This window comes from Petromyzon marinus (genome assembly GCF_048934315.1).
Source record: "Petromyzon marinus isolate PM22_M1 ecotype Great Lakes invasive population chromosome 67 unlocalized genomic scaffold, UKy_Petmar_22M1.pri1.0 chr67_unloc.5, whole genome shotgun sequence".
Taxonomy (NCBI): Eukaryota; Metazoa; Chordata; class Hyperoartia; order Petromyzontiformes; family Petromyzontidae; genus Petromyzon; species Petromyzon marinus.
In genome coordinates, this window is record NW_027422595.1 from 33,235 (window position 1) to 88,707 (window position 55,473).

At 50.9% G+C, this 55,473-nt stretch overlaps 1 protein-coding gene across 1 annotated transcript; it reads right to left on the reverse strand.

Annotated features, from left to right (window-relative positions):
• Positions 1 to 1,462: 1,462 nt before the first annotated feature.
• LOC142907973 (putative defense protein 3) lies at positions 1,463 to 40,417 on the reverse strand. Its single transcript, XM_076058034.1, has 7 exons — positions 40,314 to 40,417; positions 18,710 to 18,730; positions 16,631 to 16,891; positions 9,550 to 9,665; positions 8,044 to 8,156; positions 2,566 to 2,630; positions 1,463 to 1,606 (listed from the first exon to the last, which is right to left on the reverse strand). Exons 3-7 carry the CDS (start codon positions 16,830 to 16,832, stop codon positions 1,524 to 1,526), a joined length of 579 nt encoding a protein of 192 aa, XP_075914149.1. The 5' UTR covers positions 16,833 to 16,891; positions 18,710 to 18,730; positions 40,314 to 40,417; the 3' UTR covers positions 1,463 to 1,523.
• Between the last annotated feature and the right edge of the window lie 15,056 nt (positions 40,418 to 55,473).

Genomic DNA, 55,473 nt, shown 5'->3' on the forward strand with positions numbered 1-55,473 from the left:
CCGGTTTTACCCCGAATTCTCGCCCGGAGGAAATCAAGCTGTTGTCGATTTGTGTTTCTCTCACTTGCGATGGGGACTTTGTGGGATGAACAAGGGACACCACGGGGTTGACCAATGTGGTGTCTGGATCGGTCTGTTACAAAGCGGGGGCACTGGACCGGTTCAGATAATCGTCACCGGTTGTTGTTGCTGTTGTTGTTGCTGTTGTTGTTGCTGTTGTTGTTGGTGGTGGTGACGGTGGTGGCGGTGGTGGCCGCGGTGGTGGCCGCGTTGCGCAGCAGGGCGCTCACCCCTGAAGCACACAGCAAGCACACGTGGTGGTGGTGGTGCTGCTGTTGTTGACAAGGGAGAGTTGTTGTTGTTGTTGACAAGGGAGAGTTGTTGTACACCCCTGAAGCACACAGCATACACACGTGGTGGTGGTGGTGTTGTTGTTGTTGACAAGGGAGAGTTGTTGTTGTTGTTGTAGTAAAGTGTTGACTAAGAAGAGCAGGCAGGGCGCTCCGGTCGCTGTGAATCTACGTGCACGTCTCTGTCTCCACGTGTCCCCGTGTCCCCGTGTCTCTGTCTCCTCATGTCACCGTGTCTCTGTCTCCCCGTATCCCTGTCTCGCCGTGTGTCTCAGTGTCTCTGTCTCCCCGCATCTCGCAGTGTCTCTGTCTCCCCGTGTCCCCGTGTCTCTGTCTCCCCGTGTCTCTGTCTCCCCGTGTCCACAAGTCCCCGTGTCCACAAGTCCCCATGTCTCTGTCTCCCAGTGTGTCTCTGTCTCCCCGTGTCCCCGTGTCTCTGTCTCCCCGTGTCCACAAGTCCCCGTGTCTCTGTCTCCCCGCATCTCGCAGTGTCCCTGTCTCCACGTGTCTCCCTGTGTCTCTGTCTCCACGTGTCTCCCCGTGTCTCCCCGTGTCTTCCTCTGTCTCTGTCTGCCCGTGTCCTCTCGTACATCCCCGTGTCTCCGCGTGTGTCTCAGTATCTCTGTCTCCCCGTGTCTCCCTGTGTCTCCCTGTGTCTCTGTCTCCTCGTGACTCCCCGTGTCTCCCCGTGTTCATATCTCCCCCGTGTCTCTGTCTCCCCGCATCTTGCAGTGTCCCTGTCTCCACGTGTGTCTCAGTATCTCTGTCTCCCCGCATCTCGCAGTGGCCCTGTCTCCACGTGTCTCCCTGTGTCTCTGTCTCCCCGTGTCTCCCCGTGTCTCCAAAGTGTCTCCCTGCGTACGCCGGTATATCTCCGTGTCTCCCGGTGCGGGCTACGTGTTACCCTGCGTCTCCCCGTGTCTCTCCCTCTCCCCCTGTGTCCCCGTGTGTCTCCCGCTTGTCTCCCGTGTGTCTCCCGTGTGTCCCCCCCGTGTGTCTCCCCCCGTGTGTCTCCCCCCGTGTCTTCCCCGTGTCTCCCCCATGTCTCCTTCCGTGTGTCTCCCCCCGTGTGTCTCCCCCGTGTCTCCCCCACGTGTCTCCCGTGTGTCTCCCCCCCCGTGTGTCTCCCCCCGTGTCTCCCCCGTGTGTCTCCCCCCGTGTCTCCCCGCCGCTTCAGAGGCGGAGAGCGCTCGCACAGAGCAGCGACCCCGAGGCTGTCAGCCAGGTCAGGGAGGCGCCGCTCTGGATGGAGAGTCCTGGGTCATGGGGCACACACAGACACACACGCATACATACACACATAGACACACACAGATAGACATACATTCACATAGACACACACACAGACTCACACACACAGACACACACACAGACAGACACAGGCACACACACATACAGACACAGGCACACACACTCACACACACACATACACACACAGAGACACACATTCACAGACACACACAGTCACACAGACACTCACACACACACAGACACACACACAGACATACATACAGACACACACACAGACACACAGACACACACACACAGACACACACACAGACACACACACAGACACACACACAGACATACACACAGACACAGACACACACACAGACACACACACAGACACACACACACAGACACATACACACAGACACACACACACAGACACACACAGACACAGACACACACACAGACACAAAGACACACACAGACACACACAGACACACACACAGACACACACACAGACAAAGCTCCCCCGTGTAGCCTCAACAATCGAACTCGGGCTGCCAGGTCCATGGCCAAATGTGCTACCGTCAATCGCGGCTCCGGTGAACAAACGTAGAGGGGTCGGTGTCAGGGTCACGGTCAGGGTCAGGGCACAGAGGTCGGTGTCAGGGTCACGGTCAGGGTCAGGGCGCAGGGGTCGGTGTCAGGGTCACGGTCAGGGTCAGGGCACAGGGGTCGGTGTCAGGGTCAGGGTCCGGGCGCAGGGGTCAGTGTCAGGGTCACGGTCAGGGCACATGGGTTAGGATCAGGGTCAAGGTCAGGCGAGAGTCAGGCGAGGGTCAGGCGAGGGTGAGTGTCCGTGTCGCGGGGTCAGGGTCAGGCTCAAGGTCAGGCGAGGGTCAGGCGAGGGTGAGTGTCCGTGTCACGGGGTCAGGGTCAAGGTCAGGCGAGGGTGAGTGTCCGTGTCACGGGGTGTGACCGTCACCTCCATTGAGAACCGAGGAGCGAATGTCCATCCAGTAGACTTCACGTGACTCAGCGACAGCAGCACTGAGACAGAAACCATCGTCATCATTGTCCCCATCATCGTCATCTCCATCATCATCATCGTCATCTCCATCATCATCAACGTCATCTCCATCATCTCCATCATCATCATTGTCCCCATCATCATCATCATCTCCATCATCATCATCATTATCTCAATCGTCATCTCCATCATCTCCATCATCATCATTATCATCATCTCCATCATCATCATCATCTCCATCATCATCTCCACCATCATCATCTCCATCATCTCCATCATCATCATCTCCATCATCATCATTGTCCCCATCATCATCATCATCATCTCCATCATCATCATTGTCCCCATCATCGTCATCATCGTCATCTCCATCATCATTATCGTCATCTCCATCATCTCCATCATCATCATCATCATCTCCATCATCATCATCATCTCCATCATCATCTCCATCATCATCTCCATCTCCATCATCTCCATCATCATCATCATCATTGTCCCCATCATCATCTCCATCATCATCATCATTATCATCTCCATCATCATTGTCCCCATCATCATCTCCATCTCTATCATCATCATCATTGTCCCCATCATCATCATCTTCATCTCCATCATCATCATCATCATCTCCATCATCATCTCCATCTCTATCATCATTATCTCCATCTCTATCATCATCATCATTGTCCCCATCATGATCATCTCCATCATCATCATCATCATCTCCATTATCATCATCATTGTCCCCATCATCATCATTGTCACCATCTCCATCATCATCATCTCCATCATCATCATCTCCATCATCATCATCATCTCCATCATCATCCTCATTATCCCCATCATCATCTCCACCATCATCATCATCATCATCTCCATCTCCATCATCATCTCCATCATCATCATCATCATCTCCATCATCATCATCATCATCATCTCCATCATCATCCTCATTGTCCCCATCATCATCTCCATCATCATCATCATCATCATCTCCATCATCATCTCCATCATCATCCTCATTATCTCCATCATCATCTCCATCATCATCATCATCATCTCCATCATCATCTCCATCACCATCATCATCATCTCCATCATCATCATTACCATCGTCATTATCATCATCACATCACCATCATTATCATCATCACATCGTCATTATCATCATCACATCATCATCATCATTGTCCCCATCATCATCATCATCATTGTCCCCATCATCATCTCCATCATCATCTCCATCATCATCATTGTCCCCATCATCATCATCGTCATCATCATCGTTCCCATCATCATCGTCATCATCATCATTACCATTGTCATTATCATCATCACATCGTCATTATCATCATCACCACATCATCATTATCCTCATCATTATCATCATCATCGTTATCATCATCATCATCATTACCATCGTCATTATCATCATCACATCGTCATTATCATCATCACCACATCATCATTATCATCATCATCATTATCACCATCACATCATCTAAAATAAATGTTTTTTTTGGGATAGATCACGTAAGTATAAATGTTGTGTCGTAAACCCAACCACCCAACACAGCCGCTAAGGGTTGTCACATAAACAATCCGCCAATTAGTTACAGCTTCAGCTCGCCGCTGGTGTGTCGGAGAATGTAAATCCACAACATTTACAATTCCAGTAGTCCGGCTTTTCTGCTGGTAACTCGCATCAAGCATCATCGGGCGATTTGCCAGCATCGGCGAAACGTCGTACAGTAAAACCTTGGATTTGCGAGCATGATTCGTGTTTGTAACATCCAAAGCACTCGTATATCAAAGCACTCGTATATCAAAGCAGTTGTGATCACGTGACGCTCGGCAGTACAAAGCGTGTACACGTACTACTACTCGTATTGCTAAGACCCTCGCTCGTATATCAGTTGTGTGATCACGTGACGCTCGGCAGTACAAAGCGTGTACACGTTACACTACTAGTATTGCTAAGACCCTCACTCGTATATCAGTTGTGTGATCACGTGACGCTCGGCAGTACAAAGCGTGTACACGTACTACTGCTCGTATTGCTAAGACCCTCGCTCGTATATCAGTTGTCATCACGTGACGCTCGGCAGTACAAAGCGTGTACACGTACTACTACTACTCGTATTGCTAAGACCCTCGCTAGTTTATCAAATTTATATTTATTTACAATGTTCGCTCGCCTTGCAAAGCACTCGCAGGCCAAGTCACTCCCAATCCACAAGGTTTTTACTTTATTCAGATTCAGATTGTAAATGTTGTGGATTTACTCTGCCACTCACCAGCGGTGCTCTGAAGCGGTCCCTTAGGGGCCGTCCGGGAATGACGTCACGCGATTTTGGACGAATTTTTGACCCCCTCCCCCCTCTTCGTCACACTGCGTCACAAAAAGTCAGACCCCCCCCTCAAACATGACGTCACAAAGCTCTGCCCCCCCCCAAAAAAAATAAAAATAAAACATGCTTCAAATCGCTTTAAACTTATTGTCACATTGTTGATGCGTATTTAATGTGGCGCTGCTGCACTCTGATGTTGTAGGAGAAAACGTTTATTTTAAAAAGTCTATTTAATTAAGTAGAACGTGTTGCGTCTATATTTATTTATTTATAAAGTTGCGCGCTTTGATGTGACGTCACATCTCTCAAACCCCGCCCCCCTCACCCCTTGTCACAAATGTCTCACCACCCCCCACCCCAGGTGCGTGACGTCATTAATGAACGGACCCCTTACTGGGCTGTGCCGGGTGGTGGAGGGTTACGACACAACATTCATACTTACGCGAACTTTACCCAAAAAAACTTCCGCATGGTAAACTGATCACCGTCTCCCCGTGTGGCACTTCACCACCGAGAGAACCAACACAGACACAATTTCAACCGAGAAGATGGTTTCAAATTAAGCAACCATTGTAAAGATACTCTTTGGTTCTATTGGGTAAAGTCACGTAGGTAAAAAATAAAATAACAAAAAATCACGACGTTTCGGCCACAACACAAGCGGCCTTCATCAGGTGAAGGGACGAGACTGTCTGGAGGACAGCGCTGGAGTCGTCTCGTCCCTTCACCTGATGAAGGCCGCTTGTGTTGTGGCCGAAACGTCGTGATTTTTTGTTATTTTATTTTCACCTACGTGACTTTACCCAATAGAACCAAAGAGTATGGATTCTAGCAGTCACGAAAGCTTTAAATCTAACATTGGAAAGATGTTCTAAATCGAACCAAACATTAAACTAATTTTCAATGCTACAGTATATTTTTTCAAGTAGTGGTACCCCAAACTTTCGCAGCTCTTATAAATTCCCTTTTCACACCATCACTAGGTAAACTCCCCCTCCCCCCCCCCCCCCCCGGGCCAACCGGCATGTGCACCCGCACGTACACCACTTCTATGCTAAGTCGGCCAATCAAATGCTATTTTTTCCTTTGTCAAGGCACCTTGTTTCCTCGCACACAGCTTAAAGGTCCGCGGTCCAAGCGTGGCTCTGTTTCACTCCAGCGCTGTCCTCGAGACAGCCTGGTCCCTTCACCTGACGAAGGCCGCTTGTGTTGTGGCCGAAACGTCGTGTGATTTTTGTTGTTTTATTTTTTACCTACGTGGTGACTTTACCGAATAGAACCAAAGAGAATAGAACCAACGAGAATGGATTCCTGCGGCCGCGAAAGCTTCAAATCGAGATTGACCATCGCCATCGTCGTAGACGTCGTCCATTATCCCTCACGAGCGATGACGAGTGAACACCCCCCCCTCCCCTACCCCCCCCCCCCTGCTACAAGCCACGTGTGTCTCGGACACTTCCTACCCACGCCCCCCACCCTCAGACCTCCACTTGTTCACACAGAGTTCACTCAATAACACCGCCCCCCCCCCCCACCCCCACTCCATGTTTGCTGGCATGACGGTCCCCCCCCCCCCCCCCCCACCAAAGACAAAGATCCCCCGTATAGCCCGAACAGACTGTTGGGGCAAGTGCTGCTAGTAGCGAGCAGCACCTACGGAGGCCGGCACTGTGACGTCAGGTGCTCGTTTGAGGCTGAGTCGACCTAGTGGAGGCCACACGACCGGTTCGGGTAATCGTCACCGGCGTTGGCCGTGAGCGAGAATTGAACCCGGGTCGCCGAGTTCGTAGCGCAGCACAGCGCTAACCGCTACACCCACCGCTCCCCCATAACGGGCCCCACAAACATTGCTATCTGCTTGCCCCCCTCTGACGATGACTGTTAACCCCACCAGGCCCCACCAGGCCCCCCACTCTCCCCCCCTTGCATCGAGTTGAGCGGCAGTCACCTCTGAGGTGTCGACAAAGGGGATTGGTGGCTGGGATGATTGGGGTGGCGGGGATGGGGGGCCGTGGGTGGGGGATAAGAGAGGAATGTTGGCAGGACTGACGAGGGAGAGAGCTGTGGATGAAGGAGGGAGCTGTGGATGAAGGAGATGTGGGTGAATGAGAGAGCTGTGGATGAATGAGAGAGCTGTGAATGAAGGAGAGAGCTGTGGATGAAGGAGAGAGCTGTGGATGAAGGAGGGAGCTGTGGATGAATGAGAGAGATGTGAATGAAGGAGAGAGCTGTGAATGAAGGAGAGAGCTGTGGATGAAGGAGATGTGGGTGAATGAGAGAGCTGTGGATGAAGGAGGGAGCTGTGAATGAAGGAGAGAGCTGTGGATGAAGGAGATGTGGGTGAATGAGAGAGCTGTGGATGAAGGAGGGAGCTGTGGATGAAGGAGAGAGCTGTGGATGAAGGAGGGAGCTGTGGATGAAGGAGAGAGCTGTGAATGAATGAGAGAGCTGTGGATCGAGGGAACTATGAATGAAGGTGGGAGCTGTGGATGAAGGAGGGAGAGCTGTGGATGAATGAGAGAGCTGTGGATGAAGGAGGGAGCTGTGGATGAATGAGAGATATGTGGATGAAGGAGAGAGCTGTGAATGAAGGAGAGAGCTGTGGATGAAGGAGGGAGCTGTGAATGAAGGAGATGTGGGTGAATGAGAGAGCTGTGGATGAAAGAGAGAGCTGTGGATGAAGGAAGGAGAGGTGGGTGAATGAAAGACCTGTGGATGAAGGAGGGAGCTGTGGATGAAGGAGAGAGATGTGGATGAAGGAGAGAGATGTGGATGAAGGAGAGAGCTGTGGATGGAGGGATCTGTGGGTGAAGGGGGGAGCTATAGATGAATGAGAGAGCTGTGGATGGAGGGAACTATGAATGAAGGTGGGAGCTGTGGATGAAGGAGAGAGCTGTGTATGAATGAGAGAGCTGTGTATGAATGAGAGATCTGTACATGGAGGGAACTACGAATGAAGGTGGGAGCTGTGTATGAAGGAGGAGAGAGCTGTGGATGAATGAGAGGGCTGTGGATGAAGGAGGGAGAGAGCCGTGCATGAAGGAGGGAGAGCTGTGGATTGTTGCACGACAGGCCTTACATGAACATGATGGGCCCGGTGAGGCCTCCTGCCGGTGGCATCCAGGTGAAGGTCTGGTTAATCTTCTCGTTGATGTTCGAGTGAGTCACCGCACTTGCATCTCTGCCGTCGCACTGCGAAGACAAAGGTCCCCCGTGTAGCCTCAACAGACTGCTGGGGCAAGTGCTGCTAGCGAGTAGTACCCGTGAAGGCCAGCACAAGACAAAGGTCACCCGTGTAGCCTCAACAGACTGCTGGGGCAAGTGCTGCTCGCGAGTAGTACCCGTGAAGTCCGGCACAAGACAAAGGTCCCCCGTGTAGCCTCAATAGACTGCTGGGGCAAGTGCTGCTAGCTAGTAGTACCCGTGAAGGCCAGCACAAGACAAAGGTCCCCCGTGCAGCCTCAACAGACTGCTGGGGCAAGTGCTGCTCGCGAGTAGTACCCGTGAAGTCCGGCACAAGACAAAGGTCCCCCGTGTAGCCTCAATAGACTGCTGGGGCAAGTGCTGCTAGCTAGTAGTACCCGTGAAGGCCAGCACAAGACAAAGGTTCCCCGTGTGGCCTCAACAGACTGCTGAGGCAAGTGCTGCCCTATGTAACTCCTACCCTGGCCTCATGCGTTCTCAACATGATCAGCAGCTGGGACGTGCTATCAGAAACTCGTTTCTTTTGTAACTGCTTGTTGTGTTTCGTTTGTTTTGTCCTTCCCGCGCACCTCCGATTAGCTAGGGGTGGCTACGTACGGTTGCGAAGGAATTTCAACATTCATACGTGGACTCATTTTACCAGGTGGCACCACTAAGATATAGAGCTCTTTTTTTGCTAAGCGACCTGGCCACAAATGATAGCGCAAGGAAGTGGCTTGTCGCAGTGGAAATTTCTAGCGGTAGCCCAATACTCTCAACGCATGATTCTAGATTGTCGAGGGGGACACCGGAGGACCCGGGGAAAAATTGACGTGACCACGGCAAGAGAGAGAGAGAGACGCAAACTCCAACGACCTCCTGTATACCAGGCGAGGTAGTTAACATCTCCTAGCCACCGTGATGATGATGAGAGAGATGCAGACTACACAAATACAGCAGCAGCAGGCATCGCCAGGGTCGGGATCAAACCCACGACCTCCTGCACACCGGGCGAGGTAGTCAACATCTCCTAAACCACAGCGTGTCAGGGGTCGGGATTGGACCCACGACCTCCTGCACACCGGGCGAGGTAGTCAACATCTCCGAAACCACAGCGTGGCAGGGGTCAAGATCGAACCCACGGCCTCCTGCACACCGGGCGAGGTAGTCAACATCTCCTAAACCACAGCGTGTCAGGGGTCGGGATCGAACCCACGACCTCCTGCACACCGGGCGAGGTAGTCAACATCTCCTAAACCACAGCGTGTCAGGGGTCAAGATCGAACCCACGGCCTCCTGCACACCGGGCGAGGTAGTCAACATCTCCTAAACCACAGCGTGTCAGGGGTCGGGATCGAACCCACGACCTCCTGCACACCGGGCGAGGTAGTCAACATCCCACCTGCAGTAGACGCGTGTCCCTGGGTAGGCCCTGCCAGGTGCCCATGGGCCGCGTGGCTCCCCCCGGCGTGCGGGCCTGCAGCAGGAGGCCACGGTACACCGGGCCCATCACCCGCACTGGAGCAACACGGGCAGCAGTTGCAGTTACAGCAGGGGCAGCGCAGCAGCAGGTGCAGCAGCAGGTATAGCAGGTGCAGCAGCAGGTACAGCAGCAGCAGTTGCAGTTACAGCAGGGGCAGCAGCAGCAGGTACAGCAGCAGGTACAGCAGGTACAGCAGCAGCAGGTACAGCAGGGGCAGCAGGTACAGCAGGGGCAGCAGCAGCAGGTACAGCAGGTACAGCAGGTGCAGCAGGGGCAGCAGCAGCAGGGGCAGCAGCAGCAGGTACAGCAGCAGGTACAGCAGCAGCAGCAGCAGGTACAGCAGCAGCAGCAGCAGGTACAGCAGCAGCAGCAGGTACAGCAGCAGCAGCAGGTACAGCAGCAGCAGCAGGTACAGCAGCAGCAGCAGCAGGTGCAGCAGCAGCAGCAGGGGCAGCAGCAGCAGGGGCAGCAGCAGCAGCAGGGGCAGCAGCAGGTACAACAGGGGCAGCAGGTACAGCAGCAGCAGGTACAGCAGCAGCAGGTAGAGCAGCAGCAGGTAGAGCAGCAGCAGCAGGTACAGCAGCAGCAGGTAGAGCAGCAGCAGGTACAGCAGCAGCAGGTACAGCAGCAGCAGGTACAGCAGCAGCAGGTACAGCAGCAGCAGCAGGTACAACAGCAGGGACAACAGCAGGGACACACAAAGACAAAGATCCCCCGTATAGCCAGACTGTAGGTGCAAAGTGCTGCTAGCGAGCACCTATGAAGGCCGGCACGGCACACGAGGGGGTGGGTGGCCAGCACCACGCCCGACCGCCTTTGTCTCCCTAGTGGCAATGTTTACACACCGCACGAGGTACTCATTTGAGGCTGAGTCGACCTAGGGGAGGCCCGGGACCGGTTCAGATAATCGTCACTGGTGTTGGCCGTGAGCGGGAATCGAACCCGGGTCGCCAGGTTCATAGCGCAGCGCGCTAACCGCTACACTATCGCTCCCCACAACACGTGTACACACACCACATCACACACACACACACCACATCACACACACACGTGTACACACACCACATCACACACACGTGTACACACCACACACACACGTGTACACACCTCACACACATGTGTACACACCACACACGTGTGCACACACACACGTGTACACACCACACCACACACAAGTGTACACACCACACACACACAGTGTACACACACCACACACACGTGCACACACCACACACACGTGTACACACACCACACACACACACGTGTACACACCACACACGCACGTGTACACACACCACACACACGTGTACACACACCACACACACACGTGTACACACACCACACCACACACACACGTGTACACACACCACACCACACACACACGTGTACACACACCACACCACACACACACGTGTACACACCACACACACACGAGTGTACACACCACACACACAGTGTACACACCACACTACACCACACACGTGTACACACCACACACACACAAGTGTACACACCACACCACACACGTGTACACACACCACACCACACACACGTGTACACACACACACGTGTACACACACCACCACCACAAACGTGTACACACCACACACCACACCACACACACACGTGTACACACCACCACCACACACACACGTGTACACACCACACACACACGTGTACACACCACACACACACACGTGTACACACACCACACATACACGTGTACACACACCACACACACACACGTTTACACACACCACACACACACACGTGTACACACACCACCACACAGTGTACACACCACACACACACACGTGTACACACACCACACACACGTGTACACACCACACACACACGTGTACACACCACACACACACACGTGTACACACACCACACCACACACACGTGTACACACCACACTACACCACACACACACACGTGTACACACACCACACACACCACACACACACGTGTACCCACCACACACACACACGTGTACACACACTACACCACACACACACACGTGTACACACCGCACTACACCACACACCCACACGTGTACACACACCACACCACACACACACACGTGTACCCACCACACACACACACGTGTACACACACTACACCACACACACACACGTGTACACACACCACACCACACACACACACACGTGTACACACCGCACTACACCACACACACACACGTGTACACACACCACACCACACACACACACACACGTGTACCCACCACACACACACGTGTACACACACTACACCACACACACACACGTGTACACACCACACTACATCACACACACACGTGTACACACACCACACCACACACACACACGTGTACACACCACACACACACGTGTACACACACCACCACCACACACACACGTGTACACACACCACACCACACACACACGTGTACACACCACACACACCATACACACAGTGTACACACCACACACACGTGTACACACACCACACCACACACACACACGTGTACACACACCACACCACACACACACATGTGTACACACACCACACACGTGTACACACCACACACACACGTGTACACACTACACACACGTGTACACACACCACACCACACACACACACGTGTACACACACCACACCACACACACACACGTGTACACACACCACACCACACACACACACGTGTACACACACCACACCACACACACACGTGTACACACACCACACCACACACACATGTGTACACACACCACACACGTGTACACACCACACCAAACACACACGTGTACACACTACACACACGTGTACACACACCACACCACACACACACACGTGTACACACACCACACCACACACACACACGTGTACACACACAACACCACACACACGTGTACACACCACACTACACCACACACACACGTGTACACACCACACACACAGTGTAAACACCACACACACGTGTACACACACCACACACACACACGTGTACACACACCACACACACACACGTGTACACACCACCACCACACACACACATGTACACACACCACACACACATACGTGTACACACACCACACACACCACACACACACACGTGTACACATCACACACACACAGTGTACACACACCACACACACACGTGTACACACACCACACCACACACACGTGTCCACACCACACTACACCACACACACGTGTACACACACACACACACCACACACACGTGTACACACACCACACACACACGTGTACACACCACACACACATGTGTACACACACCACACAACAACAACAACAACCGCCATTCGCCACTAAGTGGCGGTGACGTCACCACGACGCTTGTGCCAGGCTATGTGCACCCTGAGGCCACGTGAAGTGTCGAACGCCCGCTGGCAGGAGGTCACGGGGCAGACCCAGGTGCCACGGGTCGACTGACTGAGATGACTGGCTGATGCACCACCTGTGCCCCCTACTGTGCCAACCTGCTGTGCTTTAGCCACCCGGCGCTCCGCTCGCTGTTGTGAGCGTCGCTCCTCCGCCCTCCGTTGTTGTTGGAGGGCGACTGCCTCCAACTGCCCAGTAGCATCCTTCACGAGCCTCCTCCACAGAGGCCGATCTTGACACCGCTGGTACCAGTCATGGGCAAGTCCACTCAGCTCCACGTCCTCCTGTACAACATCACTCCATCTCTTCTCTAGCCCGTGCCGCGCCCGCTTAGCCCCCTCAATCCGGCCAAACAAAAGCTGTTTCGGCATGCGGTGGCTGGGCATGTGGGCTACATGACCCAGCCATCGCAGCCTTGCCTGCCGGAGGAGCTCACCGATGGGACCCTGCCCAGATCTTTCAAGGATTTGTGAGCTCCTCACACAATCCAGTCTGGTTAAACCCAGGATGGATCGTAGGCAGGCCAGCCTAAATGTTTCTAACCGGCGAAGATGTTCCATTAGGGGGGTCCACGTTTCGCAAGCGTAGAGAAGGGAGGGAATGACCGTGGCCGAGAAGACCTGAAGCTTAGTGCGGAGCGACAGACCAGGTAGCTTCCACACAGCGTTACGCAACCGATGAAAAGATATTGCCGCTCGACTGATTCGGAGTGAGACCTCTGCTGTTAAACTGGAGCCAGTCATAAGCACACTGCCCAGGTATGGGAAACTCTCCACTCTCTCCACAACTGCCCCATCACCGATTGGGAGTTGTGGGGGTGGAGTGTCCGATGGTACAAAATACCCAGGCAGGTGTTTAGTTTTGGTGGGGCTGATGGTAAGGCCCCACCTCTTAGTGGCACGCTCCAGTCTCAGCAGCAGCGTCTCCAGCTCCTCCTCTGACTGAGCAGCTATTACCAAGTCATCAGCATACATAACGTGGTTGAGCAATAGGGAGCCATCCCTTGACCGCACCCGGGCATCGATTAGACTCCCATTATATCTGTACCATATGGAGATTCCCCCGGTACAGCTATTGAAGGCTTCACGAACTACGTGGTCAAAATAGATGTTAAATAATGTGGGAGCCAGAGGACATCCCTGTCGCACCCCAAGGTGTACAGGGAATGGCTCTGACTCCCGGCCACGTAGTTTTACCCGGGCCCGCTCACCATCATGAAGGTCCTTAATGATCGTGAGCAGAGGGTCAGGTACTCCAAAAGCACGAAGAACGACCCAGAGCCCAGGCCTACTGATGGTATCATAGGCCTTGACCAGGTCAATAAAGCAGAGATGTAGGTCTTGTTGGAATTCCCTACACCTCTGCTGTAGCAGACGGACAGAAAATATGGCATCTGTGCAGGACCGCCCTTTCCTGAAACCGCATTGGGGCTCCGCAAGCCTCTCCTCAGCGTGCCTGGCAAGGCGATACTGAATAATCCTTTCCAGGACCTTTCCCGGCACACTGAGGAGTGAGATGCCCCTGTAGTTGTTACAGTCTGTGCGGTCCCCCTTCTTAAAAAGGGGGACCACCAGGGCATCCTTCCAATCCTGCGGAACCCGTCCAGTGGTCCAGACTGTTGTTATGATGTCATATAGGGCAGTCTGTGCACAAACGCCACCCTCCCTCAGCATTTCGCTTGGGAGATCATCTCTGCCCGCTGCCTTTCCTGGTCTCAGACTCCGGATCGCCTTCAATACTTCCTCAGCAGATGGCACCTCAGCCAGCCACTCACAGGGGGTGACTTCATCCAATATTTGAGGCACCGCAGCCTCAGCAGGGTCATCCTCACTTTGTGCCACGATGTTTTCCTGGCTGAGGGATTTTCCCTCCCCCAGGACCTCACAGAAATGCTCAGCAAATCTGCGAACCTGTTCCTGGGGGTCGGAAATCGGATCACCGTTTTTCCCCTAATGATGGTAATAGGTGTGGCGCTGCAGGTTACTTTTTTGATGGAGTTAAATAGAGATTTGTGATCACGGGCCACTGAGGCAGACTCCATCTCCTCAGCAACCCGCGACCACCACCCATCCTTGCAGCGCCTCACGGCTCTCCGAACCTCCGAGCGAAGGCTGCGGTAAGCCTCCTCATTCTCTGACGTGGGATTCTGTAGCCGATGACAGTGGGCCTGTCACTTTTTCTCAACCATCGTGAACAACTCCTCTGTCATCCAGGGTGTCTGGGGAGGTCTGGACCGCGTACCCAAAGCAGCCATTGCAGCTGCATGAGTCACAGTCCTAAACCTCGCCCATTTACCCTCGACATCAGGAGGAGTCGGGGACGATGCCAATCCCAGCCGCAAGCGATGATGAAATTCTCGCTTGCAACTTTCATCAGATAACTGAGACCAGGCCACTTTAGGTTGGAATGGGGTCCTGGGTGTACACCCACCACCGGAGTGGAAGAATGGCAGGCGCATCTTACAGATGACTAGTCGATGGTCAGAGGGCAGATCAGCTCCACGGTAGGTCCTGGTGTCAAGGACATGGGCTCGCATTCGCTGGTCCGTCACTATGTAGTCCAGCATATGTTCTTGCTTGGACCCGGCATGCATCCATGATGTTGTGTGGATGCGCCGATGCCGGAACAGCGTGTTGGTAATTACAAGCCCATGGGCTGCACAAAAATCTAGCAGCCTCCTACCGTTGTTATTGAGCTGATCTGGCCCATGCCCTCCAATCACTCCAGACCAGGTGCCAGTATCATGACCAACTCGGGCATTGAAGTCACCCAACATGATGACTCTATCCCGAGGGGCCACTTTAGCCAGCACCTGTGACAGGAGGTCATAGAAGGCATCTGACTCATCGGCTTTGCCTGCATCCCTCCACGGATGTTCATCTTCGGTGGGGGCATAAGTAACCACGACCACCATTCCTCGCCTCCGGTTGATGGGAAGGCGAGCCCAAAGTAGCCTGGGGCTTACAGCTTCCCACACCTCACTGCCACGCTCCCACGCCCCCTTCATTCTTTTGTTCAAAAGAAGACCCACACCCTGTTGTTTGGCAGTCTGCTGCCACCCCACACTACACCACACACACACACGTGTACACACACCACACCACACACACACACGTGTACACACACCACACCACACACACACACACGTGTACACACACCACACCACACACACGTGTACACACACCACACCACACACACATGTGTACACACACCACACACGTGTACACACCACACCACACACACACGTGTACACACTACACACACGTGTACACACACCACACCACACACACACACGTGTACACACACCACACCACACACACACACGTGTACACACACCACACCACACACACACACGTGTACACATCACACGACACCACACACACACGTGTACACACCACACACAGTGTACACACCACACACACGTGTACACACACCACACACACACACGTGTACACACACCACACACACACGTGTACACACACCACCACACACACACACATGTACACACACCACACACACACACGTGTACATACACCACACACACCACACACACACACGTGTACACACACCACACACACACCACACACACCCCCCCCCCCACACCCCAACTCGCCCGTGAAGGGCACTCCGATGCTGCCGTTCGTGGCCACTGCAGTGATGACGTAGGGGGCCTGTGACGTCTGGCTCCGAACCCCGTCATGCATGGGTCTCATGGCCACGCACGAGGAGGAGGGAGCTCCCCCGGGGAAGGCGCGCGCCCCCGGGGCGAGGCACAGCTGGGCGAGCAGTAGGGCCCACAGCACGCCAGGGGACATCGCGTCGTGACGCCTCCAGGTACACTCCGACGGGGAACTTGGAAACAAAGCTAGAGGCCCTGGGAACGTGGAGAGGGAGTGGGGGGAGGTGTTGTTATTAAGTTCAAACTTAACGTTTACCGCAGGCTTTAAACTACACTATGCATTGTACTATACACTGTACTGTACACTACACTATACACTACACTATACACTGCACACTACACTATACACTACACTATACACTACACTATACACTACACTATGCACTACTATACACTACACTATACACTACACTATACACTCCACTACACACTGCACACTACACTATACACTACACTATACACTACACTATGCACTACTATACACTACACATACACTATACTATACACTGCACTATACGCTGCACAACACACTACACTACACACTGCGCTATACACTACACTACTATACACTACACTATACACTACTATACACTACATTATACACTACACTATACACTATACTCTTTGGTTGTATTGGGTAAAGTCACGTAGGTGAAAATAAAATAACAAAAAATCACGACGTTTCGGCCACAACACAAGCGGCCTTCATCAGGTGGACAGCGCTGTCCTCCAGACAGTCTCGTCCCTTTACCTGATGAAGGCCGCTTGTGTTGTGGCCGAAACGTCGTGATTTTTTGTTATTTTATTTTCACCTACGTGACTTTACCCAATAGAACCAAAGAGTATGGATCCTAGCAGTCACGAAAGCTTTAAATCTAGAATACACTATACACTACTATACACTACACTATACACTACTATACACTACATTATACACTATACACTACTATACACTACACTATACACTACATTATACACTACACTATACACTGCACTACACTGCACTATACACTACACTAAACACTACTATACACTGCACTACACACTGCACTATACACTGCACTATGCACTACTATACACTACACTATACACTACACTATACACTGCACTACACTACACTATACACTGCACTATACACTACTATACACTACACTATACACTACACTATACACTGCACTACACTGCACTATACACTGCACTACACATTAAACTATACACTTCTATACACTACACTATACACTACTATACACTACACTATACACTACTATACACTACACTATGCACTACACTATACACTACACTATACACTACTATACACTACACTATACACTACTATACACTACTATACACTGTTATACACTACTATACTCTACACTATACACTACTATACACTACACTATGCACTACACTATACACTACACTATACACTACTATACACTACACTAGCCTCTAACAGGCTAGTAGCGAGTAGCAGCAGCACCTGTGAAGGTAGACACAGACAAAGCTCCCCCGTGTAGCCTCTAACAGGCTGTAGGGGCAAGTGCTGTCAGTAGCGAGTAGCAGCAGCACCTGTGAATGCCGGGCTAGGTGGCACACGAAGGGGTTGCACGGCCAACTCCATACCCGGCCGCCTTTGTCTCCCCAGTGGCGACATTTACTACACAATGCGCCCAGGTACTCATTTGAGGCTGAGTCGACCTAGGGGTAGGCCCAGCAACCGGCAAAAAAATTAAAAGACACGCGCAAAGACACAGCCCACAACAACAACAACACCAGCCGCCATTCGACACTAAGTGGCGCTGACGTCACCACGGCCATTGTGCCAGGCTAGGTGCACCTTGAGGCCACGTGACGTGTCGACGGTTCCCGCTGCTGGCGAGCAGGTCACGTGAACGACCCAGCCGGTGCCACCGGCCCCAAAACACGTCTCTGAAGGCTGTTGCGGAGGGTCCTTGCCTTTGTGTCTGTGTGTCACGCTACGACCAGCACTTGGCCCGACAGCGTGGTAATTACCGCAGCGAGTGGGAGCTTCGTCTTCGCGGCGATGGCCGTGATGGTGGTGATGGGAGACGCGGGGTGAGGCCAGGTGAGAGAGAGAGAGATTGAGAGGGAGAGGTCACGACCCCTGTCCAGGTGCTGGGAACAAGCCGAGAACACAATGCCACCTGACCACCACCCCTCCCCCCATTCACCCTCCCCCCCATTCACACCCTCCCCCCCATTCACCCCCCCCCCCCCATTCACCCCCCCCCCCCCATTCACCCCCCCCCCCCCATTCTCATCCTTCTCCCCACCCATTCCTCACCTCCTCTGCTCACCCAATTCCCCCCTCCCCCATTCACCCCACCAAATTCCCCACTCCCCATAGTGTATAGTGCTAATCGTAGTTGCGGAGTCTATGGTGCAGTGTTGAGTCTATGGTGAAATGTTGAGTCTATGGTGCAGTGTTGAGTCTATGGCGAAATGTTGAGTCTATGGTGCAGTGTTGAGTCTATGGCGAAATGTTGAGTCTGTGGTGCAGTGTTGAGTCTATGGTGAAATGTTGAGTCTGTGGTGCAGTGTTGAGTCTATGGTGAAATGTTGAGTCTGTGGTGCAGTGTTGAGTCTATGGTGAAATGTTGAGTCTATGGTGCAGTGTTGAGTCTATGGGTAGCTTCGATTTCCACACAACCTTAAGATCATTCAACAAACTCCGGGACAAGAAAGCTCAACGAATCGAGTCTCTCACCTTTCTGAAGAGATGCCGCGACTCTAAGGTAATACCAACCGCATTTACACTCACCTCTGCTGCTGCAACTTCTCTCAATGCAAAACGAATTCTAGCTAGAACTAGCTTCGCTCTTATCTCAGAAAAAATTAGACTTACACGCACCGAACTGGATCAGTTAGACAAGACACTCTGCAAATCACACTTAACATCGACAGCAACTATGTCTACATCGGATTGGGAACATGTAGACAATATGACTACCTTTTCGGCTGCCACTATGTCGACCAAATGTAGGGACAATTTGATTTCCAAATTCAATCACCTCTCCAACAAAAAATCGGATCCACACAGCGAAAAGATAGACGTCAACAAAGTCGTAATTAATCGCAGTAACAGTTCCATTTCTGATGTCCTGAAATTCGTTTTAGCTAAAGGTCTAAACTTTGCTGTCACACCGAGACACATACCGGTTAATGATATCATTGCCCATGTAGACGTTGCACTCAAGGGCTTGAGTCACATCTCTGCAGACGTAGCAAGATCTGAAATCGCTGCAACCCTCAAAAACGCTAAGTTGCCACCTAGCAACATCAGCAAAGATGAACGCTTTGAATTATCTCAATTAAAAAAGACAGATGATATTGTTGTCCTCTCAGCCGACAAGGGCAATGCCACTGTCATCATGGACAAAACAGAATATAACAACAAAATTCAAGAACTACTCAACGATGGCAGCTATACAAAAATAAAAAGAGATCCCACCAACAGCCTGGTTACCAAAACGAACGAAATCATCTCTCATTCAACAGCATTAATTGATCAGACCAAACAGTTCTCGTTGAAACCCTCTGCTGCCAGACCACCAAAATTATATGGCCTTCCGAAGATACACAAAGACGATACACCCCTTCGTCCCATCGTCTCTACTATCAACTCCCCCACCTATAAACTGGCACGTTTTCTTGCCGATATACTGCGACCTTTCACTGGAAAAACCACCTCTGCGGTACTAAATTCTACTCACCTGGTATCGACAATCAAAGGTATTTCCCTGTCCCCAGACGACCTGCTTGTCAGTTTTGATGTGGTGTCCTTATTCACCAAAGTTCCGGTACGTGACACCATCGCTATCATTGAAGACTTGGTTCATCAATGACTGCATACTGATGTACCCCCCCTGGTGAGACATTGCTTAACCAACACATACTTCACCTGGAATGGAACTTTCTACAAACAGACTGAGGGCACCCCAATGGGCTCTCCCCTGTCTCCAGTTGTAGCCAACGTATTCATGGAAAAATTTGAAACTGACGCCATCCAGACTGCCACTCTACGCCCGACCTTATGGAAGAGGTACGTGGATGACACTTTTGTCATCTGGCCACATGGCCAGCCTGCTCTAGACTAATTCCAGGACCACATCAATTCCATACACCCAGCCATCAGATTTACCATGGAGGTGGAAAAAGATGGCAAGCTACCCTTTTTGGATGTCTTAATTAAAAGGAGACCTGATGGCTCAATCAGCCACTCTGTCTACAGGAAAGCTACCCATACAGATGCTTACTTGAAACCGGATTCCCACCACTATCCATCCCAGAAGAACTCCCTCATCAAGACTCTATACCATAGAGCCCAATGCATTTCCGACCAGGAACACATTACCAGTGAACTCAAACACGTACACCAGGCTCTCAGGGCTAATGGTTACTCCGACTACACAATCCGCAAAGCCATCACTCCAGTCACGAAGAAGGATCCTCTTGTGGAGCCACTCAAAACCATCACCTTACCCTACATTGCAGAGGTCACTAAAAATATCTCCAAAATCCTGAATAAACACAAGATCCAGGTCCGATTCAACACAGTACGTAAAATCCGTGATCTGGTTCCATCTGTAAAAGATGCTGTTCCTGACATACAGTACCCAGGCGTTTACAAACTAAAGTGCCTTTGTGGTAGTAGCTACATTGGAGAAACCAAACGACATATCTCGGACCACATCCGCGAACATAAAGCAGACTTGAAACACGGTAGAACGAACTCCTCCGCCGTGGCAGATCACTGTTATAATTCAGTGGGCTCACATGACATTGACTTCTCCAAGACGGAGGTTCTTTGCAAGCCAACCGGCTACCATGAGAGATTCGTTCATGAGGCCATTCACATATACAAGCACAGAGACAATTTCAACCGGGAAGATGGATTCTGGCTTAGTAACCATTGGAAAGATGTTTTAAACCATTTCGGTTCTTAATTAATTATTTTACGGCAAATCCGGCACCCATTTGAGGCTGAGTCGACCTACAGGAGGTGGAGGGGGGGGGGGGGCCCAGGACCCTGCGTTGGTGGTGTCCAGTGACTCGAGCCCGGGGAATTTGCCGGGTTCGTAGCGCTAACCGCTGCACCACCACTCTCCCCCCCCCCCCCGTGTCACCCCCCCCCCCCATTGAGAGTCAGTGAGCTCTGTTTGGTTTGGAAGGGCACGCAGGAAACCTCGCTCGCTCGCTCTCTCGGAAGGGAGAGATAAATTTAGCCTCATGAGTGCCCCTCTGAGAACCATTGTCTCTTTGGAACTGACTGCGCGTCCTTTATTTCACTATTTGAGAGACAGAGGAGAGACAGAGAGACCCAGATAGACACGCATGAAGAGAGAGTGAGACAGAGATAGAGACAGAGAAAGAGACGGATTAGCCCTCTTGAGACTGAGGTTCGATCCCGACCCTGACGACGCCTGCTGCTGTTGCTGTATATTTGGAGTCTGCGTCTCTCTCTCATCATCATCACGGTGGCTAGGAGATGTTAACTACCGCGCCTGGTCTACAGGAGGTCGTGGGTTCGATCCCGACTCTGACGATGCCTGCTGCTGCTGTATATTTGGAGTCTGCGTCTCTCTCTCTCTCATCATCATCACGGTGGCTAGGAGATGTTGACTACCTCGCCAGGTCTACAGGAGGTCGAGGGTTCGATCTCGAACCTGACGATGCCTGCTGCTGCTGTATATTTGGAGTATGCGTCTCTCTCTCATCATCATCACGGTGGCTATGAGATGTTGACTACCTCGCCTGGTCTACAGGAGGTCGTGGGTTCCATCTTGAACCTGACGATACCTGCTGCTGTATATTTGGAGTATGCGTCTCTCTCTCTCTCATCATCATCACGGTGGCTAGGAGCTGTTAACTACCTCGCCAGATCTACAGGAGGTCGTGGGTTCCATCCCGACCCTGACGATGCCTGCTGCTGTATATTTGGAGTCTCTCTCTCTCTCATCATCATCACGGTGGCTAGAAGATGTTAACTACCTCGCCTGGTATACAGGAGGTCTTGGGTTCCATCCCGACCCTGGCGATGCCCCCTCTCTCTCTCTCTCTCTCCCCGTGGTCGCGTGGATTTTTCTCCAGATCCTCCTCCGGAGTTTTCCCCCCTCCAACATTTAGATTCAACGTAACCCTCGCGTCGAGGGTGTCTGTCTGTCGCGATGAATGTCCACACGACGATGAGCCCACTTTCGCTGAGCTATCATCAACACAGTTTAGTTCAGAGATTTCATCATCCGCTTCGACCGAGGGACATCCATCCCTCTGAGAATCGTGGTCTCTTCGGTAATGACTGACGCCCTTTATTGAACACATTTCGGAGAGAGAGACGGGTCAAGCCTCTGAGATTCATCAGCCGCTTGCCACTCAGGCGCTCTCTTAAACCAGCTGAGAGCCCACGGAATCGCCGTCCCGTGTCACCCCAGCGCGTTTATCCCCGGGGCTGAGTAAGCTGCCGAGATTCCTCGTCTCTTGCCACTCGCACCACCACCACCGCCACCGCCACCCTTTGTTAACGTTGACTGCGCGAGGGGACATCCCATTGAGATTCATTAGCCGAGTGTCCAGTGTCTGCGTGTGTGTGGCAGTGCTGGTGGTGGTGGGAGTGGGGGGGGTGGGTGGGGGGGTGGAGGGAGCGGTGGCGCAACGGTTAGCGTGGTGCGCTACGAACCTCGGCCTGAAGTGAACCGCACAACGGGCTCGGCGGCCAAGCGGGGTTCGATTCTCCGCTCACGGCCTTCGCCGGTGGCAGCGATTGTCCGCGCCCTTGTTCCTGGGCCACCGCTAGGTTGACTCAGCCTCAAACGAGTAGCGGTGTGTTGGTGCGCGCGCGGTGATGAACTTCCTCCGATGCGTTCACCTTTGCCGATGCTTTGCCACAGGCCACCGTGTGCGCGTGGGTCGTGTTTGTCGCTGTGACGTTGTGGGATATTCAACAAATCGACTTAGGAACAAATCGACTTATGAACACATCGACTCACGAACAAGTCGACTGACGAACAAGTCGACTGACTAACAAGTCGACTTAGGAACAAATCGACTCACGAACAAATCAACTGACGAACAAGTCGACTTAGGAACAAATCGACTCACGAACAAGTCGACTGACGAACAAATCGACTGACGAACAAGTCGACTTACGAACAAGTCGACTGACGAAGAAATCGACTGACGAACAAGTCGACTTACGAACAAGTCGACTTATGAACACATCGATTTATCAACTACGAACAAGTCGACTTAGGAACAAATCGACTTACGAACAAATCGACTTACGAACAAATCGACTTACGAACAAGTCGACTCACGAACAAGTCGACTTACGAATAAGTCGCCTTACGACCAAGTCGACTTACGAACAAGTCGACTCACGAACAAGTCGACTGACGAATAAGTCGCCTAACGAACAAGTCGACTCACGAACAAATCGACTGACGAACAAGTCGACTTACGAACAAGTCGACTTACGAACAAGTCGACTTACGAACAAGTCGTATAGTGTAGTAGTGTATAGTGTAGTGTATAGTAGTGTAGTGTATAGTGTAGTAGTGTATAGTGTAGTGTATAGTGTAGTAGTGTATAGTGTAGTGTATAGTGTAGTGTATAGTAGTGTAGTGTATAGTAGTGTAGTGTATAGTGTAGTATATAGTGTAGTGTATAGTGTAGTGTATAGTAGTGTAGTGTATAGTAGTGTAGTGTATAGTGTAGTAGTGTATAGTGTAGTGTATAGTAGTGTTGTGTATAGTGTAGAAGTGTATAGTGTAGTGTAGAAGTGTATAGTGTAGTGTATAGTAGTGTAGTGTATAGTGTAGTGTATAGTGTAGTGTATAGTAGTGTATAGTAGTGTATAGTAGTGTATAGTGTAGTGTATAGTAGTGTATAGTGTAGTGTATAGTGTAGTGTATAGTGTAGTGTATAGTAGTGTAGTGTATAGTAGTGTAGTGTATAGTAGTGTAGTGTATAGTGTAGTAGTGTATAGTGTAGTGTATAGTAGTGTAGTGTATAGTGTAGAAGTGTATAGTGTAGAAGTGTATAGTGTAGTGTATAGTAGTGTAGTGTATAGTGTAGTGTATAGTAGTGTAGTGTATAGTAGTGTATAGTAGTGTATAGTGTAGTGTATAGTAGTGTATAGTGTAGTGTATAGTGTAGTGTATAGTGTAGTGTATAGTAGTGTAGTGTATAGTAGTGTAGTGTATAGTAGTGTAGTGTATAGTGTAGTAGTGTATAGTGTAGTGTATAGTAGTGTAGTGTATAGTGTAGAAGTGTATAGTGTAGTGTATAGTAGTGTAGTGTATAGTGTAGTGTATAGTAGTGTATAGTGTAGAAGTGTATAGTGTAGTGTATAGTAGTGTAGTGTATAGTGTAGTGTATAGTAGTGTAGTGTATAGTAGTGTATTGTAGTGTAGTGTATAGTAGTGTAGTGTATAGTGTAGAATATAGTGTAGTGTATAGTGTAGTGTATAGTAGTGTAGTGTATAGTAGTGTAGTGTATAGAAGTGTAGTGTATAGTGTAGTAGTGTATAGTGTAGTGTATAGTGTAGAAGTGTATAGTGTAGTGTATAGTAGTGTAGTGTATAGTGTATAGTAGTGTAGTGTATAGTGTAGTGTATAGTAGTGTATAGTGTAGTGTATAGTGTAGTGTATAGTAGTGTATTGTATAGTAGTGTAGAGTGTAGTGTTTAGTAGTGTATAGTGTAGTGTATAGTGTAGTGTATAGTGTAGTGTGTAGTAGTGTATAGTGCAGTGTATAATGTAGTGTATAGTGTAGTGTGTAGTAGTGTATAGTGTAGTGTATAGGAGTGTATAGTGTAGTGTATAGTGTAGTATATAGTGTAGTGTATAGTGTAGTGTATAGTGTAGTGTATAGTAGTGTATAGTGTAGTGTAAAGTGTAGTGTATAGTAGTGTATAGTGTAGTGTATAATGTAGTGTATAGTGTAGTGTATAGTGTAGTGTATAGTGTAGTGTATAGTAGTGCATAGTGTAGTGTATAGTAGTGTATAGTGTAGTGTATAGTAGTGTATAGTGTAGTGTATAGTAGTGTATAGTAGTGTATAGTGTAGTGTATAGTGTAGTGTATAGTGTAGTGTATAGTGTAGTGTATAGTGTAGTGTATAGTAGTCTATAGTGTAGTGTATAGTGTAGTGTATAGTAGTGCATAGTGTAGTGTATAGTAGTGTATAGTGTATAGTGTAGTGTATAGTGTAGTGTATAGTGTAGTGTATAGTGTAGTGTATAGTAGTCTATAGTGTAGTGTATAGTGTAGTGTATAGTAGTGCATAGTGTAGTGTATAGTAGTGTATAGTGTAGTGTATAGTAGTGTATAGTGTAGTGTATAGTAGTGTATAGTAGTGTATAGTGTAGTGTATAGTAGTGTATAGTAGTGTATAGTGTAGTGTATAGTGTAGTGTATAGTAGTGTATAGTTTAGTGTATAGTAGTGTATAGTAGTCTATAGTGTAGTGTATAGTAGTGTATAATAGTGTATAGTGTAGTGTATAGTGCAGTGTATAGTAGTGTATAGTAGCGTATAGTAGTGTATAGTGTAGTGTATAGTAGTGTATAGTGTAGTGTATAGTAGTGTATAGTGTAGTGTATAGTAGTGTATAGTGTAGTGTATAGTGTAGTGTATAGTAGTGTATAGTGTAGTGTATAGTATTGTATAGTAGTGTATAGTGTAGTGTATAGTGCAGTGTATAGTAGTGTATAGTAGCGTATAGTAGTGTATAGTGTAGTGTATAGTAGTGCATAGTGTAGTGTATAGTAGTGTATAGTGTAGTGTATAGTAGTGTATAGTGTAGTGTATAGTAGTGTATAGTAGTGTATAGTGTAGTGTATAGTGTAGTGTATAGTGTAGTGTATAGTGTAGTGTATAGTAGTCTATAGTGTAGTGTATAGTGTAGTGTATAGTAGTGCATAGTGTAGTGTATAGTAGTGTATAGTGTATAGTGTAGTGTATAGTGTAGTGTATAGTGTAGTGTATAGTGTAGTGTATAGTGTAGTGTATAGTAGTCTATAGTGTAGTGTATAGTGTAGTGTATAGTAGTGCATAGTGTAGTGTATAGTAGTGTATAGTGTAGTGTATAGTAGTGTATAGTGTAGTGTATAGTAGTGTATAGTAGTGTATAGTGTAGTGTATAGTGTAGTGTATAGTAGTGTATAGTTTAGTGTATAGTAGTGTATAGTAGTCTATAGTGTAGTGTATAGTAGTGTATAATAGTGTATAGTGTAGTGTATAGTGCAGTGTATAGTAGTGTATAGTAGCGTATAGTAGTGTATAGTGTAGTGTATAGTAGTGTATAGTGTAGTGTATAGTAGTGTATAGTGTAGTGTATAGTAGTGTATAGTGTAGTGTATAGTGTAGTGTATAGTAGTGTATAGTGTAGTGTATAGTATTGTATAGTAGTGTATAGTGTAGTGTATAGTGCAGTGTATAGTAGTGTATAGTAGCGTATAGTAGTGTATAGTGTAGTGTATAGTAGTGTATAGTGTAGTGTATAGTAGTGTATAGTGTAGTGTATAGTAGTGCATAGTGTAGTGTATAGTGTAGTGTATAGTAGTGTATAGTGTAGTGTATAGTATTGTATAGTAGTGTATAGTGTAGTGTATAGTAGTGTATAGTTGTGTATAGTGTAGTGTATAGTAGTGTATAGTGTAGTGTATAGTAGTGTATAGTAGTGTATAGTGTAGTGTATAGTAGTGTATAGTAGTGTGTAGTGTATAGTGTAGTGTATAGTAGTGTATAGTGTAGTGTATAGTGTAGTGTATAGTGTAGTGTATAGTGTAGTGTATAGTAGTGTATAGTATAGTGTATAGTGTAGTGTATAGTGTAATGTATTGTAGTGTATCGTAGTGTATAGTGTAGTGTATAGTAGTGTATAGTAGTGTGTAGTGTATAGTAGTGTATAGTAGTGTATAGTGTAGTGTATAGTGTAGTGTATAGTAGTGTATAGTGTATAGTAGTGCATAGTGTAGAGTATAATAGTGTATAGTGCAGTGTGTATTGCAGTGTTAAGTAGTGTATAGTGCAGTGTATAGTAGCGTAAAGTGTAGTGTATAGTGTAGTGTATAATGTAGTGTATAGTGTAGTGTATAGTGTAGTGTATAGTAGTGTATAGTGTAGTGTATAGTAGTGTATAGTGTAGTGTATAGTGTAGTGTATCGTAGTGTATCGTAGTGTATAGTGTAGTGTATAGTAGTGTATAGTAGTGTATAGTGTAGTGTATAGTGTAGTGTATAGTAGTGTATAGTAGTGTATAGTGTAGTGTATAGTAGTGTATAGTAGTGTATAGTAGTGTATAGTGTAGTGTATAGTAGTGTATAGTAGTCTATAGTGTAGTGTATAGTGTATAGTAGTGTATAGTAGTGTTTAGTGTAGTGTATAGTAGTGTATAGTATAGTGTATAGTGTAGTGTATAGTAGTGTATAGTAGTCTATAGTGTAGTGTATAGTGTAGTGTATAGTATTGTATAGTAGTGTATAGTGTAGTGTATAGTAGTGTATAGTAGTGTATAGTGTAGTGTATAGTAGTGTATAGTAGTGTATAGTAGTGTATAGTGTAGTGTATAGTGTAGTGTATCATAGTGTATAGTAGTGTATAGTGTAGTGTATAGTAGTGTATAGTAGTGTATAGTGTAGCGCAGTGGTTCTTCACCTGTGGTGCACGCCACCCCATGCTAAGAATCACTGTGCTAAGAGGCCCACACACGCGGTAGCCGTCTTCCCTGTGTCTTCGGGCGTCTGTTCACGAGTGAACGTGCGAATCGAGCCCCACGACTGTGAGCCCGCTTGCTCATCGATGGGGTTAGAGGAGGAGAGACACCTTCACCGGGCACGTCGCATTTCCCCTAAGACTCGAAAGCTATTAAAAGCTATTTTTACGGGGTTTTTTTTTCATTTGCACCGGGCAGCTTATTTTGATGAGAGATAAAGAGGCACGCAAACCCACGACCTCCTGTAGACCAGGCGAGGTAGTCAACATCTCATAGCCACCGTGATGATGATGAGAGAGAGACGCAGACTCTACATATACAGCAGCAGGCATCGTCAGGGTCGGGATGGAACCCATGACCTCCTGTAGACCAGGCGAGGTAGTTAACATCTCCTAGCCAACGTGATGATGATGATGATGAGAGACGCAGACTCCACAAATACAGCAGCAGGCATCGTCAGGGTCGCGATGGAACCCACGACCTCCTGTATACCAGGCGAGGTAGTTAACATCTCCTTGCCAACGTGATGATGATGATGAGAGACGCAGACTCCACATCTACAGCAGCAGGCATCGTCAGGGTCGATATTGAACCTCATTCTCAGAGGGATAATTTTTTTTTGGTTACGGGGGTGGAGCTGGGCTCAGTGTGGAGCTGGGTGATCTGGGAAACTGGTCCCATTGGTGGAGCTGGGCTCAGGGTGGAGCTGGGCTCAGGGTGGAGCTGGGCTCATGGTGGAGCTGGGCTCAGGGTGGAGCTGGGCTCAGGGTGGAGCTGGGAGGGCTGGGTGACTGGTCCCAGTGGTGGAGCTGGGTTCAGGGTGGAGCTGGGCTCAGGGTGGAGCTGGGCTCAGGGTGGAGCTGGGCTCAGGGTGGAGCTGGGAGGGCTGGGTGACTGGTCCCAGTGATGGAGTTGGGCTCAGGGTGGAGCTGAGCTCAGGGTGGAGCTGGGCTCAGGGTGGAGCTGGGAGGGCTTGGTGACTGGTCCCAGTGGTGGAGCTGGGCTCAGGGTGGAGCTGGGGTCAGGGTGGAGCTGGGATCAGGGTGGAGCTGGGCTCAGGGTGGAGCTGGGCTCAGGGTGGAGCTGGGCGGGCTGGGTAACTGGTCCCAGTGGTGGAGCTGCGCTCAGGGTGGAGCTGGGCTCAGGGTGGAGCTGGGCTCAGGGTGGAGCTGGGCTCAGGGTGGAGCTGGGCTCAGGGTGGAGCTGGGAGGGCTGGGTAACTGGGCTCCTCCGCGTCTCGGTGGGGGTCGGGTTTCAAAATCCATCAGCGCGGGGTGGGGGGGTCAAAAGGGGGGGGGGGACGAGGGGCGGGGCCGGGGGGTAAAATGAGGGTACGGGACACGGCAGAGTGGTGGTGATGATGGTGGTGATGGTGGCGGTGATGGCGGTGGTGGGGTTGGTGTTGGTGGTGGTGATGGTGGTGGTGGTGGCGGTGATGGCGGTGGTGGCGGTGGTGGCGGTGGTGATGGTGGTGGCGGTGATGGCGGTGGTGGTGGTGGTGGGGTTGGTGGTGATGGTGGTGGTGATGGTGGTGATGGTGGTGGCGGTGATGGCGGTGGTGGCGGTGGTGGCGGTGGTGGCGGTGGTGGTGGTGGCGGTGATGGTGGTGGCGGTGATGGTGGTGGCGGTGATGGCGGTGGTGATGGTGGTGGTGGTGATGGTGGTGATGGTGGCGGTGATGGTGGTGATGGTGGTGGCGGTGATGGTGGTGATGGTGGTGGTGGTGGGGTTGGTGTTGGTGGTGGTGGCGGTGATGGTGGTAGTGATGGTGGTGATGGTGGTGATGGTGGCGGTGATGGTGCTGATGATGATGATACAGCTGCTCGCTCTAATAATGATGATGATGATACAGCTGCTGGTGCTGATGATGATGCTGCTGCTGATACCGCTGCTGATGCTGCTGCTGATGCCTCTGCTGCTGCTGATGTTGATGATGATGTTGATGATGATGTTGATGGTGATGATGATGATGTTGATGATGATGTTGATGATGTCGATGATGTCGATGATGATGTCGATGATGATGTTGATGATGATGTTGATGATGATGATGATGTTGATGATGATGTTGATGATGATGATGTTGATGATGATGATGTTGATGATGATGTTGATGATGATGTTGATGATGATGTTGATGATGATGATGTTGATGATGATGTTGATGATGACGATGATGTTGATGATGATGTTGATGATGATGTTGATGATGATGTTGATGGCGTCCCCATCGCTGGGAGCGCCGCTAATGCCACCGCCACCGCTGACGCGGCACCTCGGCGGTGATTTAATTTCGAAGTTCGCGAAACCCAAACAGAGCGCGGAGACACCACGCGATGGGAGCACACAGACGGGCAGGGCTGGTGGGGGTGGTGGTGGTGGTGGTGGGGGTGGTGGTGGTGGTAGTGGTGGTGGTGGTGGTGGTAGTGGTGGTGGTGGGGGTGGTGGTGGTGGTGGGGGTGGTGGTGGTGGTGGGGGTGGTAGTGGTGGGGGTGGTAGTGGTGGGGGTGGTGGTAGTGGTGGTGGTGGTGGTGGGGGTAGTGGTGGTGGTGGTGGTGGGGGTGGTGGTGGGACATTCCCCTCATCTGTGACCACCACAGCGGCCGGAGGGGGCTCTGGACGGGTGCGAGGGGCTGGTAACCCCTCCACCTCCAAGTCAATTACCACCAAACCACAAAAAAGATCGAATTAAGCTTGGGCCGGAGGCCCCGGGCCAAACCCCATTTGGCGGAGCCAGGAGACTGAATCAGCAAAAGCCACTACGGGTGGCCACGTGGAATGTTCGAACGCTCACTGCGGAGGAGAGGCTGCCACTCCTCTGTCGGGAGCTGGACTGGTACCGCCTGGATCTCTGTGGCATTCAGGAGGTCCGGTGGACCGGCTCTGGCTCCTGCCACCATGAGGGGTGGGCAGTCCTCTACTCGGGGCAGGAGACTGCCAAACAAAAGGGAGTGGCTCTTCTTCTGAATAAAAAAATGAAGGGGGCGTGGGAGCGTGGTGGTGAGGTGTGGGAAGCTGTAAGCCCCAGGCTACTTTGGGCTGGCCCTAATAACAACGGTAGGAGGCTGCTAGATTTTTGTGCAGCCCATGGGCTTGTAATTACCGACACGCTGTTCTTGCATCGGCGCATCCACACCACATCGTGGATGCATGCCGGGTCCAAGCAAGAACATCTGCTGGACTACATAGTGACGGACCAGCAGATGCGGGCCCATGTCCTTGACACCAGGACCTACCGTGGAGCTGATCTGCCCACACCCAGGACCCAATTCAAACCCATAGTGGCCTCAGTTTTACTTTAATTTATTTGGTCTATAGCCCTGTGAGCCATTCGGCTCTTGAATCGGGTGCCACCGCAACAAACAAAAAACTAAAATATGATCAAGAAAAACATCTTCAAGTGACTACGCGCAAACAGAAAAATCCAGGAAAAACAGCAAAAAATCTTCCAGAAAAAGCACCGTGTACACTACCAATGCTGTGTGCAAAAATCCCAGTGGGATGCAAGTCAAACAACAACAACAACCACAAGACAACTTAGATTAAGGCCATCAGTCTAACTCCGTACTACAACAAACAAACATGGCCAAACCAAAAAACGTTTTCGAAATCACCAAAATAAAGCCATAAAAGCAATGTAACAGTGATCATAGGAACTGTGACCGAAATTTTACAATAAACGACATAAACAACATGTACCACCAAACCCTGTAGCCATAGCTCGCTACATGAATCACTCCACAACAGCAGGAGCATCAGTCGGAGTATCAAAATTGTTCAATGCACCTTTAAAGATCAGCACACTAAATCAAAACACAAGATCATACTTTGCAGCAGTCATCCGGAGCGAAACATTTGATTTTAGGCCACTGAATAGCAGTGGCAGCTAGGGGTGTACAACTCCTCTTGAGCAGTTTTGAGTGAAGATCTCATAGGTAGTGATTCAAGTTGCAGTTTATTGGCGATAGCATTCCAGACCCTGGGGGCATCAATAGCAATAGCCCTTCCTCCAGTATTTGTACGGCAATAAGGAATGTGAATCTGGTAAATGAGCGAAGACCTTAGGTCACATTTGTTCTTCGAAACAGAGAGAAAATTCGGCTGTCGAACATTAAGAGAAGTTAAGTTTGACCCAATGTAAAGATCACAGTGGTGGGTCCTATATGGGCAATTCAATGCAACTCTTAAGGCCGAGTGATATATGGAATCAAGCTTCTTCAGTACAGTACTGGGGGCTGATTTATACACGATGTCACAGTAATCAAGTAGAGGCAGTATGGTAGCTTTTATCAATTCCAAACGGAACATTGGGGGGAAGCAGTGCTTGTGTCGATACAGAAAACCAATTTTTATTTTTGTCGTCTTACCAATATAATCAATGTGATCTTGGAAATTCAGTTTTGAATCCAGGATGCCCCCAAGATACTTATAGATCTTGACTTGCTCTATTTTGATAATTATTTAAGGAATGTAATTGGGGAAAAATAACTTCCTGCTTTAGTCCTGGTGAGAAGCATAGCACCTTGGTTTTGGAGGCATTCAGGACTAGTTTAAGAGCAACCAGCTGATGTTGTAGTTTGTTGAAATCACCCTGGAGCTTAGCAATCACGTCATTCGGAGAGCGGCCAGTAGTAATCAGTATCGTGTCATCTGCGAATAGATTTACCCTGGAATGATCCAGGTCAGTGCCCAAGTCATTGACATAAAGAGAGAACAAGAGGGGGCCGAGGATGGAACCCTGTGGAACCCCTTTTGTTATCTTAACACTGTTTGACCTCCAACCATCTGTGAATACAGTTCGGGTGCGAGAAGAGAGGTCCTTTTTTAACCATTCTGCTGCGTGTTTGGAGAAACCGAGGCAACTTAGTTTACTAAGCAGGGTATGTGTGGTTGACTGTATCAAAAGTTTTGGACAGGTCAAGAAAAAGACAGGCACAGTACTGCTTATTATCAAGGCTATTGTAAATTTGATTCAAATAGTCTAATGCAGCAGATGTGGTGCTGTATTTTTTTCGGAACCCAGATTGTTTTAGATGTAGTAGATTGTTGTTGGACAGGAAACTGCTAATTTGATAGTTCAATAATTTTTCCAAATTTTTCATCAACGGGGACAAAATTGAGATAGGTCGGTAGTTATTTGGATCATCTTTAGGGCCCCCTTTGTGAAGTGGACAGACATAGGAATGTTTCCATTCTAGAAGAACTGATGCTTCTTTGATGGACAGGTTGAAAATATGGGCCTATAGGTTTGTATATTAGGTGACCAACAGTTAGTAGAGCAAAGACGGGAAAACTATCTGCTCCGGTAGAGGAGGACCCTTTGAGGTAGGACAGTTGTTTCAGAACATTACTTTCGTGGATTGGCTGGAAACTAAATTCGTTTAATGTTTGGACAGGGGTGTAGGAATTTGCATGCGCAGGGGTGACTCCCAATACATGATCAAAAAGGTCACTAGCTTCAGAAAAATGAAGGTCAAAATTGTAAACTATTTTTTGGGGCTCTGAAAAATATTCCACATTTCGGTTAAGCTCAATGGGCAGATTATCTATCTGCTTTGGATGCCTTTTCGAGACATTTGATTGTTTTCCAGAAGATCCTGGCATTTCCGTGTGATTCCAGGAGAGTGGAGGAAAAGTAGGCATTTTTTTGCATGCCGTATTTTTTTGACGCATCTATTCCTTAAAATCCTGTGTTCTAGCCAGTCATTTACCAAATTACTTTTCTGAGCACATGCCCAAGCCTTGTCCCTAGTCTTCATGAGTTTAGTAATCAAAGGATCAAACCATGGTGGGCTGTTGCCTGTAGTTTTAAATCTAACCAACGGAGCATGTTTGTGAAGAATCTGAGTCGTTCTCATTCTCTCTGAGTCGTCCTCTCTCTCTGAGTCGTCCTCTCTCTCTGAGTCGTCCTCTCTCAGAGTCGTCCTCTCTCTCTGAGTCGTCCACCCTCACTCTGAGTCGTCCTCTCTCTCTGAGTCGTCCTCTCTCTCTTTGAGTCGTTCTCTCTCACTCTGAGTCGTCGTCTCTCTGAGTCGTCCTCTCTCTCTGAGTCGTCCTCTCTATCTGAGTCATCCTCTCTCTCTGAGTCGTCCTCTCTCTCTATCTGAGTCGTCCTCTCTCTCTGAGTCGTCCTCTCTCTCTCTGAGTCGTCCTCTCTCTCTTTGAGTCGTCCTCTCTATCTGAGTCGTCCTCTCTCTCTGAGTCGTCCTCTCTCTATCTGAGTCGTCCTCTCTCTCTGAGTCGTCCTCTCTCTCTCGAGTCGTCCTCTCTCTCTGAGTCGTCCTCTCTCTGAGTCGTCCACTCTGTCTCTGAGTCGTCCTCTCTCTCCCTGAGTCGTCCTCTCTCTCTCTCTGAGTCGTCCTCTCTCTCTGAGTCGTCCACTCTGTCTCTGAGTCGGCCTCTCTCTCTGAGTCGTCCTCTCTCTCTGAGTCGTCCACTCTGTCTCTGAGTCGTCCTCTCTCTCCCTGAGTCGTCCTCTCTCCCTCTGAGTCGTCCTCTCTCTCTGAGTCGTCCTCTCCCTCTGACTCGTCCTCTCTCTCTGAGTCGTCCTCTCTCCCTCTGAGTCGTCCTCTCTCTCTGAGTCGTCCTCTCTCTGAGTCGTCCTCTCCCTCTGAGTCGTCCTCTCTCTCTGAGTCGTCCATTCTGTCTCTGAGTCGTCCTCTCTCTCTGAGTGGTCCTATCTCTCTGAGTCGTCCTCTCTCTCTCTGAGTCGTCCTCTCTCTTTGAGTCGTCCTCTGTCTCTGAGTCGTCCTCTCTCTCTGAGTCGTCCTCCCTCACTCTGAGTCGTCCTCTCTCTCTGAGTCGTCCTCTCTCTCTGAGTCGTCCACTCTGTCTCTGAGTCGTCCTCTCTCTCTGAGTCGTCCTCTCTCTCTCTGAGTCGTCCTCTCTCTCTGAGTCGTCCTCTGTCTCTCTGAGTCGTCCTCTCTCTCTGAGTCGTCCTCTCTCTCTCTGAGTCGTCCTCTGTCTCTGAGTAGTTCTCTCTCTGAGTCGTCCTCTCTCTGAGTCGTCCTCTCTCTCTGAGTCGTCCTCTCTCTCTGAGTCGTCCTCTCTCTCTGAGTCGTCCTCCCTCACTCTGAGTCGCCCTCTCTCTCTGAGTCGAACTCTCTCTGAGTCGTCCTCTCTCTCTGAGTCGTCCTCTCTCTGAGTCGTCCTCTCTCTCTGAGTCGTCCTCTGTCTCTCTGAGTCGTCCTCTCTCTCTGAGTCGTCCTCTCTCTCTCTGAGTCGTCCTCTGTCTCTGAGTAGTTCTCTCTCTGAGTCGTCCTCTCTCTGAGTCGTCCTCTCTCTCTGAGTCGTCCTCTCTCTCTGAGTCGTCCTCTCTCTCTGAGTCGTCCTCCCTCACTCTGAGTCGCCCTCTCTCTCTGAGTCGAACTCTCTCTGAGTCGTCCTCTCTCTCTGAGTCGTCCTCTCTCTGAGTCGTCCTCTCTCTCTGAGTCGTCCTCTGTCTCTGAGTCGTCCTCTCTCTCTGAGTCGTCCTCTCTATCTGAGTCGTCTTCCCTCACTCTGAGTCGTACTCTCTCTGAGTCGTCCTCCCTCTGAGTCGTCCTCTCTCTCTCTATGAGTCGTCCTCTCTCTCTGAGTCGTCCTCTCTCTCTCTCTGAGTCGTCCCCTCTCTCTGAGTCGTCCTCTCTCTGAGTCGTCCTCTCTCTCTCTGAGTCGTCCTCTCTCCCTCTGAGTCATCCTCTCTCCCTGAGTCGTCCTCACTCTCTCTGAGTCGTCCTCTCTCTGAGTCGTCCTCTCTCTCTGAGTCGTCCTCTCTCTATCTGAGTCGTTCTCTCTGAGTCGTCCTTTCTCTCTCTCTGAGTCGTCCTCTCTATCTCTCTGAGTCGTCCTCTATCTCTATGAGTCGTCCTCTCTGAGTCGTCCTCCCTCACTCTGAATCGTCCTCTCTCTCTATGAGTCGTCCTCTCTCTCTTGAGTCGTCCTCTCTCTCTGAGTCGTCCTCTCTCTGAGTCGTCCTCTCTCTCTGAGTCGTCCTCTCTCTCTCTGAGTCGTCCTCTCTCTCTGAGTCGTCCTCTCTCTCTGAGTCGTTCTCTCTCTGAGTCGTCCTCTCTCTCTGAGTCGTTCTCTCTCTGAGTCGTCCTCTCTCTCTGAGTCGTCCTCTCTCTCTGAGTGGTCCTCTCTCTGAGTCGTCCTCTCTCTCTGAGTCGTCCTCTCTCTCTGAGTCGTCCTTTCTCTCTCACTGAGTCGTCCTCTCTATCTCTCTGAGTCGTCCTCTCTATCTCTCTGAGTCGTCCTCTATCTCTATGAGTCGTTCTCTCTGAGTCGTCCTCTCTCTCTGAGTCGTCCACTCCCTGAGTCGTCCTCTCTCTCTGAGTCGTCCTCTCTCTCTCAGTCGTCCTCTCTCTCTCTCTCTCTGAGTCAATAAGCAACGCACACGCACAATGACAGGAGTGAAAAATAAATACAGGGTGATGGGGGGCGATCAGCAAGTCAATAAACCCATCACTAGAACGTGGTGATGGTCACGTGATCAGCAAAGTCATTAAACCCATCACTAGAACGTGGTGATGGTCACGTGATCAGCAAAGTCACTAACCCATCACTAGAACGTGGTGATGGTCACGTGGTCAGCAAAGTCAATAACCCATCACTAGAACGTGGTGATAGTCACGTGATGAGCAAAGACACTAACCCATTACTAGAACGTGGTGATGGTGACGTGATCAGCAAACTCACTAACCCATCACTAGAACGTGGTGATGGTCACGTGGTCAGCAAAGTCACTAACCCATCACTAGAACGTGGTGATGGTCACGTGATCAGCAAAGTAACTAGCCCATCACTAGAACGTGGTGATGGTCACGTGATCAGCAAAATCACTAACCCATCACTAGAACGTGGTGATGGTCACGTGATCAGTAAAGTCACTAACCCATCACGAGAACGTGATGATGGTCACGTGATCAGCAAAGTCACTAACCCATCACAAGAACGTGGTGATGGTCACGTGATCAGCAAAGTCAATAAACCCATCACTAGAACGTGGTGATGTCACGTGATCAGGAAAGTCACTAACCCATCACTAGAACGTGGTGATGGTCACGTGATCAACAAAGTCACTAACCCATCACTAGAACGTGGTGATGGTCACGTGATCACAAAGTCACTAACCCATCACTAGAACGTGGTGATGGTCACGTGATCAGCAAAGTCACTAACCCATCACTAGAACGTGGTGATGGTCACATGATCAACAAACTCACTAACCCATCACTACAACGTGGTGATGGTCACGTGATCAGCAAGTCACTAACCCATCACTAGAACGTGGTGATGGTCACGTGGTCAGCAAAGTCACTAACCCATCACCAGAACGTGATGATGGTCACGTGATCAGCAACGTCACTAACCCATCACTAGAACGTGGTGATGGTCACGTGATCAGCAAAATCACTAACCCATCACTAGAACGTGGTGATGGTCACGTGATCAGTAAAGTCACTAACCCATCACGAGAACGTGATGATGGTCACGTGATCAGCAAAGTCACTAACCCATCACAAGAACGTGGTGATGGTCACGTGATCAGCAAAGTCAATAAACCCATCACTAGAACGTGGTGATGTCACGTGATCAGCAAAGTCACTAACCCATCACTAGAACGTGGTGATGGTCACGTGATCAACAAAGTCACTAACCCATCACTAGAACGTGGTGATGGTCACGTGATCACAAAGTCACTAACCCATCACTAGAACGTGGTGATGGTCACGTGATCAGCAAAGTCACTAACCCATCACTAGAACGTGGTGATGGTCACATGATCAACAAACTCACTAACCCATCACTACAACGTGGTGATGGTCACGTGATCAGCAAGTCACTAACCCATCACTAGAACGTGGTGATGGTCACGTGGTCAGCAAAGTCACTAACCCATCACCAGAACGTGATGATGGTCACGTGATCAGCAAAGTCACTAACCCATCACCAGAACGTGGTGATGGTCACGTGATCAACAAAGTCACTAACCCATCACGAGAACGTGGTGATGGTCACGTGATCAGCAAAATCACTAACCCATCACTAGAACGTGGTGATGGTCACGTGGTCAGCAAAGTCACTAACCCATCACTAGAACGTGGTGATGGTCACGTGATAAGCAAAATCACTAACCCATCACTAGAACGTGGTGATGGTCACGTGATCAACAAAGTCACTAACCCATCACGAGAACGTGGTGATGGTCACGTGATCAGCAAAATCACTAACCCATCACTAGAACGTGGTGATGGTCACGTGGTCAGCAAAGTCACTAACCCATCACTAGAACGTGGTGATGGTCACGTGGTCAGCAAAGTCACTAACCCATCACTAGAACGTGGTGATGGTCACGTGATCAACAAAGTCACTAACCCATCACTAGAACGTGATGATGGTCACGTGATCAGCAAAGTCACTAACCCATCAGTAGAACGTGGTGATGCTCACGTGATCAACAGTCACTAACCCATCACTAGAACGTGGTGATGGTCACGTGATCAACAAAGTCACTAACCCATCACTAGAACGTGGTGATGGTCACGTGATCAACAAAGTCACTAACCCATCACTAGAACGTGGTGATGGTCACGCGATCAGCAAAGTCACTAACCCATCAATAGAACGTGGTGATGGTCACGTGATCAACAACGTCACTAACCCATCACTAGAACGTGGTGATGGTCACGTGGTCAGCAAAGTCACTAACCCATCACTAGAACGTGGTGATGGTCACGTGGTCAGCAAAGTTACTAAACCCATCAGTAGAACGTGGTGATGGTCACGTGGTCAGCAAAGTCACTAACCCATCACTAGAACGTGGTGATGGTCACGTGATCAGCAAGTCACTAACCCATCACTAGAACGTGGTGATGGTCACGTGGTCAGCAAAGTCACTAACCCATCACCAGAACGTGGTGATGGTCACGTGATCAACAAGTCACTAACCCATCACTAGAACGTGGTGATGGTCACGTGGTCAGCAAAGTCACTAACCCATCTCGAGAACGTGGTGATGGTCACGTGGTCAGCAAAGTCACAAACCCATCACTAGAACGTGGTGATGGTCACGTGATTAACAAAGTCACTAACCCATCACTAGAAACGTGGTGATGGTCACGTGATCAACAAAGTCACTAAACCCATCACTAGAACGTGGTGATGGTCACGTGATCAACAAGTCACTAACCCATCACTTGAACGTGGTGATGGTCACGTGGTCAACAAAGTCACTAACCCATCACTAGAATGTGGTGATGGTCACGTGGTCAGCAAAGTTACAAACCCATCACTAGAACGTGGTGATGGTCACGTGATCAACAAAGTCACTAACCCATCACCAGAACGTGGTGATGGTCACGTGATCAACAAAATCACTAACCCATCACTAGAACGTGGTGATGGTCACGTGGTCAGCAAAGTCACTAACCCATCACTAGAACGTGGCGATGGTCACGTGATCAGCAAGTCACTAACCCATCACTAGAACGTGGTGATGGTCACATGATCAACAAAGTCACTAACCCATCACCAGAACGTGGTGATGGTCACGTGATCAGCAAAATCACTAACCCATCACTAGAACGTGGTGATGGTCACGTGGTCAGCAAAGTCACTAACCCATCACTAGAACGTGGTGATGGTCACGTGGTCAGCAAAGTCACTAACCCATCACTAGAACGTGGTGAGGGTCACATGATCAACAAATTCGCTAACCCATCACGCGGCCCGGGGGTTCACGCGGCCCGGGGGTGCACGCGGCCAGGGGGTTCACGCGGCCCGGGGGTTCACGCGGCCCGGGGGTTCACGCGGCCCGGGGGTTCACGCGGCCCGGGGGTTACGCGGCCCGGGGGTTCACGCGGCCCGGGGGTTCACGTGCCCCACTCGTTCGCTCGCTCACCTCGGAGTCGCGATGAGCCAATGCGCTGAGCGTGGCGCGAGCCAGAGGCTTTAATGGACTGGGGAGGGAGCGAGGGAGGCGAGGGAGGGAGGGAGGGGAGGGAGGGAGGGATGGAGGGGAGGAGAGGGAGGGGAGGGAGCGAGGGAGGGAGGGGAAGGAGGGAGGGGAGGGAGGGAGCGAGGGAGGGGAGTTAGGGGAGGGTTGGAGGGAGCGACGGAGGGAGGGAGGGGAGGGAGGGAGGGAGGGGAGGGAGGGAGCGAGGGAGAGAGGGGTGGGAGTGAATGCGCCGTCATTAAAGCCACTTAGCACGCCCAGCCACTTCAGCACGCGCACAGAAGCAACGACAAAGGCCCCCCGTGTAGTCTCCCAAGATAGTTGGGGCAAGGGCTGTTGAATCAGACTCAAGTGGTGCCACGGGTTGACTGACTGAGATGGCTGGCAGATAGATGCACCACCTGTAACCCCCCTACTGTGCCAGGATCTACATCCTTCCCTACCGCATCAGCTGCATCTCTTCGATAGCCCGTGCCACTCACCCACCCACTCCCCAATCCACCCACCCACCAATCCACCCACTCACCAACTCACCCACTCTCCAACCCACCCACCCACTCACCCACCCACTCATCCACTCAACCAATAACTCACCTATCCACCAACCCTCCCACCCACTAACCCACCCACCCACTCACTCACCCACCCACCCACAAACCCACCCACTCACCCACCCATTCACCCACCCACTCACCCACTCACTCACTCACCCACTCACTCACCCACCAACTCACTCACCCACTCACCCAATCACTCACTCACTCACCCACTCACTCACCCACCCACTCACCCAACCACCCACTCACCCACTCACTCACTCACCCACTCACTCACCCACCAACTCACTCACCCACTCACTCACCCAATCACTCACTCACTCACCCACTCACTCACTCACCCACCCACTCACCCAACCACCCACCCACCCACTCACCCACCAGTCCATATCGTCGCAAGCACACAGAGGCGCACACCAAGACAAAGGACCCCCGGATAACCGCTCCAGTGACTCCGCTACCACTCCCCACTCTCTCACTAAGTGACAGTGACGTCACCGCGGCGTTTGTGCCAGGCTATGTGCACCTTGAAGCCACGTGAAGTGTCGAACGCCCGCTGGCAGGAGGTCACGGGGCAGACCCAGGTGCCACAGATCGACTGACTGAGACGACTTGCTGATGCACCACCTGCGCCCCCTACTGTGCCAATTTTGCTGTGATTTAGCCACCCAGCGCTCCGCTCGTTGTTGTGAACGTCGCTCCTCCGCCCTCCGTTGTTGTTGGAAGGCGCCTGCCTCAAACTGCCCAGCAGCGTCCTTCACGAGCCTCCTCCACAGAGGCCGATCTTGACACCGCTGGTACCAGTCATCGGCAAGTCCACTCAGCTCCACATCCTCCTGTACCATGTCACTCCATCTCTTATCTAGCCCCCTCTATCCGGCCGAACAAAAGCTGTTTAGGCATGCGGTTGCTGGGCATGCGGGCTACATGACCCAGCGAACGCAGCCTTGCCTGCCGAAATAGATTATCAGTAGGACTTTGCCCAGATCTTTCAATGATTTGTGAGCTCCTCACACAATCCAGCCTGCTTAAAACCAGGATTGATCGTAGGCAAGCCAGCCTAAATGTTTCCAATCGGCGAAGATGCTCCATTAGGGGGGTCCGCGTTTCGCAAGCGTAGAGAAGGGAGGGAATGACCGTGGCCGAGAAGACCTGAAGCTTAGTGCGGAGCGACAGACCAGGTAGCATCCACACCGCATTACGCAACCGATGAAAAGATAATGCCGCTCGACTGATTCGGAGCGAGACCTCTGCTGTCAAACCGGAGCCAGTCATGAGCACACTGCCCAGGTATGGGAAACTCTCCACTCTCTCCACAACTTCCCCATCACCGATTGGGAGTTGTGGGTTTCCCGATGGTACAAAATACCCAGGCAGGTGCTTAGTTTTAGTGGGGCTGATGGTAAGGCCCCACCTCTTAGTGGCACGCTCCAGATTCAGCAGCAGCGCCTCCAACTCCTCTGAGTGGAAATTACCAGATCATCGGCATACCTAACATACTTGACCAATAGGGAGCCATCCCTTGACCGCACCTGGGCATCGATTAGCTTCCCATTGTATCTGTACCAGATGGAAATTCCTCTGGTACAGCCATCAAAGCCTTCACGGACTACGTGGTCGAAAAATATGTTAAATAATGCGGGAGCCAGAGGACATCCCTGTCGCACCCCAAGGTGAACAGGGAATGGCTCCGACTCCCTGCCACGTAGTGTTACCCGGGCCCGCTCACCATCATGAAGGTCCTTAATGATCGTGAGTAGAGGGTCAGGGACTCCGGAAGCACGAAGAACAACCCAGAGCCCTGGCCTACTGATGGTATCATAGGCCTTGACCAGGTCAATAAAGCAGAGATGTAGGTCTTGTTGGAATTCCCTACACCTCTGCTGTAGGAAACGGACAGAAAAGATGGCATCTGTGCAGGACCGCCCTTTCCTGAAACCGCATTGGGGCTCCGCAAGCCTCTCCTCAGCGTGCCTGGCAAGGCGATGCTGAATAATCCTTGCCAGGACCTTTCCCGGCACACTGAGGAGTGAGATGCCCCTGTAGTTGTTACAGTCTGTGCGGCCCCCCTTCTTAAAAAGGGGGACCACCAGGGCATCCTTCCAGTGCTGCAGAACCCGTCCAGTGGTCCAGACTATTGTTATGATGTCATGTATGGCAGTCTGTGCACAAACGCCACCCTCCCTCAGCATTTCGCCTGGGAGATTATATCTGCCCAGTGCATTTCCTGGTCTCAGACTCTGGATCGCCTTCAGTACTTCCTCAGATGGCACCTCAGCCAACCACTCACAGGGGGTGACTTCTTCCAATATTTGAGGCACCGCAGCCTCGGCAGGGTCATCCCCACTTTGTGCCACGTTGTTTTTCTGGCTGAGGGATTTCCCCTCCCCCAGGACCTCACAGAAATGCTCAGCAAATCTGCAAACCTGTTCCTGGAGGTCGGAGATTGGATCACCGTTTTTTCCCCTAATGATGGTAATAGGTGTGGCGCTGCAGGTTACTTTTTTAATGGAATTAAAGAGAGATTTGTGATCGCGGGCCACTGAGGCAGACTCCATCTCCTCAGCAACCCGCGACCACCACCCATTCTTGCAGGCCCTCACGGCTCTCCGAACCTCCGAGCAAAGGCTGTGGTAAGCCTCCTCATTCTCCGTGGGATGCTGTAGCCGATGAGAGTGGGCCTGTCGCTTTTTCTCAGCCAGCTTGAAAACCTCCTCTGTCAGCCAGGGTCTCTGGGAGGTCTGGACCGTGTACCCAAGCAGCCATTGCAGCTGTATAAGCCATAGTCCTAAACCTCGCCCATTTCCCCTCAACATCAGGAGGAGTGGGGGACGATGCCAACCTCAGTCGCAAGCGATGATGAAATTCTCGTTTGTAACTTTCATCAGATAACTGAGACCAGGCCACTTTAGGTTGGAATGGGGTCCTGGGTGTACACCCACCACCGGAGTGGAAAAATGGCAGGCGCATCTTACAGATGACTAGTCGATGGTCAGTGGGCAGATCAGCTCCACGGTAGGTCCTGGTGTCAAGGACATGGGCTCGCATCCGCTGGTCCGTCACTATGTAGTCCAGCAGATGTTCTTGCTTGGACCCGGCATGCATCCATGATGTTGTGTGGATGCGCCGATGCCGGAACAGCGTGTTGGTAATTACAAGCCCATGAGCTGCACAAAAATCTAGCAGCCTCGTACCGTTGTTATTGAGCTGATCTGGCCCATGCCCTCCAATCACTCCAGACCAGGTGCCAGCATCATGACCAACTCGGTCATTGAAGTCACCCAACAAGATAACTCTATCCCGAGGGGCCACTTTTAGCCAGCACCAGTGACAGGAGGTCACACACTACACACACACACTACACACACAGACACATACACTACACACACACACTACACACACAAACTACACAGACACACTACACACACAAACAACACAGACACACTACACACACACTACACACACACACCACACGCTACACAGACACACTATATATACACACACACACTACATACACACTACACACACAAAGACGCACTACACTACACGAACACACTACACTACACACACACACAGACACACTACACACACTACACTACACACTCTACACACACACTACACACACACCGCACACACTGTACACACACACCACACGCTACACACACACAGACACACTATATATACACACACACACTACATACACACTACACACACACAGACGCATTACACTACACCCACACACTACACTACACACACACAGACACACTACACACACTACACTACACACTCTACACACACACTATACAGACACACTACACTACACACACTACACGCTACACACACACACCACGCTACACACACACTACATACACACTACACTACACACACACCACGCTACACTACACACACACTACATACACACTACACACAAACACCACGCTACACACACACAGACACACTACACTACATACACACTACAAAAACACTATACAGACACACTACACACACACACCACACACACTATACACACACACACAAACCACACGCTACACACACACAGACACACTATACACACACACTACACCCACACACTATTCTAGATTTGAAGCTTTCGTGACTGCAAGGATCCATACTCTTTGATTCTATTCGGTAAAGTCACGTAGGTAAAAAATAAAACAACAAAAATCACGACGTTTCGGCCACAACACAAGTCGCCTTCATCAGGTGAAGGGGACCGTACTGTCACGAGAACAGCGTTGGAGTGAAGACAGCCAAGCCCAGGTCGCGTCCTTTTAAGCTGTGTGGGAGGAAACAAAACGCTTTGACAAAGGAATTAGCATAAAATGACCGAAAAGCACAAGAGGACCGGCACGGAGGGGGAGGGAGGGTGTGTGAACACACCACGCTACACACACACTACATACACACTACACTACACACACAGAGACACACACCACGCTACACACACAGAGACACACACCACGCTACACACACACTACATACACACCACGCTACACACACACAGACACACACCACGCTACACACACACACCACGCTACACACACACTACATACACACTACACTACACACGCACAGACACACACCACGCTACACACACACAGACACACACCACGCTACACACACACACTACACACACAGACACACACCACGCTACACACACACACCACGCTACACTACACACACTACATACACACTACACTACACACACAGATACACTATACACAGACACACTATACACACACTATACACAGACACAACACCACGCTACACTACACACACTACACACACACAGACACACACCACGCTACACTACACACACATTACATACACACTACACTACACACACAGACACACTATACACACACACACTATACACAGACACACCACGCTACACTACACTCACACACCACGCTACACTACACACACTACACACACAGACACACACCACGCTACACTACACACACACTACACACACACAGACACACTACACACACTACACTACACACACACTACACACTACACACACACTACACTACACACACTACACATACACACACTACACACACACCATGCTACACTACACACTACACTACACACACACTACACACACAGAGACACACTACATACACACAGACACACACCACGCTACACACACTACACTACATACACACAGACACACACCACGCTACACACACACACTACACACACACAGACACACACCACGCTACACACACACACACTACACACACACAGACACAATATACACACACTACACACACACTACACTACATACACACTACACTACAAACACCACGCTACACTACACACACACACTATACAAACACAGACACACTACACACACACCACGCTAAACACACACTACACTACACACACTACACACACACCACGCTACACTACATACACACTACACTACACACACTACACACACACAGATACACACACAGATACACACACTACACACACACACTACACACACACAGACACACACCACGCTACACTACACACACACTACATACACACTACACACACACTACACACAGACACACACCACGCTACACTACACACACACTACATACACACACCACGCTACACTACACATCCACTACATACACACACCACGCTACACCACACACACTACACACACACAGACACACACCACGCTACACTACACACACACTACATACACACTACACTACACACACACAGACACACTATACACAGACACCCTATACACACACACTATACACAGACACACACCACGCTACACTACACACACACACCACGCTACACTACACACACACTTCACAAACACAGACACACTACACACACCACGCTACACACACACTACACTACACACTACACACACTACACACACTACACACACACCACGCTACACTACATACACACTACACACACTACACACACACACAGACACACACTACACACACAGATACACACACTACACACACACACTACACACACACAGACACAATACACACAGACACACACCACGCTACACTACATACACACTACACTACACACACACAGACACACACCACGCTACACTACACACACACTACACACACACTACACACACTACACATACACACACACTATACACACACCACGCTACACTACACACTACACTACACACACACTACACACACACAGACACACTACATACACACAGACACGCACCACGCTACACACACTACACTACACACACTACACGCACACAGATACACTATACACACACTACACACACACTACACTACACACACATTACACGCTACACACACACTACACACACACAGACACACACCACGCTACACTACACACACACTACACACGCACTACACACACACTACACTACACACACTACACATACACACACTACACACACAACCACCTACACTACACACTACACTACACACACACTACACACACACTACACACACACAGACACACTACATACACACAGACACACACCACGCTACACACACTACACTACACACACACAGACACACACCACGCTACACACACACACACTACACACACACAGACACAATATACACACACTACACACACACTACACTACACACACACACCACGCTACACTACACACACACTACATACACCCTACACTACACACACACAGACACACACTACACGCTACACTACACACACTACATACACACTATACACACTACACACACACTACACACACACCACGCTACACTACATACACACTACACTACACACACACTACACACACACAGACACACACCACGCTACACACACACAGACACACTACACACATACACACACCACGCTACACTACATACACACACACTACACACACACCACGCTACACTACACACTACACTACACACACACAGTCACACACCACACTACACACACTACACGCTACACACACACACCACGCTACACACACTACACTACACACACCACGCTACACTACATACACACACTACACACACAGACACACACTACACGCTACACACACACAGATACACACACTACACACACACACTACACACACCACGCTACACACACACAGACACACTACACACAGACACACACCACGCTACACTACACACACACACTACACTACACACACTACACACACACTACATAACACTATACTACACACACACTACACACACACAGACACACACACAGACACACACCACGCTACACACACACTACACACACACCACGCTACACACATACACCACGCTACACACACACTACACACAAACCACGCTACACTACACACACACTACATACACACTACACACACACAGACACACACACTACACACACACACCACGCTACACTACATACACACACACAGACACACACACCACGCTACACTACACACACTACATACAGACTACACACACAGACACACTACACACACACCACGCTACACTACATACACACACTACACACACACACTACATACACACTACACACACACGCCACGCTACACTACACACTTCACTACATACACACACACAGACACACACCACGCTACACTACACACACACAGACACACTACACTACACACACACTACACACACACCACGCTACACTACAGAAACACACACACAGACACACACCACGCTACACTACACTATACACACACTACACACACACTACGCTACACACACACACTATACACACTATACAAAGACAAAGATCCCACCTATAGCCTGTACCAGACTGTAGGGGCAAGTGCTGTTAGCGTGCAGCACCTATGAAGGCCAGAACGGTACACGAGGGGGTGGGTGGCCAGCACCACGCCCGACCGCCTTTGTCTCCCCAGTGGCGATGTTTACACACCGCACCAGGTACTCATTTGAGGCCGAGTCGACCTAGGGGAGGCCCAGGACCGGTTCAGATAATCGTCACTGGTGTTGGCCGTGAGCGGGAATCACACACACTACACACACACTATACACTACATACACACACTACACACACACTATACACTACATACACACACTACACACACACCACGCTACACACACTACACACACACCACGCGACACTACATACACACACTACACACACACCACGCTACACTACATACACACACTACACACACACCACGCTACACTACATACACTACACACACTACACTACATACACACTACACACACTACACTACATACACACTACACACACACTACACACACTACATACACACACTACACACACACCACGCTACACACTACACAGACACACTACACACAGACATACACCACGCTACACACACTACACACACACCACGCTACACTACACACTACACTACATACACACTACATACACACACACTACATACACACACCACACACACACCACGCTACACTACATACACACACTACACACACACCACGCTACACTACACACACACTACACTACATACACACACTACACACACACCACGCTACACTACACACACGCTACACTACATACACACACTACACACACACCACGCTACACTACATACACACACTACACACACACCACGCTACACTACATACACACACACCACGCTACACTACATACACACACTACACACACACACACCACGCTACACTACATATACACACCACACACACACCACGCTACACTACAAACACACACCACACACACACTACATACACACACTACACACACCACACACACACCACACTACACACTCCCCCAGGTTGCGCCGAGTCAGTGTGACGCGTGCCCCTTGAGGATTCAGCCTCGCGTCTCCAGTGACCCCCGGGCGCCGTGAGGGGGGTGTGGGGGGGGGGTGGAGAGGTGTGGGGGGAGGTGTGGGGGGGTGGAGAGGTGTGGGGGGAGGTGTGGGGGGGTGGAGAGGTGTGGGGGGTGTGGGGGGGAGGTGTGGAGGGGAGTGGAGAGGTGTGGGGGATGTGGGGGGGTGGAGAGGTGTGGGGGGTGTGGGGGGGGGGAGGTGTGTGGGGGGTGTGGGGGGGAGGTGGGAGGTGTGGGGGAGGTGTGGGGGGAGGTGTGGGGAGGTGTAGAGTGTGTGGGGGGGGGGGTGTGGGGGTGGGGAAGGTGTGGGGGGTGTGGGGAGGGAGGTGGAGAGGTGTGGGGGAGGTGTGGGGAGGTGTAGAGTGTGTGGGGGGGGGGGTGTGGGGATGTGGGGGGGGGGGGTTTGGAGGTGTGGGGGGGGGAGGTGTGGGGCAGTGAGGAAGGTGTGGGGGGTGGGGGGAGGTGTGGGGGGTGGGGGGGAGGGGTGGGGGTGGGATTAGCGCTGGGGGCGCGGATCGGCCCTGACTACCGTCTCCAGCCTCGCACGTGGTCGGCGTGGAGCGGTGGCGCATTGGTTAGCGCACCACCACCACCGCCACCACCGCCACCGCCACCACCGCCACCACCACCACCACCGCCACCACCACCACCACCGCCGCCACCACCACCACCGCCACCACCACCACCGCCACCACCACCACCACCACCGCCACCACCGCCACCGCCACCACCGCCACCGCCACCACCGCCACCACCACCGCCACCGCCGCCACCACCACCACCGCCACCACCACCACCACCGCCGTCGTGGTTACTTCTGCCCCCACCGAAGACGAACATCCGTGGTGTGAGCAGGCAGGGCCGATGAGTAAGATGCCTTCTATGACCTCCTGTCACAGGTGCTGGCTAAAGTGGCCCCTCGGGATAGAGTCATCTTGTTGGGTGACTTTAATCCCCGAGTTGGCCATGATGCTGGCACCTGATCTGGAGCTAATTGGAAGGCATGGGCCAGATCAGCTCAATAACAACGGTGGGAGGCTGCTAGATTTTTGTGCAGCCCATGGGCTTGTAACTACCAACACGCTGTTCCGGCATCGGCGCATCCACACATCATGGATGCATGCCTGGTCCAAGCAAGAACATCTACTGGACTACATAGTGATGGACCAGCGGATGCGGGCCCATGTCCTTGACATCAGGACCTACCGTGGAGCTGATCTGCCCACTGACCATCGACTTGTCATCTGTAAGATGCGCCTGCCATCCTTCCACTCCGGTGGTGGGTATACACCCAGGACCCCATTCAAACCCATAGTGGCCTGGTCTCAGCTAGCTGATGAAAGTTGCAAGCGAGAATTTACTCATCGCTTGCGGTTGGGTTTGGCATCATCCCCCACTCCTCCTGATGTCGAGGGGAAATGGGTGAGGTTTAGGACTGTGGCTCATGCAGCTGCAATGGCTTCGTTGGGTACACGGTCCAGACCTACCCAGAGACCCCGGCTGACAGAGGAGGTGTTCAGGCTGGCTGAGAAAAAGCGATAGGCCCACTCTCATCGGCTACAACATCCCATGTGGGAGAATGAGGAGGCTTACCGCAGCCTTCCCTAGGAGGTTCGGAGAGCCGTGAGGCGCTGCAAAGATGGGTGGTGGTCGCGGGTTGCTGAGGAAATGGAGACTGCCTCAATGGCCCGCGATCACAAATCGCTCTTTAATTCAATCAAAAAAGTAACCTGCAGCGCCATACCTATTACCATCATTAGGGGAAAGAACGGTTAGCCAATCTCCGACCCCCAGGAACAGGTTTGCAGATTTGCTGAGCATTTCTGTGAGGTCCTGGAGGAGGGGAAATCCCTCAGCCTGGAAAACATCATGGCACAAAGTGGGGATGACCCTGCTGAGGCTGCGGTGCCTCAAATATTGGAAGAAGTCACCCCCTTTGAGTGGCTGGCTGAGGTGCCATCAGTTGAGGAAGTACTGAAGGAGATCCGGAGTCTGAGACCAGGAAATGCACTGGGCAGAGATGATCTTCTAAGCGAAATACTGAAGGAGGGTGGCGTTTGTGCACAGACTGCACTATATGACATCATAACAAGTCTTGACCACTGGATGGGTTCCACAGGATTGGAAGGATACCCTGGTGGTCCCCCTCTTTAAGAAGGGGGACCGCACAGGCTGTAACAACTACAGGGGCATCTCACTCCTCAGTGTGCTGGGAAAGGTCCTGGCAAGGATTATTCAACATCGCCTCGCCAGGCACGCTGAGGAGAGGCTTGCGGAGCCCCAATGCGGTTTCAGGAAAGGGCAGTACCTGCACAGATGCCATATTTTCTGTCCGTCTGCTACAGCAGAGGTGTAGGGAATTCCAACAAAACCTATATCTCTGCTTTATTGACCTGGTCAAGGCCTATGATACCATCAGTAGGCCTGGGCTCTGGGTTGTTCTTCGTGCTTTTGGAGTCCCTGACCCTCTGCTCACGATCATTAAGGACCTTCATGATGGTGAGCGGGCCCGGGTAAAACTACGTGTCCGGGAGTCGGAGCCATTCCCTGTACACCTTAGGGTGCGACAGGGATGTCCTCTGGCTCCCACATTATTTAACATCTATCTCGACCACGTAGTTTGTGAAGCCTTCAATAGCTGTACCGGGGGAATCTCCATATGGTACAGATATAATGGGAGGCTGATCGATGCCAGGGTGGATTCAAGGGATGGCTCCCTATTGCTCAACCATGTTATGTATGCCAATGTTCTGGTAATTGCTGCTCACTCAGAGGAGGAGTTGGAGGCACTGCTGCTAAACCTGGAGCGTGCCACTAAGACGTGGGGCCTTACCATCAGCCCCACCAAAACTAAGCACCTGCCTGGGTATTTTGTACCATCGGACACTCCACCCCCACAACCCCCAATCAGTGACAGGGCAGTTGCGGAGAGAGTGGAGGGTTTACCATACCTGGGCAGTGTGGTCATGACCGGCTCCGGTTTAACAGCAGAGGTCTCACTCCGAATCAGTCGAGCGGCAATATATTTTCATCGGTTGCATAACGCTGTGTGGAAGCTACCTGGTCTGTCGCTCCGCACTAAGCTTCAGGTCTTTTCGGCCACGGTCATTCCCTCCCTTCTCTACGCTTACGAAACGTGGACACCCCTAATGGAACATCGTCGCCGGTTATAAACATTGAGGCTGGCCTGCCTACGATCCATCCTGGGTTTAATCAGTCTGGATTGTGTGAGCAGCTCACAATTCCTTGAAAGATCTGGGCAAAGTCCCATCGGTGAGCTCCTCCGGCAGGCATGGCTGTGTTCGCTGGGTCATGTTGACCGCATTCCCAGCCACTGCATGCCGAAACAGCTTTTGTTCGGCCGGGTCGACGGGGCTAAACGGGCGCGGCACGGGCTAGAGAAGAGATGGAGTGATGTGGTACAGGAGGACGTGGAGCTGAGTGGACTTGCCGATGACTGGTATCAGCGGTGTCAAGATCGGCCTCTGTGGAGGAGGCTCGTGAAGGACGCTACTGGGCAGTTGGAGGTAGTCACCCTCCAACAACAACGGAGGGCGGAGGAGCGACGCTCACAACAACGAGCGGAGCGCCGGGTGGCTAAAGCACAGCAGGTTGGCACAGTAGGGGGCACAGGTGGTCCATCAGCCAGTCATCTCAGTCAGTCGACCCGTGGCACCTGGGTCTGCCCCGTGACCTCCTGCCAGCGGGCGTTCGACACTTCACGTGGCCTCAGGGTGCACATAGCCTGGCACAAGCGTCGTGGTGACGTTACCGCCACTTAGTGGCGAATGGCGGTTGTTGTTGTTGTCTGTGTGTGTCTCTGTGTGTGTCTGTGTGTGTCTGTGTGTGTCTCTGTGTGCGTGTCTCTGTGTCTCTGTGCACGTCTCTGTGTGTCTCTGTGCGTGTCTCTGTGCGTGTCTCTGTGCACGTCTCTGTGTGTATCTCTGTGTGTCTGTGTGTTTCTCTGTGTGTGTGTGTCTCTGTGCGTGTCTCTCTGTGTGTGTCTCTGTGCACGTCTCTGTGTGTGTTTCTCTGTGTGTCTGTGTGTGTGTGTCTCTCTGTGTGTGTCTGTGTGTGCGTTTCTCTGTGCGTGTCTCTGTGTGTGTCTCTGTGCACGTCTCTGTGTGTGCATCTCTCTCAATGCCAGCCATTGTCCTCCTTTCCCCCAATTCTCTGGCGTGGAGGGGGTGGGAAAGTGAAGTGATGGAACCGCTTCGGCTCCTGTTTGGATTGGGATGTCAGTGGGTGACTGAAGTCGTGGCTCTCCTTGTGGGGAAAGAGAAAGGAAACGGTGTTCTTTTTATTTGACCAGGTAAGGCTCACTGAGCTATGCGGATCTTTTTTTTTTACAGAAGCGACCGGGCCACCACAAAATTAGTGGTCAACTCTGTGGTTGATTTCATCACCACGTGTACTCACCCACCCACTCACTCACCCACCCACTCACTCACACACCCACTCACCTACCCAGCCACTCACCCACCCACTCACCCACACACTCACCTACCCACTCACCTATCCACTCACCCACTCACTCACCCACCCTCTCTCCCACCCACTCACTCACCTACCCACCCACTCACCTACCCACTCACCCACCCTCTCTCCCACCCACCCACTCACCCTCCCACCCACCCACTCACTCACCCACCCTCTCTCCCACCCACTCACTCACTCACCTACCCACCCACTCACCTACCCTCTCTCCCACTCACTCACTCACCTACCCACCCACTCACCTACCCACCCACTCACCCTCCCACCCACTAACCCTCCCACCCACTCACCCTCCCACCCACCCACCCAGGTCAACCGAGTTCGATTCCGGATACGGGCCCGCCTTTGTGTCTCTGATTCTGTGTGCGTACCCCCCCCACTCCCCCCCCCCCCCCCCGCTGTTCCCCAGTGCTGTGTTGCTGTGCGCATGCTGAACTTCTTTCGCGCCGTACGCAGCTCCCACCGTGCTCATCTCGAGCAGTCGGTGGGTCAGCGGCGCCCACGACACGCTGCTAGCCCGAGTTCGATTCCCGCTCACGGCCACCGCAACCACAGGTTCCGCCCCCCCCCTGCCCCCCCCTAGGTCGTCACTGGGGGAGAGACAAAGGCGGCCGGGCGTGGTTGCTGGCCACCCACCCCCAGTGCCGGTAGCCTTTGTAGGATGATGCACTTGCCCCGACGTCTGTTAGAGGCTACACGGGGGACCTTTGTCTTTGTGCAGCCAGCATGCTCAGCCACCACGTGCCGCGTAGAGTGGGGCTGGAGATGAGATGGAGCTGATGGAGAAGTGGGTGGGTGAGTCAGTGGGTGAGTGGGTGAGCGAGTGGGTGAGCGAGTGGGTGAGTGGGCGAGTGGGTGAGTGAGCGAGTGGGTGGGTGAGTGAGCGAGTGGGTGAGTGAGTGGGTGAGTGGATGAGTGGGTGAGTGAGTGGGTGAGTGAGTGGGTGAGTGAGTGAGTGGGTGAGTGAGTGGGTGAGTGAGTGGGTGAGTGGATGAGTGAGTGGGTGAGTGGATGAGTGCGTGAGTGGGTGAGTGAGTGGGTGAGTGGGTGGGTGAGTGGATGAGTGAGTGGGTGAGTGGATGAGTGCGTGAGTGGGTGAGTGGGTGAGTGAGTGGGTGAGTGGGTGAGTGAGTGGGTGGGTGAGTGGGTGAGTGGATGAGTGGGTGAGTGAGTGGGTGAGTGGATGAGTGGGTGAGTGAGTGAGTGAGTGGATG

Bases quoted from the DNA above. Each gene is read 5' to 3' on its own strand.
- LOC142907973 (XM_076058034.1), bottom strand. From the start codon at position 16,832: ATGTCCCCTGGCGTGCTGTGGGCCCTACTGCTCGCCCAGCTGTGCCTC. The intron at 8,157-9,549 runs GTGGGATGTTGA...TTGTCTTCGCAG, and splicing joins GGGACACGCGTCTACTGCAG to TGCGACGGCAGAGATGCAAG. The intron at 2,631-8,043 runs GTAAGGCCTGTC...TTTCTGTCTCAG, and splicing joins ACCGGGCCCATCATGTTCAT to TGCTGCTGTCGCTGAGTCAC.